At 36.1% G+C, this 63153-nt stretch overlaps 1 protein-coding gene and 1 long non-coding RNA gene across 3 annotated transcripts in view; one reads left to right on the top strand and one right to left on the bottom strand.

Moving 5' to 3' along the window:
• Positions 1-1623: 1623 nt before the first annotated feature.
• Positions 1624-19316, bottom strand: LOC121426777. Of its 2 annotated transcripts, none has more exons than XR_005971625.1 (3): positions 19075-19316; positions 4938-5073; positions 1624-3051 (listed from the first exon to the last, which is right to left on the bottom strand). It is a non-coding gene; the product is annotated as an uncharacterized LOC121426777 (long non-coding RNA). The 2 variants fall into 2 exon arrangements; XR_005971626.1 differs by lacking the exon at positions 19075-19316 and adding an exon at positions 18067-18985.
• A 35042-nt stretch (positions 19317-54358) lies between these two features.
• LOC121426562 (hydroxylysine kinase-like) overlaps positions 54359-63153 on the top strand; it is a 10687-nt gene continuing 1892 nt past the window's right edge. The window contains exons 1-4 of the mRNA XM_041622911.1: positions 54359-54765; positions 56954-57203; positions 59359-59504; positions 62929-63115. Of these exons, the coding sequence (XP_041478845.1) occupies positions 54649-54765; positions 56954-57203; positions 59359-59504; positions 62929-63115 (700 nt within the window). The 5' untranslated portion in view covers positions 54359-54648. The remainder of the gene's footprint in view (positions 54766-56953; positions 57204-59358; positions 59505-62928; positions 63116-63153) is intronic.

The raw sequence follows: 63153 nt of genomic DNA on the forward strand, positions 1-63153 counted from the left end.
GCATTTTTAATGTTTATTTTAATATGACCAACAAATATCAATTGAATGCCAGCTCTGTTGGACTGAACCCATGAAACCTGTGTTTCTAGGGTTTAAAACAGTGTTATTAACTGAACGCAACCTAAAATTACGAATTACCTGTTCTAAACTGAGTTTCCAACACAATATTCTGAGCCAAAGCTATTTATTCACACTACAAGGGCTCAAAGTTGTGAGTTACCCTCCCACTATTAAAATCCTGATGTCTATTTTCAGCTGTTTGCTTTGCCAGGTATAAAAAAAAAAACAATACACCAAATGAATCAGTCTGAAGATGTTATAAAAATAGAAATATGACTTTGTTAAGCCAAACAAGGAAGGAAATTACCTTTCGCTTTTAATTTGCTGAAGAAAGTTTTATTGAAACTAAGGACTCATGAGTAAAAATAAGTTTGTAAAGAATGCATGAGAGTACAGCATTCATGCATTATTATATTTTCATCTGCCAACAACTTTTATTCAAAAGTATATTATTCAAATCAAAGTTGACAAGTTTATCTCGAAAAGCAAGGGTAGAGCAAGACTTCTGATAAAGTGTTTGGCGTCATAAGCGGGTAAATGTTAAATCAAAATTTGAAAATTTGGAGAGTGACAATCTTTTCCGAATGTTAAATTCATCCTTGCATAAAGCTGAATCCAACCATTTTAAATGTTGGGTCAAATTATTTCAAGTGGTAAATGCAATATTTAGAAATAGTTTCCCCTCCAACCTTTCAAATATTGATTCAATTTAACATGTCAGTTTTTAGAGTGTACTTTATATGATAGGGAATTCTATATTCACGGATATATCAACTATTTTTCTATTCAATAGATGTATATAGGCCTACACATATAACTATCAAATTCAATTCCCTTGAGTGCTGTATAAGAAGCACCCTCTACACTAGTACTGGGCATCCTTTCTATTGCAATCCTATTTCCTGATGATCGGGAAGCGAAACAAGGAAAGGATACCTTCATACCCACTCCATCACAAAAAATACTTTACAGTTAAAGGACAAGTCCACCCCCAAAAAAAGTTGATTTGAATAAAAAGAGAAAAATTCAACAAACATAACACTGAAAATTTCATCAAAATCGGATGTAAAATAAGAAAGTTATGGCATTTTAAAGATTCGCTTATTTTCAACAAAATAGTTATATGAACGAGCCAGTTACATCCAAATGAGAGAGTTGATGACATCACTCACTATTTCTTTTGTATTTTATTATATGAAATATGAAATATTTGTATTTTCTCATCATTGTCATGTGAAATGAAGTTTCATTCCTCCCTGAACACGTGGAATTCCATTATTTTAACATTTTGTGCTTCAGGCAAGGAGGTCCTAATCGTCAAATTCGTAAAAATTAAAATATTGTATAATTCAAATAAAAAACAAAAGAAATAGTGAGTGACATCATCGACTCTCTCATTTGGATGTAACTGGCTCGTTCATATAACTATTTTGTTGAAAATAAGCAAAACTTTGAAATGTCATAACTTTCTTATTTTACATCCAATTTTGATGAAATTTTCAGCATTGTGCTTGTCTGATTTTTCTCTATAGATTCAAATACAAAATTTTCTGAGGTGGACTTGATCTTTAAGTTATATGAATTTGATATCGAGATTCAAAACAAGGAAAAGAGCACCTTCATACCCACTCCATCACAAAATACTCATGAATTTACTTCGATATTTGATTAGAACAGAGCAATTGTCGCCAGTGCAAAAGTCATGAAACCACGAAAACATCTTACGTTCTTGGATTTGATGGGTAATTTTGTAATCAGGCAGGTATGAAATCTCCTATCTAGAGTAAACCTGGATCATGCATCATGCATGTGAATATTAGTCTTCTTTATAATTCTGCAAGTATCCAATCCAAAAGTTTTATAGGATAATATTTTGTATGAGGAAAGAGTTTCTTGGAATTCATTTTTTATTCTATTTCAAGTATCAATTTAAAACAAATATCCTGTATATCAGAGAATGAAAGATAAAAGATGATTGTTACAGTATGACAGAATGATGGACATTCTTTCAATCAACTGAATTATTAATAAACGTGTATGTTGAAATAAGACATTTCAGATCAAAATTAATATTACTGTTATGAAGAAAGGAGAGAAGATTAAAATGGAAGATTAGAAGCACGGATGGATGAAATTAAGAAGATATCTTGAAATGTTACTTTACACAGATGTTTAATAGCAAATGAGCAAAGGAAACTTGTATTGAAGCATAAAAATGAGTAGGAAATTGAATTATGCTCTGTGACATTTTTTTTTATAATTTGAAAAACATGAAAATTGGTTTTGCTGGCAGGGGAGCTTGCTATATGAACATACTCAAACCGTAAGTGACATTCCTGTAATCAATTAACGCAAAGAGGTTCTTTTTTGGAATATGCTTCAAGGTAAAGATTGAAAATCAAGAATAAACCACCTGTCATTAGTAGAAAAGAGAATGATGAGCATAAAAATATATTGGAAATGAGGGAAAGTTTGAGCTATTAATATAGAAGAGAGTGATTAGTGTACCGGTACACATTTCCCTATTTAATATTAACAATGAATGGTATGAGTTTAAGCTAGCAGAGAGGCTAGGAAGAAGAGAAATAGAAGGGATCCATTATTACAAGTTTAAAAAAACTATGAATAAAAGTATGGAAATAATTATAATGATTCTGATGAGAAGTGTCACTGACTTCCCATTTAGTGTAAACTATGAAGGGTACAGCAAGCTATTAAAGGCTGGTAAGGGTCAAGGTATGCCAGTAATAATCAGAAGAAAAAAATTTAAACACACAAAAAAGTATGAAAATAGTAGCAAATTTTCATTATTATACAGAGAAGTATAGCAAATTACAGATTTCCTTGTTTAATGCGAAGGGTATATTAAAAACTTACGAGCTAGCTGGAAAGCCGAAAAGCTGAAGTTGTCTAATGTTCCAAGTGTTGATTGTGTTGGGGGAGAGGGGCAGGTTTGCTCTGACATGAATCTCCTAAATCAGCATCAATCGACTGAAAGAAAAAGGAAGAAAATATTGTTGGTCAAGACTTAAAGAGAAATTCCAGTAGTTGCCTGTTAACACTGATTTCATGAGAAAGTCTGTAAAACAAGGCTTAATTGCCAGTATATCATCGAGGATCTAGATCTGGTACAGTTACATTAACTGGACTTTGTGAAATCTTGAAATTTACGCTGAAAAATGTTCACACCGAAAATCCCCAACACAGATAAGCGCACGTGGGACAATGTATAATTATTGCTTAGGGCGTCGGGCCCGACGCCCTACCCGAATCCTGTGCTTATTTGCTGATTTCTCAGCAATTACACGATTTCTTCCAGAATCCTTTGGCACATGCGTTTTATTTATACAAACAGACACTTTAGTGGTCATTTCATTGGATTCTGTACGAACTCATTTTGATATCGTTACCAAAACTAGCATTTACCTTTAAACAACAGTGGATGAAGAGGAAGAGATACAGGGAGATGAAAACTATGACAACTAAAAGAACGGATGAGTAGAAAAAAGAATGGGGCTCAGTAAAATGAAGGGGGGCGAATTAACAAGATTGAGACAAATAAATAATTTCCAACAAATCAAAAAGTATAAAGATAATAACACTTTGTGGAGTACATAAAAAGAAAGCACTGCATATGTTTAACCAAGCACTGTAATCGGTGCCTATCATATATTGGCACTTAAAAATTTACAATTGCACATACATGTATGTATACTGCAAGGTTTCACAATACAAGAGAAAAGATCATGTACTCTTGAAGAAACTGAAACTGAATACTGAACTTGCAATGGTCTGTATAGTTTAAGAAACTAAAAGAAACCTTTCTAATACCCTTTTTAGACAGGCTAAAATTTCCTTAACCCCGTACTATTGGTGGGGCTAAATGGCAATTTAGCCCCACCTATAGTACGGGGTCAAGCTTAGCCCACTTTCGTTTTACACAGCGTTTTTGCAAAGTGGGCTAACCCCACCTATAGTACGGGATTATTTGGCCCTGCAAAAAAGCAGGGTTATCCCACCAATTGCGGTGCTAAGAGCAATAGTACGGGGTTAAGATCGCATGTGTAAAACGAAAGTGGGCTAAGCTTAACCCCGTACTATAGGTGGGGCTAAATGGCAATTTGGCCCTACCTATAGTACGGGGTTAAGGAAATTGTAGCGTGTGTAAAAGTGTACGAGTGAAGCACTTGTACTACGAATGATCGACAAAAACCACTAGTCCGGGGTTAGCGAGTTTCGTGTGTAAAAAGCAAGCATTCTTTATCCGGGGTTAGCAATAACAATTTGGCATGTGTGAAAAGGAAAAAAAATAGTACGGGGTTAAGGATAGTACGGGGTTAGCGATAGTCCGGGGTTAAGAAAATCCTGTGTAAAAAGGGCATTAGGCTTTTTGTACAGAGTAGTGGTACACAGAACTAGAAGCTGTATTCAGACACAGATGCAGGGAGACAGAGGGGCCTGGAGGGAAATGCCCCCATTTTTAACCACAAATTTTATTGCAAAAATAACCCTGTGTTTATTGGGCCCCCATTCCCCCTCCCCCCCTCAAGAAGTGAAGGTGAAAACACACACATTTCCTAGGAAATTATGGCCTTTCTTTCTTTTTTTGCTATACAGCATTCTTTGTCCCACCCCCTTCCAAATCTGGAATTCTAAAGCCCCTATGAAGAATGTACATATTTTCAAGTCTGATATCTCTTCTATAAATGGTGAAAATAGGTCATATTTCTCAAGTGAAAACCTTTTTTTCTCTTTTGCTTTCTAAAAACTGCAAAAAAGCCCCCCCCCCCATCCCAAATTCAAAACTCCTAGAAAATGTACATGTTTCCAAGCCTAAATCCCCCCCCAAAAAAAAAATTACATGTTACTACATTTACCTTGGTCATTGTTTCCAGTTCCCCAAGCCATGTTCCAAGCATTTGGTCCAAGTCCTGCTCCACGTCGCTGTCGGGTTCCGCGTCCATGTCTGTGATGTCACCAGACGTATCGCTTAGAGTATCCGCTGTGTCAGACCTATATAATGAAGCAGAGTAAAAATGAGATTGAGGAAAACTAGTAAACAAAACTTTGGAAAATGTTTATCAATGCAACTGTAGGCCCTGTTAAATTTGATAGTCACTTTAATAAATCTTTTTCATGCCATGTATACACAGTACAAATGCTGACTTTAAAATGTTATACAATGCTGGGTATGAACCTAACAGAACTGGGGGGGGGGGGGGACGTTTTTGCCCCCTCCCCCGGGGGTTCACACTAAGCGCTCAATTTTTAATCTTTTAAATTGTTAGTTAAGGTGGTCTAGTGGTTATGATACTAGTCCAGTAATCCAGAGGTTGTGGGTTCAAATCCCACCCGGTCTGCCTGTGACTTTTTTCACAGTAGTCAAGCTCCACTTCACACAACAGTAGCGTGTGTTACCCCTGTGATATCGTTCGAGACACTAGCGTACCTAGGGGGGGGGGGGGGGACGTTTTTGCCCCCTCCCCCCGTGGAAAATCCTAGGTACGCCACTGATTGGAGACAAAATGAATATTTCTTTTATAAAATCAATTTTTGTTAAACAAAAGGTGACTCCTGGTATCAAAAATAAAATAAAATGATCAAGTGACTTTCCATACATCAGCATACACTGACTGAATACTAGTAGTCTAAATAGCCCTTTATCTTCTTTATAGAATTACAAGATGTACAGTACAATCCCTCATACACTTACATGTATGGTCATCATTGTACGAATGCAATTTATTCTGATATTTTCATGTTTGATAAAAATGACCTTGACATTCTACATCGAAATGAAAACCCTTATTTTGCCACTCAAAGGATATCATCTTTAGAGTGTGACTTGATGAGATGCGTTCAGCTTCTTCTTGCATTATTATCGATACAATAATTGCATTTATGAGATAAAGTAAGTACATACTGGCTCAGTGGTAAATCTGAAGTCTCAAGACAGGAAGGATGTGAATTCAAAAGTCAAGCAGACATAGTATCTTGTTTACAGAGACTCTTGAGTCCCTCAAGGAGGATAAAAAGAATTATTGCATTTGTCCAGGCTATAAAATGCTTTGAAATTTGAATATCATCATGAAATTACATGTTATCAAAATAAGTCTGATAAAATAGTGAATTCATGATACAGTACATGGTAGAGTAGTGTTTAATGGATACAATGTATCACATATTAAGAAACAAACATACAGGCATTCATTCAAGGTAATTCGTTTGATTTGATTTCACAATATTTAATTCCTAATCATTCAATAATTAATTCCTAATCATCCATTACACTAAACAAAGAAACAAAGAATACATAAATTTGTAATCACTACATATTAAGACGTTACATAACCAATTGTTCGGCTTGCCCCGTTTCCCCCCCCCCCACAAAAAAAGAAAAACTAAATAAATTAATTAATTAATGAACAAATAAATAAGTACACAAATAAAAAATAAACAAATAAAGAAATAAATGGATGGATGGATGGATGAATGAATGAATAAATCAATCAATCAATTAATCAATTAATACTGTAGATGAAAATAGTCTGGCACAACTCCTGTGTAGTTTACAAATGTACAGAGTATTCAAGATGCATTCAACTCATTCTCGTAGAACATGAGAAGCCTATGCACACTTTCGCTGATATTATTATGCCATTCATATCGTTACACAAACAATCAGGTCTCTAGATTAGAGAGACCCAGTGGCTAGTGGAATGCATTACATGTACACTAGATAATTAATAAGTGTAGCCTTAATTCAAGGATGAATCACTTATGAATGAAAATCATGTATGTAGGCAATGTTTAGTATACATGGAGCGTTGTGGCCCAGTGGATTAGTCTCCGGACTTTGAAACAGAGGGTCGTGGGTTCAAATCCCAGCCATGGTGTAGTTTCCTTCAGCAAGAAATTTATCCACATTGTGCTGCACTCAACCCAGGTGAGGTAAATGGGTACCTGGCAGGAATTTATTCCTTGAAATGCCATCGCGCTGTAAAAGGCTGCGAGGCTAAAGCCAGGGTAATAATATCCAAGTCCTTTGGAAGCGCATAGAGATGTTATTTATAATGTGTTATGCGCTATACAAGAAGTGTCTATTATTATTATTATTATTATACATGAATATTAACATCATCGTCAGAAACTTTTTACTCATTGTTGATGGCGATTTCAGTAAGTATCACAGCATACAGTATAATTTTATCTCTATTTTTTGTACATACATGTATGTAGGTTGTCATTGTTGGAGGCTGGTGCATTATTCATATTCATCCTACGGTTTTTCTTGGATTATATATTGTATTGCACACATTCTTTAATCAGTCCGGCATGGGTATTCAAATTCTTCCCAATACCCCTCTTTATTTCTTTTATCTTGCCTGGCATTACATACTTTTTTTTCAATAATGTTTGTCAATGTTTTTTATTTGAATTTTAATAATGTGCAATTTTATATATTGAATACTGTGCAATATTCTCTCAACGGTTTTTCCATGAGGGCTCGCATGCCTCTGGGCAATAGTACTGAATTTTACTTTTGCGAGCCCTGGCCCATGGAAAAACCGTTTTCTTATTCCTTTCTTCTTCTCTTTCATTTTTACTTTATCCATATTTAATTATTCGATTTCAAATTGTATTTATGTAATTACATTGTACAATTTTTGTATGTTTTTTGTGGCCAAATAAATAAATAATAATAATAATAATTGCATATCATGTACATGTAGGAGTTAATTAGTCATGGCAAGAGAACGATTTTTCAAATACAATTATATACAATCACTATTTTCTTCTATTTTCTTCCTGCCCCATTAATCCCCCACTTCTTACACCTTCATTTTTATTTTCAAGACACTTGCATGGTATCACAGAAAAGGAATTTACTGATCTATTGGCCTAAAACTTAAAGCATCATCTCTATAGCCTTGAAGGAAGACTAATTAATTAAAAAACATTGTCAGGAGGAGAGATAAGAGCTTCCTTTCCCTCCTGTGCTGCTAATGTAATACAATTAACTCCGCAAGGCAGGAAAAATATACACGCTGCTCGATTCCTTTTCCATGACCGATATTTCCTCTTCATAATATTGCTATACTGCTCTCATGTTAGCTCGCTGTACACGTGTTGTGCATATAGGCCTACATGTACATGTACATGTATACAGATATCAGATATGTCGAATATACAGGTGTAGGGCCGAATATATATCATTCATGTATAATGCGCTTAAAATTAAGAATGAATCGAGGCTACAGTACATGCTTTACAATATACTGTGTATATATGTAGAAAATGTTTAAAGCCTAATAACTATTGGGTTTACAGATCGTAGTAAATAGGCAACATAAATGCAGTGCTTACACAATATCATTAAGCACTACATAGTGCATACTAAATTACCCTGGCAGTAGCAAAGCTACTCTGTTCAGGCGCTCGAGCATTCACAAAGTTTCTTCGCACCGAGGTACCAACTCACTACACCTGGGTCAGGGCAAAATCAAAATCATATTTTGAATTGTATTGCATTACTTATTAAAACAATGTTGCTTCCACAGTTAACAACATGGTATCTATTAGGTATTTAAAACAAAAATCTGAAGTATAAACTATAAACAGAACACAGTGCACTTTAATAGAGGACACCTGACACCTGTTGCATAAAACTTTTTACCTGAGAAAACTCTGGTAAAAACTGAAAACTAAGGTTAGTCTGATTTCTGCCATTGACTTTAGCAAAGGGCAAAAACTCTGGTAAAAACAACCTTAGTTTTCTCAGGTAAAAAGTTTTATGCAACGGGCCCCCGTAGTACATGTAAGTGTACATTGTAAATGAGTGGGGGTGTAGAGCATGCAAGCAAGCCAAAGAAAATGGCCATTTTGAATTTGAATTCAATAATATAATCAATAATATAAATACATAATATCCAGAATTCAGAAAATATTCTATTTCACCCTCTTTACTTTCCTTCTCGGTCTTTTTACTTGTGGAAATATGGGGCTGTGGGTCCATGTCCCCCAGCCCCCCCCCCCTATCAGTGTTTCAACTCTGAGCATGATTGTATTGGACTGAGCAGAGTCAGGTGATATTGAATAGGAGTGGGACACTTTCATTAGTTTTTTAGCACTGTTTAGAACTTTTCATACATGTAGATCTACTCTTGATAATAATGTATAGGTGTTCAAAAATGTGAAAAGTACAGTACTTCACCTTTATTTATTATTTTGGGGGGACAAGAAAGCAAGAAACATGAAACCTATACTGAAATACTACCAGGTAGTATTAATGCTTACACTGCCAAGTCAATCTTCAGTGTCTAGACTACCAGCATACCTGCATTCTACATAAACTCCACTCTAAGGTAAAACATACATGTACCATATCATGAATGCTACTATCATGGTAGTATGCAATTTTAATAGGCATACTGTATTGGGTTTTTAAAGAATGTATCATCTTAGTGATTTCCACTTATAGAATCATCGCCAATATTAAATCGAATCACAAAATCGAAAACCTAATATTATCCACATTCTTACAAAGGCTTAAATTATTCTGGACTGGACCAAGTCCAATACTTTCACTGCCTGGTATAAATTGCTATAAACCAGGGATGTCATCTTATATCACCACAGGGCCTATACCTCGTGGAAGAGGTGCTATAGAATTTATACCAACTATTATTAGTACCACCAGACACTATCGGGAACATATTATAGAATACAATAGCTAGGGACAAAAAAAAGGAGATGTATAAATTAGAGTTTCCACATATTTCAGACAAAAAAAAATCATTTTTTGTCTCTGAAATATGTGGAAAAATGACTAGGTCTATAATGAAAGTGTTGTACTGCATCTAGACAAAATGATAGTATGTAACATTCATATAGCGCTTAATACAAATGTTTCTAGGCGCTGCTAATACCCCAGATTTAGCGCGGATACCCTGATCAGGCGCATCGAGTATTCAAGGAATTCCTTCCTACCGGGTACCCATTTACTACACCTGGATGGAGAGTGGCAAATGTAGATACATTAAAATGCCTTGCCAAAGGACGCTAGTGCTGTGGTGGGATTTGTACCCTGGACCTTGTGGTTCACAGTCCGGAGACTTATCCACTGATCCACAACACCTCTAGGACTCTTGTCTTGAAAGCACAATAACATTTTCACACATACTACCATTTCTTACGACAAATTTTCTTGAGCTTCCCACAAAACCAAACAAGCTTATCACGGTTGTATTTTTACTCTAGAGCATTAACCAGTATTGGTTTGAGTCATTGAGCAAGAACTGTACACGCATGGACGAGCTATGCCAAACCCGACACCGATTCATTCTGGTCAGTCGGTATTTTTGGCAAGTTCAATGCCACTCTTGGGGGTAATATAATACCCAGCATGCTCAGCTTGCTTGTCAGTGGCCAGCCTTATGTCACATGATGCATCTACTAAACGAGACTGAGATTATCAAATACTGAGATCATTTATCATTCTGTCTTCCGTAATTCATAAACCATCTTTTTGTTTTACTTTACTTTTAGAGGACAAAAACCTCAATCATATTTGATGCATCTACTTAACAAGGCTGAGATTATCAGATACTGAGACCATTTATCATTCTGTCTTTGGTTATCCATAAACCATTTTTTTGTTTTACTTTTAGAGGAGAAAACCTCAATCATATTCCATTAATTCTTTCACTGCAAAAGAAAAGAATGCATAAGAGCAAGTAAAGGCAAAAAACATAATAAGAGATATTGCAGCTTCATTATTTCTTACTTTTGATAAAATGATCATGGAGGTCTACATGTTTGTGTCTCCAGGGACCAGTTGCAGAAAGAGTTGCATTTAAACGCAAATGAAAATATCAAGTGCAAGTCCCGAATACGGGTGCTTCATTGGCTGAAAATCAAGTTGCGCAAGATTTTTTTTAGTTGCGTTGCAACTCTTTCTGCAACGGGCCCCAAATAGAATAGGTTTTTGTTTTTCTCTTTTTCTAGAAAATGTTTCCTCAAAAAAATTGTAAATAAGTTGCCTTGAATCAGAAAGCTCTGTTTAATAATTCAAACGATGAATATGATAGATGTAGCTGGCTTCAGCATTCATTAATTTACAATTCATTTTGTTTTAAACACACACTATTAAATATATGTACTTTAATTGACTGTTATGATTATATGCATGGATTTGTGATTATTGTGTGTCTCAATAAATTCAAATTTGCCCATTTCCTTGTATCAAGTTTTACCTTACCTCACAGAGCAAATTTATCATAAGCATTCATCCTTATTCATTATTTGTATCTATGGAGACAAGAAAGGTTGTTTTTGCCAGGTACACATCAATTTATATACGTACAACCAAACAAGAAAATGGAAATAAATCGTATTTTAGGAAAGGAGGCCTCACAAGCCATCCCAATGACATAACAAATCAGATTTGAGGATCACTGTTTAATATTGGGAATCATTTGACCTAGAAACATGATTTCTTGTACTGAAATCAGAAACAATATCCTACATGTAGGCCATCTGAAATATCAGCTAGTGAAGCTAAGTACTGTATCAGTGTATGCAAGTGATAAAAACTTCGAATGCTAACAAATTTCATAACAGAAACGTGTAATTGTTGATGAACCGGAGCTCAACTTCACATTTTTTTCTTTTTCTGACAAGATTTTCTTCAAGAATCAGACTGATGAACTATAAGGTGGAGCTTGGAGGAGAATGGGGAAAAGAGGACGTGACCTGCATGTATATATCTCAGAACTTTACATGTGGATCAGTTTAATGTTGTAGATAATGCTCGGAATTAATGTACACTGTATACAGTACTTTGCCTACAGGCCTATACAAAATCATATGAAAAGTAGTTTACAACTTCACACTATATTATTCAAACAAATATAGAATAGAGATCTACACATGCTTTGACTACGGGATGCTTGTATCTGACTTTGAAAAAGAAGGGTTGTGGGTTCGAATCCCAGCCATGGCGTAATTCATTCAGCATGAAATTTGTCCACATTGTGCTGCACTCAACCCAGGTGAGGTGAATGGGTACCCAGTAGGAAGAAATTCCTTGAATGCTTGAGCGCCTAGGCAGCCCAGCTAAAGGTCGGGTAATAATAATAGCAGGGCCCTTTGGGAGAACAGTTTTCATAACTGAAGTGGCTTCCCTGGGTATACCTATATCATTATTATTATTTTGATACTCAACGATCAATCTATTCAAAAGAATTGGTGAAATAAATTACAAATCTGTCACACTAGCACCTCTAATACCATGGTCACATTTGGTCTACGGTGGCCGTACGGCGAGTCGAAAACAGCCGTTTTATTAATTACTAAAACCACCTACATGTATATGTAGCTGGTACAAAAACGGCTGTTTTCGATTCGCCGTACGGCCGCCGTAGAACAAATGTGACCAAGGTATTAAGCTCCAGTAAAATTGATAGAGCAGTGATTTTATAGGAAAAGCAGCACAGGAAGGAAGAAAATGTCACTCCTAAATAAAAGTACAAGAATTACTCATCTCCTCTTATCTACCACAATGAACTTCACAGGCATACATGGGAAAAAGTGTAGAAACACTCCTGCAAAACGGAATTGTCAAGGTGGATCGCAAAAATACCACAATTAGTAACAACAGGACCTGGTGGGTGTTTCATAAAGCTTACCTCTTACCTCTCTTACGCACTAATTATCACCAAGGAACATGGTCCCGGGGGGGCCACTTCCATTCACGAGTGGATACCATGCGCGACCAAGGGGTCTCGAAAAGCACCCTAAACACGTAATTTCCATATTCTGAAAATGAACCCCTTAACAAGTATTGGCGTGTGAAACCCTACCCTTAACAAGTATTGGAAACAAAAACGATACTCTTGGCAAACATTCCCTGAAATGAACCCCTAAACAAGTACAGGAATGTTTTATTGTTACGGTTCCTTCGATCGTCGGCTTTACCTTATTTGGTTTAGTACGACCCCACTTCTATACCTCGCGCAAATCGGACTCTAAACACGAAGTGTTGGTGCAAAAATGACATCCTTTATAAAACATTTTAATTTTGTTTTATCATCCCTGCAAATTAGACCCTAAACACGTAATTTTCCTAGCGAAATAGATACCCTTTTTTATTATTTTTGTGTTTTTGGCACCCTTATCACGTTACGTACGTAACGTGCCCTATCGTGAAAAAGACATCCTTTTTACGTGTTTTTTTGGTCGCGCATGGTATCCACTCGTCAATGTAAGTGGCCCCTCCAGGAACATGGTGAACATCATTTACCACAAGAAAGGATCACCAGTTGTACTTAAACCTAAGTCCCCCTTATGAACAGCTTTATGAAACGGCCCCCAGGTTGATGTTTCATATAGCTGTTCATAAAGTTACGCACAACTGGAATATATGGCCATGCGTTTTAAGTTGGGCCCGCAAATAGGTGGTATCGTTACATTTGCACGACAAGCACAGTAATAATTAATGGTATAAAACTTGAAATACATGTGCTACATGGGTATATTTGGTATTATATTAAAGGGAATCTTTATACCAATTACTTAAAAGAAAAAGAAATACTTGAGATTACTTCGTTTACCAGTAATTAGCAATTATGTAACATCAATTGGCCATTTTTGCATGGTGGTAGACGAGGGGAGCATGCTAATTTGGGGCACCTAATTTGCATAATCGGTAAAATGGGCGTTACGTATGGGACAATTATAAAAACTCATAGAAAATGAAAACAAAACTTCTGAGATTTAGTCATAGGTGGGACATGGACCCCCTAACATCTTATTACTTTTGGCAGAAAAAAGTGGTGTCATCTAATTAATTATGCAAATTAGGTCTTGTCCAAGGATGGAATGTCCCATACGTAACATTTTGAGGATGTTTTTTTAAGTTATTTCTCATAATACAATACTTGTATTGTTGCATCTCTGGGAAGTTCTAATTTATTTAGTATGAAAATGTTATACCACAAAAAGTTTCAAAAATAGAGTTTACTTTTTAATTAAAAGTTAATTAAAAAATTGTTACGTATGGGACAACATGTTACGTATGGGACATTTACACACAATGTCAATGGGGAGATTTGTGTACAAAGTGAATGGAAAAAAACAAATTTCAAGAGTGCTCTAAATAGTGATTATTTACCTTTCCTTTAGTTTTTAAGGACTGATTTGTTATGAATACTGATTAATGAATACAATTGAAGCAAAAAAAAATTGAAAATGGAAAAATATGAAAAAAATAAAAAACAAAGAAATACATAAGAAATTCATAAAACCATGAAAAACAAGTAATAAAAAGGTTGAAATTGCTAATTTCCCCTTCAGTCATATCAAATATGTCTCTGTAGAACATTTTCAGAGAAAGATACTCTTTTGTTATTTCCATTTTTCAAATTATTTCAATTTTTTGAATTATGGGGAAAATTGTGTACGTTCTCTATGGGGACAAAATGTCCCATACGTAACTGTCCCATACGTAACATGTCATTAATTTGTTTAATCAGAGTCTGTAATTAGAGAGATTTGGCGTATGGCATGAAACTTGCCATAAATATACTATAGAATTGTGACTTCTATCACACTAAGTTTCAAGTTGTCAAGTGAAATACTTTTAGAGAATTCTCAACTTGAAAAAAATGTATTAAAACTTGTCTTTTCTCTGCGTCCCATACGTAACGGCACATCTTTTCTCTCTAAAAGGTCAAGGTCAGGGTCATATGTCACAATTTTTTGCATGATTATTCTTCTCCTAGGTGTCTACCATCATGAGGGTATTCAATCTAATCAAAGTCATTTAACACTTTTTTTCGGGTCATTAAACCCTCTGAAATGTCCCATACGTAACGCGCGCGAATTCTTGGACTTGCCCCTGTCTGATGTATAGGAAATGAGGAGAGATAAAATACAGTTGTGGGTTACACCTTGAATAAAATTTAGAAGCTGCATAAATTTCAAATAGAAAAGCACAAACTAATTAAAGGCTTCAGAGATAAATCAATCTATTGTTTTAATAATTATGACCTCATGGTTTCAATATTGACAGCGTAGACTGATAGTGATAACTTTGTGTCAGAATCTTCAGATTACTCTGGTAACATAATAGATATAAATACACCTTTTATGCAATTTTAATTAATGAAAAATTTATAACTTGTCAGTTGTTTTTGTTTACACTAATTTTAAATAAGCTCAAGCAGTAATGAGGACTTTTCATTGTGCATTCACATTTTTCCTATATTTATATGTTAAACCTGACTCTCAGTTGTCAACCTGTGGTCCACCGGTCTTTGAGCCAAGAGGTGACGAATCCCACAATTTGAGTCAAATGAAATCATTTTTTATTCATAATAACCACAGTTAATATATTATAATATACTGGTTAGTGTTTGCAAGTGTATTTATGCAACTAAAGGCAAGACTAATTAATATTTTAGGGGTAAATCAAGCATTGACACATATTAACCCGCAAAAATTGTGATGTGAAATTTGGTCTCAAAAGACGATTGCGCCCAGTTATTTTGGTAGAGTTATCCCCAACAAGTTATATATCACTGGAAAGGTCTCACTCTAAAGAGTTGAAATATGCATGTTATTTCCCTATAGGGTGTAAAGTTTATCTGATTCTCAGATTTATTGGGAAGTATGTTTTTTTCACAGTTTTCCACAAATTTTGACCTTTAACTTTTTATGACATTACCCTATGCCTTTTCTGATTGCATTTTTGAATTCCTCAGACAATTTCCTTTCAGAATATATATACTTTTATGGGTAAAGGATGTCAAACATAAGAAAAAAATACAATTTTATAAAATGGTGCGATTTTCGAGGAAAATTTGAGTTGTAACGGAAATGGGCCCAACTCAAAACGCATGGCCGTATGTTCTTAAGTGACCTACATAGGGATATATCATGTACCACAAGTAAAGATCACCGGTCGTGTGTAAAGTCATTCGCAACTTACGAACAACTTTACGTAACACCCACCGGGGCTAACAAAAAGGTCTATGAGGCCGTTCTCATTATGCTTTCTAAAACTAGTTTACTGGAAACCGATTCAGGAAACCACTTTGGAGGAAGATCGCTTTGCTAGCGTTCTCACTTGATCACACGAAAGTGGTTTTCAAAATCACTTCACGTAAAGCACTCTTGTTGCTATGGAAATGCTCTCAGTGGGGTGAGATGTTCGTGCGAAATTCGAAACCGCAGCATAGGCATTCTACACCTGTTGTGTGGAGTAGCGCGCTCAAAATGTGTGAAGATCGCTTCCCGAAGATCGGTTGTGTCCTCACGCTAAAACCAGTTTAACGAGGCAAAGCAATCTTGAAAACTACATCGCGAGGTGGTTTTCCAAACTGGTTTGGAAGATCGCTTCCAAGACCGCTTTGACCGTTCTCACTACGCGTTAAACTAGTTTCCACTAAACTAGTTTTAGGAACGTAGTGAGAACAGCCTCTATGGCCTCCCATTCTTCTACACCCCCCTGGTTGCATAAGACCTAGGCCTAGGGTTGAGGATGTGATCAATGAGTTACATAATGGGAGTGTATTGACTTTGCTAATTATATTACTCGCTCGTTAATTGTTTTTATTGAGCTGTCAGTCCACCGGGCAATGACGGACAGGGAGTGTCCTGCACATTAACGCCTTCAAAGGGAAAGTCAACTGAGGAACTGGAACCAAAATGGTCTCTCCAGTCTTGTGATAACAATTGTAAAATGCGATAAATAGTTCACGCTAATTTTGAAAAAGGATACAAAGTTTACATACCAGGACTAAATTTATCCATGGACCTATCATGATTTATCCAAGGCAATCCAACGCCATGGGGCTGGATGCCCTATTAATCGATTCACTCACCTTTTTAATTTTCCCCATTTGTGCTAAATATTGCACTTTTAAAAAGGGACTTGTCCTTAAATTATCAAATTTAAAGGCCTATAGAGAATTTGGAGTAAAATTTGATCAAGCATATGTATCTAAAAAATTAAAAGTAAAAACTGTAATAAATCAAACAAATTGTCAGCTCTTTTCAAGGATGTGAGTCCAGCCTTCGGGAGCCGGTGACTAAAGCTTGCTTTGTATACTATACATCATTACTACACAAAGATAATTTACAGTAGAATGGAATAATTGGCTTATCTATCTTGCTAATTGTGTTATCACAATGTCAGTCGGCTTCAATATGATTGACTGGCGCAGCTATACATGACAGTCAGAAGAACAACAGAACTTCACAGAAGAGCTGGGGCAGTCAAAGAGCTTCAATGGAAGTTGGAGCCATGATTCATTCTAAGAACAATTTGAGCTTTGAATTCATAAATTCGCAATTGGCAGTTGCTTTTTAGGTGTAAGTGACATTTCACAAAAAGGTAAAAGTGAATTTTTACATTAGTATTCTTTACCATTGAACCTCAATGTTGACATCACACTAAATTTAAAAAATTATATTATTCATATATAAATGGATTTATTTATGAATATCAATGTATCCCACCGCTGCCATCCGTAATAATATATAAATATATTTAAATGATATGAATACACAGAAACATATATATTAGTAATGTATATATTTGTATATTATTATGGTGGCAGCGGTGGGATACATTGATACTATTTATCATTACCATTTACCATTATACTCCAAAAAAAAAATTATGGTTTTGAAATATAGGCCTCCATTAATTAACAAATCTATTCCTTGAATTTATCATAATTCAGCACAAGAAATATCAATTCATTTGTTACTCCTTTGAGGGCATGGTACAGATGTTTGATTTGGTCACCATCCTAATAGATAAATGTACGAACAAGTAGCATATTATCATTATAGGCCAATGTGCAATATCAAATTGACTTTACTTCCATCATCATTATTATTATGGTGGCAGCATCATTAATAATTACATGTACAAATCATCATCAGAAACTATGCAATGCTCCATCAAATACTTGATGATTTTTTAGTTTGACATACCTTTTAACATACAAATGTAGCGCTCAAATGATAAAAAATTCAGGTATTCAGCACCATATAGGTACATGTATCAAATCAACTGATACTCCTTTGATGCCATGGTCATACAATGGATGGATACTTTCCAGTTTGAAGAAACGTGGGCATTATCATCACTGAGCTGAATGCCGAGTATTTATATTAACTTTCCTATGATGGATAGGCCTTCCTTGTTTTTCTGAGTGCACAGATACTCAAAGATTCAGAAATTCGAGCACACACATCAGTGAGAAAAATTTCACGCTTATCTGATCTCCTTATTCACAAGATGCACGATTCTGTAAAAGCAGCAGTAGCTGCTATCCTGTTCCGCTTGAATAAATCACATAGAGGAGGAGGAGGCAGTGACAAACACAGTGGTCAAATGATGTTTCCTTGTGGTGCAGCTCTATTTCGAAAGCTGAGAATGCGATGAGGGACAACGAAAAAGCACCAAGCTCAAGTTCTTAATCATCATTTTCTCTGTCTGGCCATCTTATTAGAAGAACATACAGAGATATGCTGTAGAAGATACTTTCCACTGATCGCACACAGCATTATAATTCCAATTCATAGAGACGACAAATCAGGAAAATGCTTGAAATGACGGGATGGGAGAAAATGGAAAGAATGTTGTTCGTTTCGAGGAAAGACATGCCCATGCTCCACGGATAGTTCATAAATAGCCTTCAAGTTCAAGATTATGCAGCCTGCTTCAAACGACTGGCGTTTGCAGTGCATGCATCACTCGGCTCGCTGGTAGCTGAAGCGTAGACATGCAAATGACCCCTGTTTAGCCAGCTCGCTGTCAGTGTACATGCCCGTCAAGCCTCCAAGGGGGAAGCATCACAAATATGCCACATATCTTGCCCTCTCTCTCTCTTCACAAAACATACTACTATACGCTAAAGCCTGCTAAAACCCCGAGCTCTCGGCTTGCTGAAATATGAAACACACACACACCCTTACACACACACACCGTACACCTACCGTATTCACCCCAGTTGTTACCCCAGGTAGTAGTATCAGCCTTGGATGCAGTCCTCCTCCTTAGAAGATCGTGAGGAATAGATGAGGTAAATAGGAGCAATATTCTTTGTACCAGCCCTCAGTCAGGGACTCTGCTCACAAACCAACTCCCGGAGATGGTACCCCCTGATGAATAATGCTATGTCCACACACACAGTCTCAGTCACACACAGCTGTTCGCTCCAGGGGAAATACACACAATGCGTGGATAATGATAACAGATTTTCAGCATGCAGGCTACACCATGAGCAGTAATAAGAATACCAGATCGTTCCATTGTTTGCATAGGGGTGATATCCATTGTTTTGCCTCCATTTTATTTTTCATAGATATTTCTGCCAATTATCAATAATTAGCCTAAAACTTCTTGACGTACAGTAGCAATTCTCACTTTTCCCTTGACATACAAAGTATGTAAGTCATTAGAATAGTGAAAAATATATACATAAATATTATATCTCTGTTCGTCTACATACATATGACCTCATTTTCATATGTTCTGAAGTTCTATATAAGTGCAATGTACCACAAAAATCATGTAAATTCATATGCATCACTTCTCTAATATTTGATACTTAACATACCAAAATATTAATAGACGACTAGATTTGGTGGAGTGTGAAATTAAAAACTCTCTTTTTCATACCTACTGTACACACTGTATGTATTTGAATATGATGAAAAGAAAATTGCAAATGAAACAATGCGAAACATATGATAAAACATCTGAACATACTGCTTGCATTTCTCCTACTGAAAAAAAAATATTGTTTGATGAGTAAAAATCTGCAACTTCCATAAAAACCTTTAACATGTAGCTCTTTACTTTAAACATTTTTCTGGATTGATCATGGATGTGAGAATGACCTCTTGATGTCCAATGTAATTGTGAAAAAAAATGTTTTGTGATTCTTTTTATTTGTAATTCAGGTTCATTTCATGTTCAGCTGTTGTCAAACATCTGTTGGAAAAATGAATTTTGATACCATCTATATGGTAATTTTGTTATCATCTAGATATCTTTCATATGTAAATACTGTTGATGTTTGTTAAATTGTTATGTAATAATTGCTAGAGTATTTTATTTTTTGACAATGAGACATGATGATTTCAATAAAACCCATTTACTTTATTTACATTACAACTGATCCATCAGATTTCTCAGCTTTGTTGAAATCATCAATTCATAGAAAGTTAGAAACAAAAGTTTGAAAAAAAAACAAGTGTACAAGCAGAATGTTCAATCAGTGGTCATGATATTAATTCAGACATTATTGTACAATATACAAATAGCGAATAGGCATGAGTGCGATGGTGCGAGATTTCGCATGAGGTGAAAGAAAGTTGCTCTATTCAACGAGGCGTTGGCCGATTTGAATAGAGCGTTTCTTTCCCCGAAAGCGAAATCTCACACCATTGCACGAATAAGAATATTCGCTATTTGTGTTGTACAACGCCTCGGAAATGTCTAGCAAATATATGAAAAAACAAGAGTTTTTCCCTGCAGTAATCTATGAAAAGGGAGCAAAAATATCGAAAGCGAAAAGCAAAAATATCGAAAGCGAAAAGCAAAATCCCACAAGCCAGGCCCACAAGCGCACATGATCTTGGACAGCATTGCGCATTTACATGTAGCCAGCGCGCTGTACGCGCATTGTCATCTTATTCAATGAAATCGCATTGTGACGTCACCTAAAGCTGTACCATTTGGACGGTACATTTTGGATGGTACGTCTTGTGTGCAACGGTACGAATGTGTGACATTGAGCCTCCCATTTGCTCGCGTACAACAAGCTAAGTAGGCGTTGTACAATAACCACTATTGACAACCCTATAGATGTAGCTTACATTCATGCCAATAGACCTATTATGTCAGATTTCGAGATCTACATGTATACTGTACAATGTATGCAGAAGTGACAAGACATTGGTCCCTGTATGCTTAAAACACTCGTTCAAGTCTCAGATCCAATATAAAGTATGAATAAGCAGACTATCCTTCCTCTTGCTCACTTTGCTCACACTCAAACTTTTACAAATTCATATTCTTGAGATCTACAAACCATACACCATATGAAAAAGGGACAAGACATTGACATTGGTATGCTTTTGAATGCATCAAGTATTATAGTAATTACTGTACATGTAGATCCACTATATAAGGGCTGAATTAGCAGACTATCCTTCCTCCTGCATGAACTCTTTGCATCTTCAAGGATGACTCATCATTCCCAACCTCCCATCCAGGAATTATTCCTCTGCAAATATTTACCCTAAAATCATCTTCTGGGCATCCCCATGATTTATCCTTCTAATCCAGACTAAAATGAAAACAACAAACACTTTTACCCCAGCAAAACTCTAGATGACCTTGTGCCATTGGTTTCCAATGGCACAAGGTATGTACAGTATAATGGAAGCAAGGCTCTAGAATAATGGTTGCATCCAGCTAGGTCAATAAATACATGAATTACAATCATATACAATGTATTGCTGCTGCTGCTGCTGATGATGATGAAGATGGTGATGATGATGATGATGATGATGAAGATGATGGTGAAGATGAAGAAGATGGCGAAGATGATATGATGGCGAAGATGATGATGGCAAAGATGATGATGATGATGATGGCAAAGATGATGATGATGATGATTAAGATGGTGATGATGAAGATGATGACGATGAAGATGATGACGATGATGAAGATGATGGCGAAGATGATGATGATGATGATGATGATGATGATGATGAAGATGGTGATGATGAAGATGATGACGAAGATGATGACGATGATGAAGATGATGGCGAAGATGATGGCGAAGATGATGATGATGATGATGATGATGATGATGATGATAATGATAATGATGATGAAGATGATGATAAAGATGGCGATGATAATGATGATGATGATGATGTTGATGATAGTGATGATGATAGTGATTGGTAATGATTATCATAACAATGACCACGATGATATACATGTACGGTCATGATAATGATCATAATGGAAAATGGTGATGGTAACGGTGGTAGTGATGATGATGATAATGAAGATGATTACAGTGATGGTGATTGTGATGATGATGGTAGTGGTGATGACGATGATGACGATAATGAATGGTGATGATGGTGATGATGATAATGATGACAATGATTACATGACAGTGATTGTTGATGATTATGTGATGATGATGATGAAGACGACGTCGACATGCTTAAGTTCTACTAAGGCATACCCCCATGGAATGTATAGGTACCTCAATACACAATGCCATTACGAAAATCCATACCAGTACAGAATTTCACAGCAAAATTTGTATAAAAGTAAAAAATTGCAATTTGATCTTAGTTGTGTAAACAACAATATCGGCTGTGAGTGTTCAAGTTCATATGAAAAAAAAAATCTTCAATAATGCCACAAAATAGAGGCAGGTTTATAATGAAAGCATCTCAAAAATACATGATTTTTGCTTATGAAATCATCGATAAGGCTCATTATGTAGAACGTATGCAAAATCAATGCGACTCCTAGTAGTGTTGAAATGACATCCTTGCAAAACATATAACATATTGAGCTCGAGAGGGCAGTTTTCATATTCAAGTGTATGACAGATTGATTTCAGGCAAGAGTCAAGTGTTCACATTGATCCAGTGACCTCCAACTTGTGCAGTTACAACACTGAGTTTATCATACTCCATGTAACTTCAGAAGGCCAAATGAGTATTTCAGTGAACATGATCAATGCAGTACAGTGCAGTAGGCCTTCCTAACTTGTTGCCCAGCACATCTGGAAGTGCATAATTCATTCAAAGTGCATAATGTATGTGATTCATAAGTTGGTAAATTTTTAATGCAGTTTAGCTCCACTATCGACTCATGTTGAAATGCTCCCCAGGGAGTAGAGAAAGTATGAAATGCTAGGATCCAATGATCAGGGTAAACAGTGCTAACATCTGTTTGTGATATATTTAGTTTTGTTTGGAAGAGGGGAAGGGGGAGAAGGAGGGGGAGATTGAATGTTAAGTATTTGACAGTACTATCAATATAAGTGTCCAACAGTTCTAAAACATGGAGAAGTATCTACAAAGAAGTACATTGTAAGAAGAGGAGGATCGGAGATGGAGAAGCAGCCTAAAAAGGAAAGGAGGGAGCTTGGCAATTGAAGAGGGGGAGTGGAGAACAGTGAGAAGAAGAGGAAGGGGCAAGAAGGATGAAGAGGAGAAGAAAAAAGAAGTGGAGAAAAAGAAGAAGAGGAGGGAAAAAAAGAATAAGAGGAGAAAAAGGAGAGGAGGAGAAAAGGAAGGAGGGGGAGGACAAGAAGGATGAAAAAGAGGAGGAGGAAAAAAAAGATGAAGAGGGGGAAAAAGAATAACTGAAAGAGGGGAAGACAAGAAGGGTGAAGAGGAGAAAACGAAGAAGAGATGAAGACAAAGAAGAATCTTGAGGAGAAGAAAAGGAGAAAGAAGAGAAGAAGAACAGAAAGGAGGATGAGTCACTGAAAAAATGAAAGAACAACTATAAAATAAATTAATATGGAGAGATAAATGGAACGAAAAAGAAGATAAAGTATAGGAAGAAGACAAAGTATCCATACTGTAAAAAAAAAGTATGATGAAACTGAAAAGTGAAAAGATAGAAGATTTATTAGGGAAGGAAGGTGATGTACACGTAAAAGAAAGGGGAAATTCAACAAGAGGAAAATAATGAGAGAAGTGCTTGTCAGAAACGTATTTATGAGGAAATCAAATTCTGAGAAAAACCACAAGATTCTTTTTAAAGAGGGTGTTTTTTTTACAAAAGAGGGGGGCAAAGAGAATTCCATACGAACAGCGCATCTGAGTTTGGATTTCGCAAGATCTTGGTCGGAAATTGGCCAATGACATTCCGTGACACACATTTCCCCCCTGCCCCCATCCTTGTAAATTCTAATTAACGAAACATCCTTGTAAAGTCTAATTAACTTACGTCATTACGCAGGAAGGGGGTGTATGGAGGTGATGTGAACATATTACTCAGAAGTAAAGCAATAAATACAATGCAAATAAATTAGAGCAATGTGGGGATGATTATACAGGAGGATATTGAAACTGAAAAGTGAAAAGAGCAGAAACTTGAGGGAAATGCATATTAGAATGTTGAATTGCAACACAGTGCATTTATTTAAATTGGAGGACAGAGTCATGTACATTGTACAGATGCTATTAAAATGTAGACATACATGTACATGTACACTGTACAAATCATTTGATTCCAATAAAATCATGGAGCTATTCCTCTACATATGAAATACAGATGTGGTTTACTTTTTTTTTCTTCCTCTCTTCACTCATAAATTTGATGGTAAAATGTCTTCAAAAAATATGGTGAAAATTTCGCTGTCACAATAATAATTATGTGCTTCCACATTAATCCCAAAATCAAAATCTTACAAAGACATTATAGGTATGGTGTTTAATCAGGTACAGACCTACAGTATGTAAACGTAGGTTTATGAGGGACAAAGACTGGATGAAAATCCTCCCTCCCCCAACCCCACAAGAAAAAGTGGAAAAAGGGGATTTTTCAAGTAAAAAAGGTGACCAAATGATCCAGTTCAATCAATAGACTTTACCAAAGAACTACATTAAATCTAAATTTAGGAAAGTACACAAACATAGAGTGTAGAAAAGACAACAAATACTGTACCTTCATATACAAAAATTTCAGAAGTTCAGTTATAGCGGTTAATGTAAATGAAGAACAAAATTGAGGAGATTTGGGTGAAAAAGACAAGGGAAGACATAACAACAATGATTATAGATAGATTGGCATTGGGGTAATAAAATCTCTTTATGGACGCTGGGAGAAGTTTTCGGCTACTCTGGGTGAACATTAAAAACATTGATAATATAATAGTAATAATTGTTATTAAATGATACATTTATTATAATCATTATCATTATTATCATTATTATTAAAATTATTATTATCATTATAATTACAATTATTATTAAAGTGATTGGTTAACATTGGTTTGACTTTAAAAAAATCTGAGCTAGAAGGTCACACTTGTCACTGTGTCTGTGATATGTTACAAAAATGAAGCCCAGAAAAAATTGCATTAAAAAATAATTATTTAGTGCTTCAAAAATTAAAATGTAAAGTGACCAGAAACACCATCTTAAAGAGAAATTCCAGTAGTTGCTGTAAACACTGATTTCATGAGAGAGTCTGTAAAACAAGGCTTAATTGTCAGTATATCATCGAGGATCTAGATCTGGTACAATTACATTAACTGAACTTTGTGAAATCTTGAAATCTACATGTACGCTGAAAAATGTTCACATCGAAGATCCCCAACACAGATAATCGCACGTGGGACAATGTATAATTATTGCTTAGAGCGTCGGGCCCGACGCCCTACGCGAATCCTGTGCTTATTTGCTGATTTCTCACCAATTACACAATTTTTTCCAGAATTCTTTGGCACATGCGTTTTATTTACAAACAGACACTTTGGTGGTCATTTCATTGGATTCTGTACAAACTCATTTTTATATCGTTACCAAAACTAGCATTTACCTTTAATTTCATCCCATACACTTATGTGTTCTATTTAGGTGTCTATAAGACGCCTATTTACAAAATCGGGGTTTACATGTAGTTTTAGCTTTTCATTCTCAATAATGGTTGTTTTCAGGGTTTATTAGTTCTAATACATGCACTTGTACACATGTTTCATCTTGGTTTGAGAATTTTTTTAATTGTCTGCTCACAAAGTTAAACAATACCTTTAACATCATTGATTGCTAATAAGAAATGAAAAATTACTCACTACCATCTCACATGTTGAAAAAAAAGGAGTAAAAGAATACATAAACAATGGAAATTATCTGTTCTAAAACAGGAATATAGACGGTATGAATGACCTTTTACTTTATTCAGAGTATATTCAAAATCTGATTCAATAATGATAGATGATCTTGTGGATTGAAAGTGGAAGGCAAAGTGACATTCGATGCTTCAATTCTCTGCTACTAGTGTTACATTTTTACTTCCTGTGAACCGAACGGCAGCCATACGGTATGTACCTGGTATGACCAGGGAGCTACATGTACATGTATCGGAGTGAAGAATTTGTAGTCAACAAAAAGTAAAGAACAAAATAAAATTGAACCAAAATTCAATCATAAATGCAATTTTACTGTAAGAACAACATAGAAATTTCCAACTCGTACACTGTAATCGTTGTTTAGAATTTAAAGCAGTTTGTTTAATAAGCCCTTCAATTTTAACAGCAATTGTTTAAAGTTTGAAACAAGTTGTTTAATTTTAAAGATGTTGAAAGTTTTTATAAAGAATTTGAATTTTTTTAAAGCAATTGTGAGACTGGTTTGAACAGCGCAATGGTTTTTTTTCTGTGTAAAAGAAACAAAGAGCTCTGCTATTTAACAAAAAAATAACAGAACAATCAATGAAAGTAATTGCTAGTTATACGTTTTATCTCACTCTGATAGTACAAAAATCTTGTCAGTTTTAATATCTTATACCACGGGCCATAGAATCAATAGAATAAATGGCTTTGAAAGAGAAAGGAGGGGGCTCCCCAAGCAAAGAATCATGATGGTAATTTATTTGTATTTACACTGTATGCACTTTTGCTGAAAAAAATGGTGGACTGAACTGAAGCCCCCCCCCCCCATTCCGCAGCCCCTGCTCTACCATCGAGATCATTTAAAACATTTCATCCAGCTATAAAAGTGACCTTTTCAGAAGCTAAAATCTTGATCTGATATAGCATTTCAAGTATCAAAGTAAGAACAGATACAATGTGCCCCAAAGATTTGTACTGGAATGGAAAGCCAGGAGCAGATGGAAGCAAATTTACAGTTTCAACAGCTGCTGTTTGGTTTTAAAAAGATCATCATTTCATGATCTCTGTATTTTGTCTGTGAATGTTGATCGCATTACAATATGTCATACTGACAATAAACAACACTACATAAATATACACATCAGGCATCATTAACGATTTTATGTTTAAAAAAATGTAAATCACAAAACCAGGAGCCTGTTTCTTAAAGAGTTACAACTGTTGTAACTTGGCCATTATGGCAACTACCATGGTAACCTTGATTTTTGCTGAGCCCTGTTGCCATGGTAGTTGCCATAATGGCAAAGTTACAACAGTTGTAACTCTTTAATATGAAATGGACCCCAGGTGCAGCAATGCAAGAGAAATTCCGCAGAAGAACCTAAAAACTCGTTCCGAGAACTTTAATTGTTTGAATAATGAGTAATTAGAGTATATTTATATTCAATACATCTATCTTTAAAAATCTGTCATCAATAGCTCACAGCAATCAATCATTGGCTACATTCATTACCCATGATCTGACTGATCTCACATTAAGGCAGCTTGAGACAAATCAGGCCTCATTAAATTGCACGGAAACCGATGCGCTGCACAAGACCGGGTTTCACCACCGCGGAACATTGAGCAGCTTTTGGATAAACCGGCTGGCGAAACCATATATTTTTGTTGTTACCAGCAAAAGATCGCTGGGCTTGTAACCCGATCGGGGGCCCCAACTTCAGCTGTGCTGGGTGATTCTAATGACAGTGTATATGTTAAGCACTATGATTGTCCCTTGATGAAAGACTGGAAAATACCCCAATGTAGAAGGGAATGCGACAAGGGTCACTCCGTGAAATGTTAATGAGAAAAGAGCTCTGTCTGTCTGGATTGCACAGTATTTACTATTTATATGCTAGATCAAATCCAAAGGGTACTGGTTATGACAATTGTTCTTTCAGTACCAGCTTCGAATTTAGCTTTTCATCCATAGCACATGTACTATACGTGTACGAAGGTATTGATAGTGATTAGTTTAAATTGATCTTCATTGAGTAGATTACATAACCACACAAGAACTACTAAAATTTCTACTGTTCATGTACCTGTACCGTATATATCGCATACTTGTATAAGCCTACAAACAAGATATTAATGTTCAATTGGATTTGAATAGTTTCTCCATAATTAATACACTTTTGATGGGAGAAATCTTCATTTCCAGCATCATGTACATATAGGCCTACATATACATGTACATATAATGTACATGTAAAGTGTAGTGTATAGTATCTTTATCTTATGAGCAAATTCAAGCATATCTTTCCCATCTGTCTACATACATAACATGTTTGATCTAAAAGACCTGCAATGTGTATTAAAAAGCACTGTCTTTTGTTGTATTCAGATTCTATTAGTAGCCACCATCAAGAAAAACAAATTAAAACTTGTTGAATGCACATTAACATTTCTTTTTTTTTATTCATAGAACATGTTAATAATTCTATACCTGTAGGCATAATAGAACATGTACCAGTAATGATGGTCTCAAGTGATCATGGGTGGAACTCCCAGGGGGGGCAGGGAGGATGGGTCCCCCCTACCCAAAATAGTAGGGGGACACAATATAAAAATGTCCCCCCTACTATTTTTGTTCTTTTATGAAGGAAAGTAATACATCGTTCAAAATCAAAATAAAACATTATTTTGGATGAGATGACCTTACTTTTTTCGTGATTACCTTTTTTTTTGGGGGGGGGTCAAAATGACCTTACATTTGGGGTGATACCCTTTTTTTTCTTTTTTTTTTCTTGTCAAATTTTCCAGCCCCTGGTCCCCCTACCTTTGGGGAGAGATTTCTGCCCTTGCAAGTGATGTCTTGTACTGAATGAATTCTATACTACTGTAATGTGAACATGTATGGTAAATGAGTACCTTGATTTTAATTTCTGCCTGAATAACATAAAATTCATTTGAACTTTCAATACTTTATGAAAATGTTATCATTCCTTTCCTCAATGCCAAAGTGCAGTGTACCTCAAAACATTCTGGCTTTCTGTCAAATACATTTCCTATCTCTCATCTCTTTCTCTCAATCCCGCATCATATTTTTTTTTATCTAAAAGAAGAATTGATTATTGTCATGTCGCCAACTCCTGCATCTGTCCGAGCCTTCCATGTCCAAATAATTAATGGCTTCCACACGGCACGCTTTTTTTTTACGTTTCAACAAACGTGCAGAGACACAATGTGTTCCAAGGTTTTGCTACAAAGGTTTGCTTTCAGAGGCCTTCTGAAAATAAACTGATCAATGATGTGATAGGCCTCGTAATGAAGCCTTCCATCAACATGATTTCCCAGTTTGATAATCGTACTCGATACCTCATGTATTTAGTACATTTACATGTACTCTACAGTGTTATACTAGTAACTATTAAGGGTAAAAGTCTGCCAGGGAAAGTCTGTCTAAATATATTGTGCCAATCTACATGTACATGTATACGAAGGACTATTTTGTACAGCAAAATAAAGTCACTATAAAAGATTCACCATCATGTACATGTACATGTATGATCTACTTTTACAAAGAAAGGGATTAATTTTGTATTGTGAGTTTACAAGCTACTTTTAAAAGAAAATTTAAAGGTATATAAGAAATTGTAAAAGTATATTCATGAATCTTATCATACTGTATGATGTTTTTATTTAAAGGTCAAGTCCACCACAGAAAATGTTGATTTGAATAAATAGGGAAAAATAGAGAAAATGATCAAAATGCTTAGAATTTCATCAACATCGGACGTAGTTTTGCTTATTTTTTACAAATGAGTTTTTTTTTTCAAATAATATTTTGCACATCAACTTTGGCCTATAGATGACAGATTGCAAACTTGTGTCTGTATTAATCTTTGCATGATTTTAAGGATAAAGCCATTTTGAGGATAAAATTCATTCTTGGCTGTCAGATACCTATATAGGCCTACATACATGTATGTAGAAGGCTAAGTAGATTCTGGATGATCAGAGATCTGTTGCAAACATACTGAGAACTTCCGGCCATACCATTACATGTGTACAGTACAAAATAAGGTTAGGCCAATCTCTGTTGAGTAAACTGAGTTACATTATAAGTGAGTGAATAACAGGGTGAGAAGGAATGTATTTATTGTCATGGTATTAAATACCTTTCAACCAAGCCAATGAATCACTGCCCCCAAACAAAGGTAGTAGGTTGCTTTATTGATCAACAAAGTGGTTTTTAGAATATCATTGGGTAAATCCATGATATCCTATGTGTAATTGTGTATTAAGAATTCTAAATACACGTTTACCATTGGATAAAGTCATTTGTTTACATTATAATGTAGGTATAAAAAGAAAGTAGGCTACTTTATTGATCAACAAAGCGGTTTTAGAGATTGTCAGTGGGTAATTTATAACCTACTTGTCTGAGTTATGAATAAAAAAAATGTTTACAATTGGATATAGTCACTTGTTTACTTTAATTATGATCAATTTAATGTGTTGACACCAGGTCAGGCACATTTTCCTGAGGAGCAATTGAAAAAAATGTCCTCTCAAGTTTAAATGACACATTCCCATTAAAAATATTTGCTGTAACTTTCAAAAGGGGGGCACACTTGTGTAAGAATTGCATATTTATAAATACTAAATATACATGTATCATACTGTTTTGATTCATTGATTTTTTTTAAAAGGCTTGGTCATGACAATAGATTCTCAATGTTCCAGAAAGCGTCTGCAAAAGCTCCCTAGTATTGATTAGTCCCCCCCCATGATCCATCCCCTGTTTCGATAATCTACATGTTCATGTAAGTTCATATTCATTTGATATTTTCATTTTCATTTTATATGTACATGTCATGTACTGTACATGGTCTACATAAAATAAAATGAATACGAAGAAACCTAAAACCAGGTCCAAAATCCGTATAATTGTGACAATTCAGTTAGAAGTACACACTCACTGCAGCGCATATACATGTACATTGTAGGAAACACTTTTTATTGAAATGCTTTCCTTCTTCTGAAAGGCTGTGAATCAATAAATTAATCAAATGAATGGAGATGAGTCACCATAGTTTCTCTCCTACAATGTAATGTACAAGCAGTTTTAATCAATTAGCACGATTCGGCTCATGATTCATTTTCATAAATCATCAAAATTCATCAGGCCTAATATTCAATTTTTTAGGACATAAAATCAATCCAGACTGGCTGTAAATAGTGACCAACCGAAAATTGGAATTTGAATTATAAAAATGATAATCCATATTTTATTGTTCGAAATACAAATATGAATTAAAAGAAATACTCTGAAAATTCTTTTTTACCCAATTGATAGTACACTGTAGGCCCAGAAGCCACTGTGCAGAGCTACATGTAGATCAATGTAGCTCTATCCCTCAATGCCAAACAGGGTAGCAGCAACTCCAATATTTTTACGTCTTTAAAATTGGTTTTGGTCTGATGTAGCCGGGTTTGAACTCCCGACCTCCCACTTGTGAGACGGACGCTCCACCAACTGAGCCAACACACTGGTTAAGGATATAAGGATTACATGTATCTAGTGATTTATAAATCTCAGAGAAATTAGCCCAATTTGAATTCAAATCTCTTAGCTTTGAATTTTAATTTGCAAAACTGAAATCTCATGTTCGGCTGGTCTCTATTCCCAGTCAATCTGGATATATTTCAAATTCCTTTGAGGTTTTTTGTGCCTTTTTTGTGCCTTTTTTTTGCCTTTTTTTAAACTACTAAGACACAATTTCCATACTTGGTTGGAAGACAAGCAGAACTCTACAATTTTCTTTACAAATTATTGAAATCCAAATACATGCCCACATCTTGTTATTTCCTAAACTTGGTGGGTAACTCGGATAAAATTGCATTTCTTGTTTGTTCAAAGGCAACATCCTGATTAGTTTCCAATTTCCACAATAAATTATTCATGTTTAGGCCTACATGGTGAATTTCCAACTAAAAGTGTTTAACAATATTTATTATTTACACAAATGACCACTGGAATGTTTGAATAAATGAACAATAAAAGTTTGTGGTATGAACATGAAAACAATAAATACCACTTCCGATAACTATGCATCACGGTATACATACACAACACCCCCATCAACACACATTGTTTGACCCTTTTAATTACTAAACCTCTTCTTTTTTTTATTTTTTTCTTAATGGTTACAAAAACTGAAGGCAAATTATAAAAGCAGTGTACACTGTATACACAGAACTTATTAAAATATTGACAGCTTTCTCCTGTATGTTCATTTACCTCAAAAGTCATCAATGTAATATTTCTTTTTTAACTACAAAAGAAGATACATGTACATGAATCATGCATTCAATTTTTTAAGTACATATTTGTGATTGTTTTGATGTTTTTTTATTTGTATCTTTTTAATCATATGGCTCTGGGAGCAACCTAGATCTAGGTCTTTGACCTTTGTTGCCCCCCCCCCCCCATTCTAGATATATCATTTTTTTTCTGCATTGTATTTTTGCATATTTTGTTCTAGTGGGCCTACATGCTTTGTATCCTGATGTTTTGTGATTTTCTTCTTTAATCATGTCTTTGACTTCTTTCATGTACGAATGTGGAAAAATTAATAATAAAACAATAAATTGTGAATCAATGAAGAGCTTCCTCATCACTATAAAAAGCCAAAATAGAAACTATTTGATAAATTATACAAAATAAAATAGTGGAATATGTGACATCATAGACTCACTTATCTATTGCTTGATAATGGCGAGGATGTGCATTTTACAGTTTTGTGAAAATAAGAAAAAAGAAAAATCTAATAAATTCTATTCTTTCTCTATATTATTAGCTTGCCTTTAATAATTGGAAAACTGTACTTTCATTGCTTTCATAATTTCTCAATTCTCTATCTTTGGGAATCACTGCTTTGCAAGCTGGTGGCTTTTATCATGGACCTACATGTATTACCTACATGTATTACCCAAGAACATTATAGGTCTAGTGGCTACCATTGATTTGTATATTATGAATAAATAAAATTCAATTCAAATGATTTATATAACTATCTCATGAATACATCCCATTTTATGATATTTTGATTGTTGAATATGCATGCTTGTTCTTTTGTCTTTCTACACATAGGCATAATACTTCAATTATTAAAACTTGATATAGGGGTGGACTACCAATAAAAGGTTTGCTACATTCTGTTCGTAATCTCCATGGCATATTGAAAGTGTGAGTGAGAATGGAGATGGGGCTGGCTGAACATCGTAAAACGCGCAACTGGTGTGAACACTGATCATGGCCAGCTGAGATGAATGCTGATAAATGCATTAAATGTTAAATAATTTACGCTGGAGGTGTGTGAGGGTTATGTGAACATTCACACAATTTACATTGTACATACATGTAATATGTAGGTCCGGGGGTGATGCCAGATTGGGGGACAGGGGTGACCCCCCCCCCCCATGATGTTATATAGCGGGGTAAAAAGAAAAAGGGAACAAAAATAGAGGGGAAAGGGGAAAAACAAGAGGAATACTGGCCAGTCCAAATCTAAAAAGGTTTATCGTGCAAAAAATATTGTCTTTAACTCAATTTTTAGGCCTACATGTACAAGTATACATGTATATAGTGGTACGCCAAAACAATAAGTGCGATGACCAGTACTGTGGACTGGAAGTTAAGTCAGAGATGGAGAACCATAAAGTCATAAACTAACTATTAAGATGTTAAAATAAACTTCCATGCGGAAACAGTTGTCCGAGTACATAAATTTAAAAAAAATATGGAGAAGGGGGACATATATATGATGAACAATTCAAAAGGACTTGCTCCTCACCTTTACAGTCTCCACCTACCCCCCCCCCCCCCCCCTCCCGAAAAAGAAATCAACGAAATACCACTATCCATGAAATATGAAATTGAACCTCACTTTTAGAACTGATAAGATCTCAGTCAGAACTGATGGCTCTTCCAGACATAACCGTTCCCTCAAAAACCAATCATTGTCTGGCCTAGATCCCAAGACACCGTTCTCATTTTTTTTTCAATTTCTTTCCTTTCATTAATTATGAGCGACTTCCTCTCCAAATGTGCTTATCTTGGCACACGTTGAGATGCCCACTGATTAAGGCCTACTGTTTGTGATTTCCAAAAGGCAACGAAATAAAGAGCTTAAACAAAAAATGAGTTTGATGCCATTTTTATCAATGATTTCAATCCATTTGTTCACGTACATGTACGTAGATGATGGCTTCAGGCTTGGATATGACTTAGGTTGCCACTAGCGAACTTTAACTTTTGAGCTTACACTTTCAGTTTAACTGTATAAAGTTCGGCACTAACAAAAAATGTATTTTCACATTTTTGTCAATCAATCTTACAACCAACCTAAGTAATGAATTCACAAACAGCAACAGAGAAAATATCTTATTTCAATACAAACAATTCAGATGTTTGATTTCAATACATTCATAATTCATTAATATTTGAATATTCACCGACAGTCACTGAAGCCTGGAAGAAGACCACACCTCTATCAGTGTTACATTCTTTTTGGTTTCTAGAATTGCTCTAAAGAATGTGGGTCAGTCGGGGTATAATGTAAAAGGCATGGATGTGTTTGACATCACAAGCTGTACAGAACTTCTGAGTGACTCGCATTTTCTTTTTGTGTTGTTGTTGTTGGATAGACTTCTATTTTCTATGATACAAGTACATGCACCCACATCATTTTGTCCAGTTGAACTCTATTAAACTCGTACTAGGAACCACAAATAGCCTATATACAAGTAGAAATCAAGCTCTTACTAAAAATACAAATACGCCCTACTACATGTATTTCAACCTATTTAGGAATAAAACATGCACAGCACTTTGAAGAAGCACTCATATTCTCAAATGGGGAGATTATTGTGTCACAAATCAATGGTACGATATTATCAAAGTTATAAGGTTTGATACTGTTGTATCAAATAAATGTCTTTCAGGAAACTGATATGATTAATATTAACAATGTGAGGTGATGATTATATCGTTGCCTATCGATTCATAGGTGCACTACCTGGCTTTAGCTCCAGCTGCTAAAGGCAATTAGTCCATTTGACAGGAATTTTTCATGCTGGGTACCAATGTGGATCAATTAACACCATGGCTGGGATTTGAACCATGACCCTCTTTTTAAAGAGTTAAAACCAAAACACAACGTACCACAATGTGACACTGAAAACAAGTGAACGTGGTTAATCTTGATTTTACCTCAATCCATGCAGTGAATTTGAGTCACAAACTATAAAAAAACATTATTTTTAATATGGGCCTAACTCTGAAGCAGCAAATTAAAAAGTTCACATCAGTTTGTGCATTTTAATGGGCTGATTCATAGTATAAAAGCTTAAAAAATTAAGTGTTACTCATAAAACCACAAGAAAAGACAAAACTTTGGTAATGATGCATGCATGTCCTGTACATGTACAACCTAAAGAGAAAAATCAATAGAGCCCTGACCAGTTTCATCATCGGGAGGGGGGGGGGTTGGTGGGTGTTGCCCCTTGAGGCACAAATATATTAAACCACCACAGCGCTGCATTCACTGTAAAACATGTTGCAGTACAGGGGAAAAAATACACGGGGGCTCGGGGCGATTTTGCCCCCGAAATGCCCTAAAGAGCCCTGGAAAACTAAAATGGAGCCCCTGAAATTCACATAGGGTCCAATGTAAACTTTAACACAAATTACAATGTAGGATATTTGGGGTAGTGAGCTCAAAAATAGCCCTGGAAAAAATTTTTTTCCCTGTTGCAGTACAAATTAATTTTGATTGCCCTCCTCAGGCTCCCTTTTAATGTGCATTTGAAACCATTTCACCCCAATATCTATTTTCTGGCCCATCTATTTGAAAAAAAAAATATATATCTCCTGTTTTTCTTCCCATAGATGTTTAAGTGCACCTACGTACCTTGAAAGCAGGGAAGTGATCCCACTTTCCTATATCTAAAGTTCCATTCTCTAAAATAATAAGGCACATATTCCCTTCTTCATTTTTTTTCTCTATTCTTCTTTTACTTCCACTCCATCTCATCCTCCTCCTTTGATCTCTTTCAACCTCCTTATCATCCCCATCATCCCCATTCTTCTCCATCCTCCTCCTTCTTCACATCCTCCTCTGTCTCTTTCTTCTTTTTATCTCTTTCCTCCTCCTCCTCCTCCGCCTCCCCATCCACCTCCTCCTCCTTCTTTCATCTCTTTCCTCCTCCTATTTTCCCTTCTCCTCTTCTTCCTTCTTCTTTCTTTATTCTTTCTTTCTTTCTTTCTTTCTTTCTTTCTTCTTCTTCTTCTTCTCCTTCTTCTTCTTCTTCTCCTTCATCTTCTTCTTGTTGTTGTTGTTCTTCTTCTTTTTGTTCTCCTCTTATTCCTCCATCTTCCTTCAAAATTCTCCTCCACCTCGTCTTTCTCCTCCTTCTTCTCCCTCTTCGTACGCATTTTTTTTCAAAATAATGATTTAGCATGTAGATCTATCACAAATTTAACTCAAATACTAGTGGTAAATACCCTGTACTGTAATTAATTTTATGCAGTAGGCCTATATTTAATCAAAACACATAGATGCAATTATACTTTATAATCTGTATTTTTTGTACTACATGTATTCACTTAATGTTACTACATGTACTTTTGCAACATATATATATTTTCATTACAATATTTAAAAAATTATTTTCTTTCTGTCTAGTTTTACATAAGGAAAAATGCTTTTTTTAAAAAGAAACTGTTTGATTTGAATTTGATTGACTGATACAGGGCGATAGCAATGGAATATTCTTTTGGATGGATTATACAAAATAGATTGTATTCGTTTGCCATTTTTTGTAATTGTATTCTATTCAGCTGTGATAGTCGCACCCGCCTCGCCCAGGCACAGACCAGGCGGGTTGTAGCCGAAACATACCGAGTGTCGCAATCTCAAACTCGCGACATGTTTTCACAGAATTTAGCTCATAGAAAATGTCAATACTCACATTTTGTCCGGTCTGTCAGGTATATTCCAAAAAATTATTCCGTAGATAAGATATTCCTTTACCGTTCGAGAAGCAAAATCGTGCAGATGGTAGTTTACCTTGGTGCAGTAAAGAGATAGGGGCCGCCTTGCTAACACGAAATCTCAATGCAAGTGATTATTGACTTGATTCGTTTAAGGTTTTGCCCGGCCCGCCGCGTACGTACATAATAGCAGCATGCAGAGTTACAGTGGCATGTAGTACGTGTAGTGTAGGGGTATACGGTCCGGTGAAGTAGCGGGGGCGGGGCAAAATTATTTGAGTCAGCTGGGGTTGTTGACGATCATTTCGACCCCTCCCTAGCTTCAAGGCAAGGGAGCCGGAAGCGGGCCTTCAGTTACCCCCCCCCCAAAAAAAAAAATGAAAAAAATCACTATGAAGCCGCTTTACTTGTCGCTTGTTTTCTCTCGCAGAGGATCTCACAATAATTATTGTGCTCACTTCAAGATTTGCCCCCGTCCCCAGGCACTAGAAAAGTGAGAAAAGTGTTGTTTTATGGGCGCCATACCCACCCCCCGCTCTGATTAATTGAAATGTTTGAACCGAAACACTTGTGCCAACCTTGTGGGGTTTAATCTTGCACCCTAAGTGAAAAAAGGGTGCAGAAACGCACCTTTATTGGACCTTTATAGTATTAATGGCACAAAGAAATGTTTGAACCTGCCATAAAAGGTGCAAATTTAAACCTTTATTACATGGTTCATTTCTGCACCCCATAGGGTGATTGATATAGATAATTGCACCCTTAAAGGTGCACAAAATGAGCATAATTGCATTCATTAGCACCCTTTGGGATGCTGTTATTGTGGGCCCTACCCCTAAAAACGGCCTTTAGGGTTCAAATCTGAACCCTATTCTTAGTGTGTGTATAGAGACGTATACCAGAGTGGATAACGACTCGGATAACAATCTTGAAAAGAACGATCAGGCTAATAATTATTACTACATTTTGTATATAGGCCCTAGTTAGAAATTTAAAAAGTTTAGTCATATCATGGACCTATGGTCATATCAAAACCATAATTCTGGATTATCTTACAATCTCTCTCAAATTTATGTTTCGATTAAAGAGGCAAATTTTGGCTAGGTTGGTTCGCTCAATCGCAAGAGAAAGTGCCCCCCCCCCGTACCTCACCCTGAACCCCATAAAATTTTATTATATGTTTTATATATTTTTTTACTAATTAGTAATTGCACATTATTCTTCAGCTTTTAATTACAGAAACGATCTCGTTTTCATTATCATCCTTGTTAAAAAAGAATCACTGTTACCATACAGGGTGGTGTGGTCCAGTGGTTAGAGCATTGGACTCATAATCGCAAGGTTGTGAGTTCGAATCCCAACTCTGCCATTGTCTCCACTTTGATAAAAAGGCCCGAGAGTTATATCTGTCGTCTATAACTTCAGCCGCTATGACTGATTAACCTAGACGTAATGTTTAATTAATTGGTAATTGGTTATATACCAGCTTGGCGTTTACCAGCAGAAATGCTGTTCTGCCGAGTTCCTACGGGAGTTACCACAAACAGAAACAGAAACCATTAAGTAGCGAAGAAATGAAAAGGGAAAGCCACAAAAGAAAATGAAAAGACAACATAGGGAAAGCAAGAAATAATAATAGCCAATTTTTATAAAGAAATGGGAAGAGAAGACACGGGCCACATGCGGGGGGATCATTTTAGAAATCATAGGGGGGATATGATCAGGATCTAGTAAAATACCATAAATAAAAAATTATCACGATCCTCGGGAAAATTGGAAAAAAAAATGAAATGAGGATTAAAATAAATGAAAACAAAAGAAACAAAAAATTGTTGGCAATCGGATGTCATTACCAGTGGCAGTTATCGAAGGAGGGGGGTGTCATGGTGACAAAATGTAGATATTTAAAGAAAGATGTATTCATTCATTTTCCTTCAATCAAGTACAACAAAATTAATGTTACGAATTCAAATATTTACAGAATTTTCTGACAAACAAACGAACAGTAATAGACATAAATATTTAGTAACAAAATCAGGGGCTGAATAAAAAAGGAGCAATATATTATTAAACAAGAATGAAAATCTTATGCGAGTAACAAAGCTGCAGTAAAAGTGGGGATGCTTGCATGGGAACTAGAATTCAACATTTCTTTTTTTATTTCTTTTACTTTCATCTTTCTCATTGACGTTAATATTCACATAGAAAAGCAGCAACAATAATGCTTAACTATTAAATCATAAACAGCTGAGAAGTATACAATAACATATGATACAATCAGTCGAGTAAAAAGGCAAAAGCTTCATTTATGTCTAAGAAATATCATGGGACCTATAAAAACAAGCTTGTCAAAACTGCAGGCCCCAGTGAGATTGTGGGTAATTGTGGAAGACGGATAATTTATTAACTTAAATAGTATACAAATTTGAATTTTTATTTTCACTTTTTCCATATAAGCTTTTTTTACACCATATTTTGGTATACCATGATGAAAAACCAGCATAAAAAAATTGGTGGCAATTGGTCTATGAGGCCCCAAGATATGACCTTATGAATACATAATTAGCCCCATTAAACTTGAAGTCAGTGTATTCAGGAGCCAGGCCAATAATGCATTGACTTCAATGGGACTAATTTTGTATTCATCTCTTCGGTATACTCTATACACCATTAGCGGATCCAGGGGGGGGGCACAGCCGGCCCGTGCCCCCCCCCCCCTTGAGAGGCACAAAATGCCGTTAAAACAGAAATGTACCGTTCCCCTTTCAAAAGAGAAGATCTTTGTCTTTCTTTTTTTTTTCTTGCCAATTTTTTTCGTGGACGAAATCCCATTGATTTAGGTTCAAACCATTTTTTTTTGCTTATCAATTTATGATAATAATGATAATAATAATAAAAATAATAATAATAATTATTATTATTTTGTCTGAAATAAGGGGCTTATACTGAGGAAAATGTGAGAACAGATTAGTCAATGAAAAAAAAAATATGAAGGTTGTGAACTGCTGCTATAAGGCGTGTACCTATATGTACATAAACTGTAAAAACGCTCTTTGAAATTTTTAACTCCCAGGAATTTCTTAATTATTTTTTTTGGGACAAATTCAAAAAATTTCAGAGTATTTTTCCATAGTAATTTTTAAAAAAAAAAAAAGCTTGGAAATGGTCTAAAACGTGTAAAAAACACTATAGGGGATTTTTTTTTAAATTATACTTTTTTGTACCCCAAAATAGACCTTTATGTACCTGTCTATTTTAGGGTACATAAAGGTCTATTTTTGGGTACATAATGGTCTAATTTAGGGTACATGTCTATTTTGGGATTTGGGTTAGGGTTTAGGGTTAGGGGTTAGGGTTATAGGGTTAAAAGTAAGGGATAGGGGTAGGGTTAGGGTTAAGAGTAAGGGGTAGGGGTTGGGGTTAGGGTTTAGATTTAGGGGTTAGGGTTTAGGGTTAGGTTAGGTTAGGGGGTTAGGGTTTGGGTTAGGGTTGGGCTTGTTCCCAGGAATGAAAGTTTTGAGTTAATAACTTAAACTTTGTGTATGGGTAGTACACCTTTAATAAAGTCGATCCCAAAAATTTTGGACCTTAAGCACATTGTTTAAGCCCGTCACTCTAACAACTACTGCTTAAAACTTTTAACTACTGTTTAAACTCTTAAAACAACTGTTCAAACTTTCTAAACAACTGTTTAAACCTTTTTAATCAAGTTGTTCAAAAATTTAAAACAATTACGAAAAAGTTTGAACTTGTTAGATTGACAGGCTTAATGTGTCCCATCCCCTGGGAGTGATTGGAGGTGAATTAATAGGGAAAACACCTCAGGAGATGGAAGGAGACGGAAGAGGGGGGGGGGGGGGCATGATAGGGGGAAAAGCGGGGATGGAGAAGGAACGAAGGAGATGTCTTGAGTATGGGAGGAGCGAGCAGGGATGGAAACAAGAAGTACACCAGGGGAGGGAGAGAGAAGGGAGGATGACCGGGGGGGGGGGGGGTAACAGGGTAAATTTATAGAACATGCATGGGATCAGTGAGTGAAGTACTAAGTGGGAGCAGGTATGAAAACGAAGGGAGAGAGAAGGGAGGATGACAGGGGGTAACTGCCTTTAAAGAGCATGCATTGTAACAGGGAGTGGAGGGGCTGGGAGCTGGTGGGTGTTTCATAAAGCTGTTGGTAAGTTAAGCGCGACTTTAAGAACGACTGGTGATCCTTTCTTACGCACTAAACCACCGTCAATGGTGTATACCATTTACCAAAAGAAAGGATCACCAGTCGTTCTTAAAGTCGCTCTTATCTTACGAACAGCTTTATGAAACACCCACCAGGTATGGAAACGAGAAGTTCACCAGGGGAAGGGAGATGAGAGAGGGGAGGATGACAGGGGGTAACTGTCTTTATTGAGCATGCATTGGAACAGGGAGTGGAGAAAGGGGAGGGGAGCAGGTTTGGAAACAAAAAGTCCGTATACAGAGGAGGGGAGGAAGGGAGGGTGAGAGGGGACACCCCTTTCATATTGCCCTTTTCATTTTTCACCGGCGAACTTCTCCGCCTCGCATTCCTCACTTCACCGGTGAAGAAAAAAATGTACCCTTTCGCACTGACATTTCTTCCCCGGCGAAAGTCAACGGGCGATTGCAGAGCAAAACGAAAGAAAATTGTAAACATTACTTCTTACCTTTTACAAAAAGGTATCAAAAAAATAATTACAACATATTTTGGAAGTATTACGAGAAAAACAAACAATATCACCTTGTTTTTATATTTTAGCGCATTTTATACATGTAAAAAGTGCTTTTAAATAAATATTGTTAGTAAAAAAAAATTTTTCGAGGGTATATACTTGGCCATAGCATTCAGCTGAGCTTGCAATTTATCGCGCGCGGAATCTCGGTGCAGGGGTCTTTGGGAGAGAAAAAAATTGACCTCTGACGTCATTAAAGAGGAGAAGTTCTCCGGTTTGCTTTCATACTGGCTGTTTCACCGGTGAAGTTCTCCACCTCTAGAGGTGGAGAAGTTCACCGGCGAACTTCACCGGTGAAGTTCTCCTGTGTACCTTTCATACTGGACACTTTCCCCTTCGCTGGCGAACTTCGCCGGTGAAAAGCGCAATATGAAAGGGGTATTAGAGTCTGCATGGGATCAGTGAGTCATTAAATGGGGGGGGGGGGGGGGCATACGCGTATGCGTATGAAGTGGCGTAGCTAGGATTGTTTTTCTTGGGGGCATTGAGGGTCCTTGCTTTTTCATGGGGGGGGGGCAACATTTTTTCTGTGGGTGCATGTGTCACAGGGGTGGATCACAGATTTCGTCAATAGGGGGTAGGGCCCGAAATTATTTCCCCCGATCGCGGCGGCTCAAAAATGATTTTTGTTTGTTTGAAGGGGTAGTCCTCACGGTCACTTTTAAGATCTATTCTTATAAAACAATATGAATATGAAATAATCACATAAGCATAAGCCCTATATAAAACGTGCGAGCGCGAAGCGAGAGCCAATTTTGTTTGAACTATCATTTTGGGCTGAAAATTTAACATTCTGATGGGCAATGTTTGTGATCCTGAACAAGATGTGTATTTTACAACGAACGCCAAGCGCGAGCAAATATTTCTAATAAACGTTCTGGCCTTAATATCGAAAAGGGACCAGTTAAAGACTGTTTGCAGTTACCCATGAAGACGATACATATTTCAACAATTAATAATGCGAGCGCGAATCGCGGCGAGCTGAAAATTTTGGACACTATTCATGTTTGGAAATCATGAATAGGATATGTAATTGGGTATGTTCCTACATTAATAATGCAAGCGGGAAGCGCGAGCAGAAAATATTCTGATCTGAAACTAGATAATTTAAGAACTGCCCATATCAATAAACATGCCTGTTTAGATTTGACCTAGAATCTGGGCATTCTGTATATATTTTTCTTAATCATGAAGATCAATAATGCCAGCTCGAAGTCCGAGCTGAAAACATTGATATTTCGATCTGTAAAAGGGTCATTTTAAGCACTGTGTAAGAAAATTGTGAAGTGGATGTGTATACTAACAAATAATGAGAGTGCGAAGTGCGAGCTGATATTTTTTAATCATCATTTTGACAGGGACATTTTAAGGACATTTTGCAATCATATGTGAAAATGATGACTATCATCCTATTATTCCTAAGCGCGAGATGAAACTTGTCGATATTCCATTGTGAAAACGGCCAATTTAGTTATTTTGAACTCAGGAAAATTTTATTTTCTTATTTATCCAATATTCTTAAGGAGAGCGTGGATTTGTTAATATGAAGGCTTGAAACTGGACATTTTCAGCATTTTGTAATGATCATGAATAAGACGCATGGGTATATAGATCTTAAACAATAATGCGAGCGCAAATCGCGAGCCGATTTTTTTTTAAAATCAACTGTAATGAAAGGGGGACTTTAAGTAGGAATCTAGTCGACCAAAAAAGAATGGAAAGAAAAGTGCAATAAAAACAGTTTGCATAGGCCTCCTCTGAATGTCTTATCTCGAAGCTTGGAGTCTTTGTGGGACCCTCACAGCGATGACGTCGACGTACCGTCCTCTCAAGGCGCTAATATCAAATTAGGGGTAAGGGACTCAGCTGGATTTCTCAAAAGTCAATTACTAATGGATATGAATTTGTTTATAGATGCAATGCTTTGAATATTAAGGTCAGCATATATCCCCAATCATAGGCAGCGGAAGAAGGGGGGGGGGTCCTGTTCCCCCTAAATTGAGGTGGACTCCCCCCCAACAAAAAAAAATTGTCCCCCCTAAAATTTTGGTTGATATACTTTTTTTTTTTGCTTGTCAAATTTTCTACCTGCATGTGTCCATCCCAATATTTCAGGTGGACCCACCTAAATTTGTTGGCTTCCGTCGCCAATGTCCCTAATGCTCCTCCCCTCTCCAGGCGATAAAAGCCAAGTGTTGTGGGATTTAAAATTATAGTACTATCTTACCGTGTTTCCTATAAGCCAGTTCGTAGTTCCTCTCTGCGCATGATCAAAAGATTCTACGCATGATCAGAGGAAGATCATTTGTACTAAAGTGACATGGTGGTTTAAAATCTAATGAGATAAGCACCAAGTTTGATGTCTTGATTATTCATATATTCTTTTGAATTGTCGTTTTCATTTACATCCACAAAAAAACAACAATGCGTCCACGAACGACTGGTATTTCACAGTTTGCCAAATACATTGTGCAACATACTATGATATCCTTTCAAAATAGGAATGCACCAAATACCTTCATAAAGTGTTCATTGGTGTGCTATTCTAGTCACCTGGTCTATTAAATTTATTCATCCTGCTATGTAAGGCAAGCTTACGTAATATCTTGCTTTGAAATCTGCCTATCATAATGAAAGAAATGAAAGGTCATTTGACCAAAATTGTCCATGAAGAAAATACGAACTGGTCTATTCTATTAGTAATCAAATATTTATTTGCCTGTAATAACAATAATCAAAGTTTAGGTATTGACGTTTTTGCTCCACTTTTTGTCATAGTTGATATTCTTCATAGGCCCTGGTACTTTTATCGTCAGGTCCAGATTTGAGAAAAGTAGACTGCCTTAGGCAAATCGTGTTAATGCTGAATTGAGAAGTGTTTTAACATAATTTGAGGGCGCTGAGCCCAAATTTGCTGTTTGCCAACCTTGATTTTGATGTTAAAATCCTCAAATTGGCAAAAACAAAATGGCCGCCATTCTACACCCATTTTACTCTATTCTGACCCCCAAAACTTGTAGCAAAAATGCTTGTCAACGGTTTTTGGTACTATTTGATCTAAAAAATAACATACTAAAAATCCACCAAAATCCGTATCCGGGAAAGTGGTTATTTTCAAGATGGCATCTAAGATGGCCGCCATTAACTGAAAATTAAAATAACCGGCACTTTATCTACCCTAGACACCTTTTCCGGTGCATACATGTATTCAATGGTGGAAGGCGAAAAAGGAAAGAGTAACATAAACATACAAGGGTACCTGAAAATCCAAGTTTGCGCAAAAATGGCTGCCATATGTCCTAAAAATTCATAATTCATCTTTTACGTATTTTAGTGTCTTTAATTTGGGTTGTATTCATTGGTGATTTTAAGGGTCACGAAGTAAACCAGGAAAAGTTACATGAACAGTCAACAGTCCACTATATCCAAAAATCCAAGATGGCTTTCAAAATTGGAGTCTAAAATAGCTGTTGTTATCTAAAAACCCCCAAACCTGACAAAGTTTGTTTAATACCAGCCTTGGGCATATGATGTTGGTGTCTAACCCATGGTTTAATGGGTCAAGAAATACGTTGGGACAAGTAAAGACAGTTTATGGTCCTCCATGTCCAAAAATCCAGGATGGTTTGCAAAAATGGAGTATAAAATGTCTGTCGTTAATTACAAACCGACACAGTTTGTTTAATAACCGCCTGGAGAATATGATTTTTTTAGTACATCGCATGGTTTAAAAGGTCAAGTATTAGATTGGGACAAGTTACAAGGACAGTTAGTGGTTCCATTATGTCCAAATATCCATAATGGCTTCCAAAAATGGAGTCTATATAGGCCGTTCTCACCAAAAAAACTGATATAGTTTGTTTAGTATCAGCCCGGGGTATATGATTTTGGTGTTTAATCCATGGTTTAAAGGGTCAAGTAATAAACAAAGACAAGTTACAAGGACAGTCAAAGATCCAGCATGTCCAAGAACCCAAAAAGGCTTCCAAAATTGCGGGTCTAAAATGGCTATTGTTACCTAAAAACTGTCATAGTTTGTTTAATATCTGCCTGGGGTATATGATTATGTTGTCTAACCCTTGGTTTAAATGGTCAAGTAATACATTAGGATAAGTTACAAGGGCAATCAATGGTCCTGTATGTCTAAAAATCCAAGATGGCTTCCAATTAAGGAGACTAAAATGGCTGCTGATACTAAAAAATTGACATAATCTATTTAAAATCCATTTGGGAAATATGATGTTGGTGTCTACACTATGGTTTCAAGGGTTGAATAATACCTTTGGATTAGTTACAATGGTATGAAGCGGTCCATTTTGCTTTCGAAGTGAGTCTTAAAAGACTTCCATCAGCTAAACATAGTCATAATTAGGTGAACAAAATCTACACTACATGCATTGTGGCTTGAAGGCTGAAATAATAAATCGGAACAAATAAAAAAAAAGATGGTCAGTTTCCTTTTCATCGTAAAAAGTCCAAAGCGACTTCTAAAATTGCGTGAAAGTGACTGCTGTCCCCTTATCATGAAACCCTAGGAAAGTCCTGAACACAAAAATGACGTGCACCACCACCTGATTATGTCACTAATTCTTGTAAAACATATTTTCATGAGTCTTAGAAACAGAGACACCAAAATAGCGGCACAAGATGGGATATGAAGTATATTGTCATTTTTGTAACAATGGTGGCCAAATTGAATGTATTTTTGGGAGCGTTCTTCCATTTTCTGACAAAATGGGCAACAGTGCTTCCCTGTAATCTGTCTTCACCTATATCATATGACCCTTGAAATCATGAGAAAGGCCCGAAAATGTTCTTACATTGTAGGTAGATAGTATATGAAATTTGCAGCCAGATTTTTAAGAAATAGCAAGTATTTTTGAAGCCATCATTATTTTTTTTTTTGGGGGGGGGGCAAAACTGCACCACCGATATACCTTAATATTTTTCCAATGTGATTTTTCCCTTTGGAATCATGATTTTTTATATGTTTTATTTTATTCTCGGTAGACCCAAAGTTATTTCTACCAGGTGGATATTATAAGAATTTGGACCATTTCAAAGTTACAACGTCCATTATAGACGCCATTTTGGAAGGTAATCTTGGATTCTCTGACACACTCATTGACTATCTTGTAAACATGTCCTGATTCATTATTTGCCTTGAAAGCTTTTTGATGATTTGATTTTGAGGATTTACTTCATTTTTGGAGTTGATGGTACGACTGCCGTTGTGGACGCTATGTTGGATTTCCAGGTAACCTTGACAACGTTTTGTAACTATAACCTGTGTCAATAGACTTTGTTTAATCCTGACATGCCTAAGTTTCATGAATTAAACATCTAAACCCTAAAAGTTATGAAATTTCAAAAACTTAATATCGGTTAAGATTTGATGTTGACTTCGCCGCCGCCGTCGGAAAAGCGACGTCCATGTCTTGCTTCTGCTATGCACGCAAGGAAAAAATGGCGGACACGTTAAAGATATCCAATGTGAATATGCCAGCATCACCCCCAACTTATAAAACATTTTGCCATATTATTTATCAAATCAGCAGCTGTGAATCATGGCAGCCATCTTGGAATTAAAGATGGCTGACGAATCAATCGGACACCTTATGTTTGCGACCCTGGGTATCAAAAATAACGCATAGATCCCAATTTTTTAAATATAATCACCCATGAAAAATCGTTTAATATGGGAAACTACATTAAAAATGCCGCCATTTTGTTTTTTGCCGATTTGAGGATGAAAACGTCGGAATCATGTTTGGCAAACAGCATTTTTGGGTTCAGCACCCCTGAATTACCTTAAAACAATTGATAAATCAGCATTAACACAAAATGCCTAAAGCACTTTTTCTAAGCACATTTTTAAAAATCTGGACCTGACTATTATCACTTCCCTAAAAAACTATTTACTTTTACAACTCATTTGTATCACATCCAAATCTTGTAAAATTTAGAACACTCAGTTTTTGGTTAATCATTTTTAAACAAACCTACTCAAGTGCTCTAAATGTCAAAGATTCGATCTGAGACAGTGTTGTTACATAGGCGCCGGAAGCGGGGGGGGGGGGGGGGGGGCAGGGGGGCACTTGCCCCCCCCCCCCCCCCCAAATAAAAAAAAATTGGGGGCAAAACGAGATTTTGCCCCCCAATGTGCCCCCTAAAAGTAGCCAAAATGATAAATAATTTAAGGACAAAAGTAAACGATGGAGGCACTTTTCTGCCTAAAAATTGTCATTTACATTGTCAGAAATGAAAAAATTTCGCCCCTGACGGGGCAATTACATATCATAGTAAGCCTCGCGTTTTTACGAACATGTCCCTCTGTGAAACATACCTTTGATAAGCCCTTTTTCCATCTTTATAACAGTGTTGTAACGTTTAACCTTTTAATGAATACATTTCAGACTAAAACAGAATGGCAAATTGAAAGTGTACCGTCATCCACATCTGCTTTTGGAATGTAATTGTTTTCTTCTAAATAATGTTAATGTACATTATGAACTGCGGTAGTTTGTCAATCAGTTAATGATTATTTACATATGAATATTTCCTGGAATTTGATATTCATCATTTCCTGGTTATGGTCACATTTCCCCCAGAAAATATGTAAAGAAAAAAGAAGATTTTGAAGTCATCCAAAAGTGCTTCCCAGCCATACAAAACATGCAAAATGAAACACATAAATCGAGTAATGTTTTAAATTTTCAGAAAAGTATAAAATTGTTAGACAATAATTAAGCATTTCATATTTCTTTTTCCTCCAGTTACAAAATATGAAACGTATTGCCCACGCATGGATAATCAGGGACTATCTCCAATGCTGATGTCAGAAATGATTTGCATAGAATGGGGATTTAAGTGCTTATCGACGTCTGCCACGTCAGAACAGTATAACATTTTAAATTTGAAAATACATTCATTAGAATTTCTTTTGTTTCTGTTGTTACGCTTCTTCTGCTTAATACACTCCTTGTTCTGACAGGAATTACTTGAAACTTATGATGATTGTGCTCTCTCGCGTCGTCCGTGTATGTAAATGTACATAAATATATGTTCCTGAAAGGATATTGCATGAAAAATGTAATTTCTGTCAATTTTGAGTCAATATAAGCGTAATACGTAATTTAAATTTAATTTTTTGATACATAGAGTATAATTCACTGAGCAAAATGCTGAAAATCTCATCAAAATCGAATAACAAATAACAAAGTTATTAAATTTCAAAGTTCAGCAATATTTTGTGAAAACAGTCGCCATGAATATTCATTAGGTGGGCTGATGATGTCACATCTCCACTTGTTCTTTTGTATTTTATCATATGAAATTTGATTTGATTTGATTTGATTTGATTTTATTGATTTCCGTTTCACAACATAAGAATGATAAATATAACATGATAAGGTCGAAAATACTGCAAAACATAATAGATATATATAACATAATCTTAGACTTAAGGAAATTAGGTTTATTCAAATTTTTTCCTCCAAGAACTAGAAAAATTGGATTGACAACTGAGTGCATTAGATATTTATTGCTGCAACTTATTTCATTATAAGGGGGATATATTATTCACACAAGTATGAAATAATGAAAAAATATGATTTTATATAATAATATAAGAAAACGGGAAGTGGAGATGTGACATCGTCAACCCACCTAATGAATAATCATGACGACTGTTTTCACAAAATATTGCTAAACTTTATGAACTTCAATAACTTTATTATTTGTTGTCCGATTTTGATGAAATTTTCGGCATTTTGCTCAGTGAATTCTACTCTATGTATTAAAATATAAATATTTTCAGCCCGGACCATCCCTTTAATTTATCAGACATGAAAACCACATTCCGGTTCGACCGTTTTGCGTGTAGATTTCATAGGTTCTTACAAATTATGAGTATAGTTTTCGTAATGAATTCTATGTACAATTCTCAAGAAATTTATTTTGAATGCTCTTAGAAACGCAACTTTTATACTCCATTTTTACACAAAGTCCTTATCGTGGGGTTGCCACACCCTCTCCCGCTCGATCGCTTCGGTATCTCACGCTGTCAAAAATATTGTGCCCCCTTCGGGATTTTGCCCCCTCAAAACTGAAAGTGTTCCGGCGCGCCTGAGTTGTTAAAAGGAAATTGATATTTTTGGGGAAAACATTAAATAATTAATAAAAACTCATTTGAAACTGATTAACTTTGACTGAAGTACAGATCAGAAAACGCCAATATATATTTACATTATTTTATTTATGCAAATGAATTTACCCCAAAATACATCATAAAAATATGATACAAGTAGTAGTAGAACAACAACGAAATTTTCACGATAGAGGGCGTTAAACTATAATGACGAAAGTTTTACATTGAGAACGCTGACATTGGTAGGTCTAACCTTGTTATGGTTTAACTTTTTTTTGGTAAAGGATTTGCCAAGGTGCTGAGGAACGATTTTTTTTTTGGGGGGAGTGAATTGACTGAACATTCATAACTCCCAATTTGTAAGGTATTTGTTTTTGTAGAAAAAAATGCAGTGGGGTGGGGTATTAGACTGGTCAGAATCAGGAGCACCGGAAGCAAGTTTGGTGTGTGTTTGTGGGGGGGGGGTCAAATATTTTTAAGGGATCAAAGCATTATAATATAGTTGCAAACTTTTGGTATACATTTACACTGTCATTAAAGGACAAGTCCAACCCAGAAAAAGGTTGATTTGAATAAATAGGAAAAAAAATAGCATAACGCTGAAAATTTCATCAAAATCGGATGTAAAATTAAAAAGTTTTTAAACCTGTTAAAGTTTCACTTATTTTTCACAAAACAGTGATATGCACAACTCAGTGACATGCAAATGAGACGGTCAATGATGTCCGTCACTTACTATTTCTTTTGTTTTTGATTATTTTAATTATACAATATTTCATTTTTTACATATTTGACATTAGGGACCAACTTGACTGAATCATATAGTTTTAAGCAATGCTAGTTCCACATGTTCATGGAGGAATCAAGCGTTGTTTCACTTGACAATGAGGAGAAAATTAGAATATCTCATATTTCATGTAATAGAATACAAAAGAAATAGTGAGTGGATGACGTCATTATTCTCCTCATTTGCATACCGTCCAGATGTGCATATAACTGTTTTTTTTTAACTAAGCAAAACTTTAAAATGTCATACCTTTCGAATTTTATTTTACATCCGATTTTGATGAAGTTTTCAGTGTTATGTTTGTTGGATTTTTCAATTTTTATTCAAATCACCTTTTTTGGGGTGGACTTGTCCTTTAAAAGTTTGACATCATGAATATTCATATGAATTTGCATTAAAAAAGTTTATTTCCATATTCTTGTCAGGGGTTTCTTTCTTGGGTTGAAGCATAATAATGTACATCACACAATCAGTAACTTTGCCGAGGTGTGAGTAATATGACCTTAATTGAGAAGATAAAGAAAAAGAAAAAAAACCGGGGGGGGGATCGTAAAATCTTGAAACAGTTTTGCTCTGAATAATACGACTGATGGAGGAAATCTATTAAAATCTGTTCTCATGACATGAAAGGGTACATTCGAATAAAAAAAAACACATTTCATTGTAACTTTTATTCCGGGGGGGGGGCACTTACATTGGCGAGTAGATAATGCGTGACCCCCCCCCAAAAAAAGGTTCAAGATAGGGCACGTTACGTACGTAACGTAATAAGGGTGTCAAAAACACTAAAATAATGAAAAAAGGGTATCTGTTTCGCTAGGAAAGGTATGTGTATAGGGTTAAATTTGCGAGGGTGTAAAAAATTAAGACTAAAATGTTTTATAAAGGATGTACTTTTTGCCCCGCCGTGCCAACAGTATGATTTTGCGAGAGATTTGGAAGGAGCAGGGGCTGTACTAACCCAGAAGGAAAAAAACAGTAAGACCAGTAATTTTTGTACTGGTTTTTAGTAGATTTTTACTGGTTTCCAGTAGGCCTATATTTTTACTGGGCCAGTTGATTTTTAACTGGACCAGTAAAAATCAACTGGAGACCAGTTCCGACAACTGCATTCCAGTTGAAGCAATTAGTAATACCAGATCATTTTTTCATCAAACTGATGCCATCTGGTCCAATAAACGGTTTCCAGTAGATTTTTACTGGTTTCCAGTAAAAATCAACTGGAGACCATGCAGTTCAAACAAAGTAGTAATACCAGTTAAATTGTTTTTCATCAAACTAGTGTTGTACGGGTCCAATGATTTCAAGTCAGATCATTATGACGAATTATGGAAAATGAATCTTGCAATTCAGAGAAAGTTATTACCGTTATAATTTATCATTGTTATCATCATTCTTTTTATAATTATCATAATTACTATGATTATTATGATCATTGTTGTTATCATTCTTATTACTGTTATCATTGTTATTGATATTGTAATTATTATTATTAATATTATCATAATTATCATATTAACATCATTAAAATAATTATTTCCTTTTTTAAATGATTAAGATCAAAGCTAGATACATTCCTCTGATAGAGTCAACTGGTCCAAAGTAATTCATTGTTTGAAATTTAACTGGTCAAGACCAGGTAATACCAGTAATTCTGATGATGCTGATCACGTGGTTTACCCCATCTGCATATTTCCTGTTTTTAAAAGAAAAATCAGGATTTAGAATGGAATATCCTTGCAATGGCACTCATTGTTCTTCAAAAACTTTCTAAACGAGTGTGTGAACTAATTCACAACGAAAATGTGTTATTTCATACATCACATTTAAAATAACAGCAGAAATATTTATTTACTAACCATCTTTTCCATCACATTTCACTGACCATAACAAACCGAATGCATGTAATAAAATAATCCAGTCAGACCAGTAAAAAATACCACCTAGTAAAGACCAGTCAGACCAGAAACAACCACCAGAAACAAGGTCAGTATAAAATTCCAGTAATTCAAGACCAGTTTAATTTTTAACTGGACCAGTAAAATCTTAACTGGACCAGTATGACCAAGGAGTTAGACCACCATCAGAGTTACCCATATCAATTTGTTGTGTACAAAAAACGCTCCTCTTATAAGGCATAGAAATGGGACGTTTAACGCACAGTCACTAATACGCGCCGCTGTCTTCGCATCGTGCAGGCAGTCTACGTGTATAGTGGCGGGCTGCTACATTGCGGTGCAGGGGTGTTCAACTTACATATCGTGATGATCGCACTCAGCTGCCCGTGTTTTCACTTCTTCTCCTTTCTCTCCTTTTCTTGTCATTTTTCCTCGCATTACTTGTTTTCATAAATTTCCCTCTCACTTTCCTTGTTTTCTCACTCCCTTCAGTTTTGTAACTCTTCTATCACTTGCATCCATTGGCACAACCCCGGTCAAAAATGGTACGGTCCTATCCAACATACACTCAAGTCGTCGCTGTACGAATTGAAAACGTGCAAAATTCTTCACGCGCTGCGTTGCCTAGCTATGCGTGTGTACTGTGTACTATACTGTGTACACACAATGCCATCGGCTGAACCCGCCAAACTATATAGTGACCAATTATTGCAAAAGCTTTTGCAAATGTGAGAAGTGACAGAGTTTTTTTTTGTCCAATCAAAATAATTCTTAGGTATTCGCAATCTACAGCATTTTCTGCAAAATGTCTTTTTTTTATAGGGTCTATTGTGACGTATATATTTTTTTACAACAATGTGAAGTCGCACCAAACGTTTCGTTTCCCGCACTTGCCCATTGGCTCATGTACAAATGGATTTCCAAAATCATCAAGAAAGGTTCCAAAAACCTCAAAAGTGACAGAACTTAATTTGACTAAAATTAAATGAAAATCATATCATGTTCAAGGTGAGAATCTGCTCTATTCTATTCTGTTTTGATAGATCACCTTGTTGACGCGTTTGGGAGATATCTTAACAAATCCCTCAAAAACGGCGTATTTTCTATTATTCTCCATAGGGAAATAATTTAACACGCTACGCACTGCAAAAAAGGAGCGCAAACAAATTGATATGAGTTAAAATTATACTGGTCTAATTGGTCCAGTGGAACTCTTTTTTCCTTCTGGGAAACCCAATCAGGTAAACCGACGACAGTACGACAATAAAAAACATTGTTGTACTTGTTTAGGGGGTCAATTCAGGGAATACTTGCTATGAGTATTTCCTTTTCCTTCCAATACTTGTTAAGGGTAGGGTTTCACACACCTTTATTTGTAGGGGTGCATTTTCATGGAAAATACGTGTTTAGGATGCATTTCGAGACCCCATGGTCGCGCATGGTATCCACTCCCGGGATCCACTCGTCAATGGAAGTGGCCCCCGCGCTTTTATTACCCTGACAATACAACCTAATCATGTAAATTTTACTTCCATGTATCTGGTAATAGTCCCGCTGTACTAGTATGACGATCAATAAAACCCTGAATTATTTGGGCAGTATACCCGGCAGTATTATATAGCAGTACCGGTACTTTCCGTTTCGCTAGATTGAGGAGCTTGGATCTGGAGAAAGTAATTACCGTGACATGATACCAGTGACGTCGATGTGCGCGCTGCAGGTGTACCGTACCGGTGAAATTAAACAAGCGCTTGTGATCGTGAGATCGAGACCGAGGACAGTGATCCCTCCGTCTCGTCATCCCTGGATCGTCTCCTCAAGATCTATTGTAAAGTTAGTCTTTGTTGTGTTCACCCTTTTGCACGATCCAGAAAACTTATCACATCTACAGCCTTTACCAGGGACCATCATTGACATTGGCATTGCAGCAAAGCAGCTGCAGGGCAGTGTTTATCATTTGACTCTCAGTCTCAGTCTCAGGACCCAGCTCTCGGCGTATTTTCTGGCGCATCGATCGGCGAGAGTTACGGGGTACCACCGGGGCACGACGGCGGAATGGAACAGAATGGCGATAACAAAAGTAGTGGGGCAATCAAACCCAATCTTTCATTTGAACAAGGTGTTAATCTTGTGAAAAGACTCTACAAACTTCAGGATGTTGTGTGCTTGAAGGTAAAGTTGGAATAGGAGCTAAGCTTGATAGGTGGAGACTTTGCAGGGCTCAGTATTTAATTCAGAATGGGGGGGGGGGGGGGGGTCATTGGATTACACTAAAATATGAATTAAATAGTTAAAAGTTGTAATCCTCTTGTTTTGTTTCCTAATTTTCTAACATTTTGTAGGGGAGATTGTGGTTAGTTGGAATGCGAGGTAAGTTGAAACATTGTAATTTTCAATGTTTCAACTTACCCCGTGTTCCAACTAACCCCGATCTCCCCTACTAAAAATTGATGAAACTTTTTTTGTCAAAATTACCAAATGACTTTCTAAAATTGATCGTCTGGACACACAACTAACTGGGTATGATTTTTAGGGGCAATTAGAAAGGCCATAGACCATGAAGGGCACTATAGACACTGCTTAAACAAAGGGAAGCGGGTGCTCCTGTCAACATTTCAATAGCAGGGGTGTGAGAGTTCAGATTTTTTTTGCTTTGATTTTCAGCTTATTTTTGGCTTTCGTCTGTATAAAAAGCTCTTTTTGTTAAAGACTTTTTCAACATTCTTCAGCTTTTTTTTCGGGACGAGGTCTTTTTAATCATGACCACTCACACCAACCCCTGCTATATAGTGAAATGTACCTTTTCATGCACTGGATTACCTCAAAAAGGGCACTTATTGGCTTTGTTTAGATTTAAAAGGGCGACCTTCAATTGAATTCCCAATGCTATTTCAGAGGCGTGGGAGGGTCTGACTTGGTAATCCTTGGTTTTTGAGGCCTGAGGCACAAATTATTTGTAATTGTATACATACGGTGTTGCTAACAGTACACTCACTGACGGATCCAGGGGGGAAGGGCAAAGCCGACCCGTGCCCCCCTTTTGGGAGGCACAATTAAAATGCCATTAAAACAGGCCCCCCTTTTTTTTGGGGGGGGGTTCAAATTTTGTCTTCAGAGAAAATTTCTACTACCACCAAGATCTGCGCCCGCGGCGGCTCCACGCGGGCTCCCGCCCGTCGCTTCTGCGCTCACCGCGGCGTCCCTCCTACTCGTCCCCAAGTTACTTATGAAAAATAAATTGCAACTGTATGGAAATTAGTATTTTTGGTTACAAAAATATGTTAAATGTGTGTTGTATACTGCATATAGATCTAGATCTACTGCATATAGATCTAGATCTATATTTCCCACAGGCAGGGTGGTTGCAGTGAACAAGTGGTGGATCTGGGATTTTCAAAAGGGAGGAGGAGGGGGGGGGGGGTTTCCTAGAAAATTTGACAGGCAAAAAAAAAAGATTTTCGCTAAAAAAATGAGTGTCATTTTGTCCCACATATGATTTGAAAAGCCCCCCCAAAAAAAGTCCTCCTGTATGAAGGACATTTTCCTATTAAAAATATTTAGAATATTTGCTGTGACTCTCAAAATGGGGGCACAGGACGGATGTGCCCCCCCCCGCCTGATCCGCCACTGAACTAATATATCAATCTACAGTGTGATATATATGGATGAGGTGAAGTTAGTGACCATTTTTGTGCAAATTATGCCCCTAAAAGTAAACTCAAGGATTATAATTTTTTCCTTATTGCTAGTTGGGCTAGGAAATTCAGTAAACAGCTGAAATTGTCTGTCTAGAGGAGTTTCTTAAAACAATTTTTTAAAAACATTTTGTTTTCTCTATTCTCACCCTATTGCCAATTTGACTTTTTCTAGATATTTTCAATTAGCCAACTTTGTTATATTGTCTTTGTCAATATTCTTTGAAAGTTCAACATCCTGTTTTTCATATATTTGCATTCTTTCATATACCGATATCCTATGTCTTATGCCTATAAGTGTGATACCCCGCTTTTTTCAGTACTCTTGCTCTCCCCCAAATCTCTTCCTCATGTCTATATAACAGCCAATCCTCATAAATTTTCTATGAATGTCTGGTGATCTCACGCTGAGTCACAATTCCCTGCCTAAAAACGCATTATTGGTCTTTGAACTTGGAGGATGAATTCTCATTTTGATACTCTAAATAATGCTAATAAAATTATATTAATAGCTTGATATATTTAGTGTTCTTTTTTGCCAGAGGATACAATGTGCAACTATATTAATTTGGTTTCAACTGGACCTACTTAAATCAGCAGGCTTCACTGCCACTTTGAAATTATTAAGTGAATAATAAATGACAAAACCCTTTTCTTTCTTACAGGAATTCATGAGCTATGACAACCAAAATTTGCTGATTGAGGCCCGTCGCCCTGACAGCGAGCCTGGGAGTCCTTTGCAGAAGTTTGTACTGAAACTCACAAATACCGAAGATTCGAAAGATTTTGCATTTCATGAACAGTTGAACGAAATCCTGTTGCTGGTGAAAGGGAGTGGTATACAATGTTGCTGGCCTATCAAAAATGCAAGTGGCAAGGACTTAATGCTGGAGAAATTATCCTTCAAACATAAAGGTACTGTTGTATATTCCAAACAAAATATCTGGCCATGTTTTATTTTCAAAAGTGACCCAAACTATATCTAGCAAAAAATCTACTTTTCTTTTATTCAAAGTCCGCTGTGAGTTGCATTTTTCAAATATAGACCGTCTGGTGGTCATGTTGGTCAGATATATTTCCGCATACATTTGTAATTCCGAAGGTTCGTATTTCCAAAGGTTCTTATTACCGAAGGTTCGTAATTCCGAAGATTCATTCGTCCGAAAACGAAATGAGGTTCGTAATTCCGAAGGTTCGTTAATCTGAAAACGAAATGAGTTTCGTAATTCCGAAGGTTCGTCAGTCCGAAATCTAAATGATTAACGAACCTTATTTCGTTTTTGGACTTACGAACCTTCAGAACAAGCAACCTTATTTCGTTTTCGGATTAACGAACCTTATTTCGTTTTCGGATTAACGAACCTTATTTCGTTTTCGGATTAACGAACCTTTGGAACATCAAACCTTATTTCGTTTTCGGATTATCAAACCTTCGGAATAACGGCACAAATGTTCAGATTAACGAACCCTTTTTCGTTTTCGGATTAACGAAGATCGAGGTATAGGCAATTTACGTGTTTCGGAATTACGAACCTTCGGAATTACGAAGTGTAACCGATATTTCCGGCACTCTGAAGTGATTCTTTTGAATACAATTTGATGCACAAATTACAATTTAATAGATTGCATACTTGAATACCTGCATATAAGAGATAATAGGCCTATAAATTGAGGAAACCCTAACAAAAAATATTCCAGCCATTGAAAGAATCAGTGTTCATTTAAAAAGCTTACTGATGCCTCATTATTCATTGTCAATTTGTCACAGTGACCTCCATGAAAGTACATGTATCCCTGCAATTTAGTGTTGCGTGTGATTGCTTTACTTGTTATTCCAATTTACTGAACAATACATGTATCATTCAGACATGTGGTAGCCCAGAGCAATGTATTAAAGTAGTCAAGCAGCAACATTGAAAATACATGTAAATAGAAATTAGGTTTATTGTGTTTTATCATAATGGCAATAAAAACGTATCTTATGGTTGACAAGTTTATATGTATAGACCTTTTTTTTGGTTATTTGCTTGTCAATGTCAAAATTCTTTGGAGGCAGAATATTTTTTTATTGCTTGTCATATTCTTGAAAGAGAAATGATGATCATTTTGCAGTAATAACATTTTCTTTTGTCACACTAATACCCCTTGATAAAAAAAAATCTTGCAGGGGCTTGAATCATGATTTGAAAAATCTAAATTTTGAGTATGATATATAATTTCAAACTCTGTTTCTGATTATTATCTACATGTAGTTATTTTCTTGTGAAAATATTTCACCAAAATATGATAATGAATAATGAGCAATGAACAAGATTTTGTTTTTCTTGAGAAATTATTTCAAAAACATATTTACATGTAAATAATGTTCACTTCCACAATGACTTCAATACACTACGTACAGGGATTTACAATATACTTGAGGTTTGGATGTTAAAACATAAAACCTTGTGATGAATTTTTGAACTTCTGAGAGTCCTAAAGTTAGGTTGAGGCTTTAACCCCATTATTTTCCTGGTTAGGTTCCTGACATGCATGTAAGGGTGTGTTTATGCTTCCATTGCGAGGACAGAATCAGAGTTTTCAAACGTCGATTCAAAACGCCGATCATAAATGTGGTTCTGGGAGTGCTGTTTATGCTTAGTTTTCAGAGGCAAAATCACAATCTCCAGCTGGCTTCGCAGGAAAGCGAGGTCAAATTGGGCGCGCCTTTTTTCGAAAGTTTTTTTTTTGAGTGTTGTTATTACATGGAGATAACATGGAGCAATGCGATTGTTTTCCCCGCGGATTTTCATCTCACCGGAAGCATGTACCAAATGACATCATTTAAACACGTTTACGATCGTGGTTCTGTTTATACTTCCCCAGAAAGCCTGATTCTGGCCAAACGACGTTTACAAACGCACCTTTTTGTGAGTTTACGATTGGCGTTTTGAAACAGCGTTTAAATGAAAGTAAGCATGGACGCAACCGTGTTTTGGACTAATCACGTTTGGAAACGCTGACTCTGGCCTGAAAAGTGGAAGCATAAACACGGCCTAAGTTGATTACACAATCATACTTTTCCTTTCAGACACAGAGGAAATCCTCCAGGGTGAGTTTTTAACCCGTATCATGACCTACATACCAGGCCAGTTCATCGGGGGTGCCCCGCTGCTAACGGCTAAAATGTGCTACGAAGCTGGACAGCTACTAGGGCAACTATCGACTGCACTACAAGTAAGATGTGGCGCCGTTCATGAGTTCTACTTGGTTTCAGATTTGGTTCTAGATCTAAACTTTTAAGTTTAAATAAGGTTTAGGTGTTAGGTTTAAACCTGCAGGTTTAAGTTTCAAGGTTGCCTATTTGAGGTTTTGATTATACAGGTTTTATATGTAAGGTTTTGAGTTTTGGATTTGGTGTTCTAGATTTTGTTAATATTAAAGTTTAGGTTTGTGCTAGGTCAGTGGCCAACCGTGACCCGGAGAAGACAAAGCATTGGAGGGGCACAGTATCGTTCACAAACAATACAGTGCCCCTCTAATCATTGTCTTCTCTGGGTCGCTGTCCGCCACTGTACTAGATTATAGATTTTAGGTTTGAGATCGTAGGTTCTAACTGTTAGATTTACGTACAGGTGTACTGGTGTAGGTCTTATTTTCTAAGTTTTTGTTTCACCTGCATAGCAGTGTGAGACTGTAGGCGCCGCTTTTCCGACGACAGCGGCGTCAACACCAAATCTTAACCGAAGGTTAAGTTTTTGAAATGACAGCATAACTTAAAAAGTATATGGACCTAGTTCATGAAACTTGGCCATAAGGTTAATCAAGTATTTCTGAACATCCTGCCTGAGTTTCATGTCACATGACCAAGGTCAAAGGTCATTTAGGGTTGATGAACTTAGACCATGTTGGGGAAATCAACATCAAAATCTTAAAACCTAAGGTTAAGTTTTTGAAATGTCATCATAACTTACTAATATATGGACCTAGTTCATGAAACTTGGACATAAGGTTAATCAAGTATCACTGAACATCCTGCATGAGTTTCACGTCACATGACCAAGGTCAAAGTTCATTTAGGGTCAATGAACTTTGGCCGAATTGGGGGTATTTGTTGAATTACCATCATAACTTTGAAAGTATATTGGTCTAGTTCATTAAACTTGTAAATACAAGTAATCAAGTATCACTGAACATCCTGTGCGCATTTCAGGTCACATGACCAAGGTCAAAGGTCAATGAACTTTGGCCGAATGGGGGTATCTGTTGAATTACCATCATAACTATGAAAGTTTATGGATCTGATTCATGAAACTTGGACTTAAGAGTAATCAAGTATCACTGAACATCTGCTGTGAGTTTCAGGTCACATGATCAACGTCAAAGGTCATGTAAGATCAATGAACTTTGGCCATGTTGGGGGTATAATGTTGAATTACCATCATATCTCTGTAAGTGTATTGGTCTAGTTCATAAAACGTTGACATAAGAGTAACCAAGTATCAATGAACATCTTGTGCGAGTTATAGTAGTTTTCAAAGTCAGACTGCTGCTATATTGAATCGCGTGATGCAGGTGAGATCGCCAGAGGCATTCCACTTGTTATTTTATTTTATATTTTTTTTTTATAGATAATGATAATGAACTCATTGTGAACTTTAGAAAAGTACATGTATTTCCCGGGAATCCAAACTTGCTACCCATGTTGAGAGCAGTGCACATGTAGGCTTGCATAATACATTCAATGCCCTGTTGAAGCTGCTGTTTGTAGGAAACGTTATAATAAAATGGAGTAAACATGACCATTGGACCCTAACATTGTAGAGTTTAGTCACATAGACATAAAATCAGTTGGGATTATTACTCTTCAAAGCATACACTGTTAAAAAAACTGATTTTACAGAAAAAAGAAGATTTTGCAGAAACCAATAACAGAATCATTCTGTAAATTCATAAAACAGGAATTTTTCTGCAATTTAACAGAACAGGTCTGATTAAAAAAAGGGGAAAAGGGTGTTTTATTCAAGGAAATTTGGAAGATTCCATACACCAAATTCCTGTAAGATTACACAATCTGGTAAGATTGTACAGGTGTTCTCGAGACTGTGCTGCAGGAACTTCTTTTATTTTAAGGATAAATTTTCTAACAGTGTAGTGGGAGACAGACTTAATAAAGAAAATATATTTATTGTTAGTACCACACAGGCCTCATGGAAGGCCACTGAATTGGTGTTATGACACATAACTTATGTGCTACCCTATATAACTATCAGAAATCAATATGGATGAGTTACCCATATTGGATTTCAAAAGCATCTTCTAAAAATTCAAATAAAAAAAATGTTCAGGGCTCATTTCATGACACATGTTATGATAACATAATTATGTGCAACAACAGTTGAAAGCTACTATTTCATTGGCTGATAGTAAATAACTTAATTGGTATAGAATTTGTTATTATAACAAGTCTTGAATGAAATGATAGGCCTACATGTACCCATGCAGGTCCGAATTTATATAGATTGTGTGAGATATTACCCAACTGCTTGTGCTAGGTTATATAATTTGATTATTCCTGGCAATTCCACAATATACAGTCAACCTTCAAATGGAATAATTAATTTGTTTGGTGTTACAGACAAGAAATAAGGTAATCGTTTTGTTAGGCAGGATTTGAACCCACAACCTCTGGATTACTAGACCAGAGTCATAACCACTCGACCACTGGAGTGCCCTTAGTGACCCAGATTCAAGGATCCCAGAGATACATGTAGACAGTCAATCTTTTTTCCTGTTCAGCTCCATTTTTCTCACTTTAAATTAAAATCCAACTGATAATTTGATTGCATTTACAACTTTACATACGAACTATATAAACCAAAACAAATAAAATATTATGCAATAAGTAATTTGCATTGTGACATGTGTATGCCAGTGCATAAATCTTTTGTTAGGCGTACTTCAATGCCCCCCCCCCCCCCCCCCGATAGAAATTTATGTAAAAAAAAAGAAAAGCAGCACCAAAACCCAATTTGTAATGGTGTTCTTTCATTGGTTTATTTTCAGTCTGAATATGTTTTTGATTTCAGATAAATGCCAGTTGCGTAACGAAAATGATTTCATACAGAATCCAACAAAATGTTTGTATACATAAATATAGGCCTTTATAGCAAAGGATTCTGGAAGAAACTGCATCATTGCTGATAAATGAGTAAAATAAGCGTGGGAATCGAGCAGAATGTCTGGTATTTTTCCAAGAATTAATAATACAGTGTCCCACATGTGCATACATGTATCTTTGTTTGTGATCTACAATTCTACATTGTGATTGTTTTTCAGCTTAATAAATAATTCATGATTTCACAAAGTTCAGTTTATGTAACTGTCCAGGGGCCTGTTTCATAAAGAGTTAGAACTGTTGTAACTTTGCCATTATGGCAGTTACCATGGCAACCTTGATTCTGATTGGCTGCTGAGCCCTGTTGCCATGGTAGTTGCCATAATGGCAAATTACAACAGATGTACATGTATAACTCTTCATGAAATGCTCCCCTGAACTAGATTCACCGTGTGATAAAATAACTTTTTTTATTAAATAGTTTATAGATTTTCTTGTGAAATCATTGTTTACTTTAAACTTTCAGTTATCTTTGATTTTCAGAATTACTCCGGTGATAAATCCATATTTATAAAGAGGGCTCACGAGTATGCCTGGTGTCTAGGTAATGTCTCCAGGGTTGGAAACCTATTGCATGTGCTCAAAGATGACTCCCAGAGAAAATTGATTCGAGAAGTACTGGATTCTTTTCAAGAAAAGGTCACGAAGAGAGAAGAAAAATTGACAAAAGGTACTTGCATTCATATGAAGCCCTTTTTTAGTAAGTTT

Source organism: Lytechinus variegatus, chromosome 13 (assembly GCF_018143015.1).
Source record: "Lytechinus variegatus isolate NC3 chromosome 13, Lvar_3.0, whole genome shotgun sequence".
Lineage (NCBI taxonomy): Eukaryota > Metazoa > Echinodermata > Echinoidea > Temnopleuroida > Toxopneustidae > Lytechinus > Lytechinus variegatus.